Below are 56,655 nucleotides of genomic sequence, written 5' to 3' on the forward strand. Positions count from 1 at the left end.
GAATGTTGGAGCACCAGTCAGCAGTCACTGAATGGTCCTTCAACGCGTGTCCGGACTGTCTTGTTGGAACAAAATGTGTTTCACAATGAACCTTATTAAGTTTTGATGATAACAAGGTATTAAAAATTGTCAATTGGTTATTACTAATAATTGTTCAAGTGTACAGGACCAAAGGTTACTCAAGTTATTTCAATAGGTCTTGGAAGAACAATGGAAAGAAAAAGAAATTCTGAGCATCTGAAGAAAACTGCTCTTGAAGCTAAACTGCTCCTGAAGAGATGACGTCATCAGAAGCAGAAAGTCATCAGAAGCAGAAAGTCATCAGAAGCAAAAGTTTTCATCAGAAGCAATATCTTCACCAGAAGCTACTTTTGATCCTTTAATCAAACTGAAGATTCAAAGTTGCTGATTCTCAATTCAGTCTTATCAAAGAAGAACGAAGAATTGAAAGGGAGGTATCAACGGATATATGGATAGCACTGAGCACTTGTCTCTCATTAATAGAGTTGACAAAGTACAAGTGTACAACCACTACCTCCACTACTCTGTTTTCTGTCTACGCTACAAGACAAAACAACAGCCATGCCTGCAGAATTTGTACACTCAAGATGGGAATGAATTTGAAGTTTATTCTTCAAAGGACTACACCCAAATCAGGCAAAGGATCACTGGTGGATAATCAAAGGATTTCAAACGACTCTTTAGACGTGCTGATTATCTCAACGTCTCTTTCACACCTCTATATAAAGGAATGAAGACTTGAAGATTTTAGATAGAGATACATAAGTTCAAAAGCGCCAAAACTCTGTCAATTTGATTCTACAAAGCACACTGAATTTCTGCACTGATTTGATACATCTTAGAAATTCAAAGTCTAGAGTCTTTTCTGTATTGTATTGTGAACACCACTGATTGTATATCAAGTGTTCAATTCAAACTCAATTCTCTGTATTTTTGTTTGATTAGAAGTCTCTTGCCTGCGTGCTTGAGCATTAGAAGTCTCTTGCTTAGTGCTTGAGCATTGGAAGACTCTTGCGTGTGTGCTTGAGCATTGTTTTGTGAAGTCTCATACTTTGAAAGTATTGAGCAGTTGTAATCTTGTGATTATAGTGAAATCTCCTTGGAAGTGCAAGGGGGACTGGACTACTTCCGTGTTGTGGAAGGAACCAGGATAACTGCCTGTGTCTTTGTCTTTCTTTTCTCTGCTCTGTTCTTTTCCGCTGCAATCTGACTCTGATCATTTCATCAGAAGCAATCAAACTGCTTCTGAAGTTTTATCAGAAGAAGAATCCTTTTTTAAGAGAAAAAGAAAACACAATTCAACCCCCCCCCCCCTTCTTGTGTTTTTCACCTTCATGTCTAAGTTGTACCGTGGGGTTGCCACTTTGATTCGCCAGAGCAACCCTTTGCCTTCATTTTTTCAGGTTCGCTCCATGCTCACCTTAGAAGAATCCGGCTTGGCAAAAATGCACATCACTATTTCTCCCACTGCATTGCATATTGCCGTTCCACTGGACTCAGATGATTCACTCCAGCAGCGCTCCAATCGTCGTCAGAACAACCGCTCTAATTTCGGCCGCAACCGCAACAACTAGACTCGCATCGGAGGACGTGGACAGCGCGGTGGTTCCCGGTCTGATGGTTCCTCCTGGATGCCTCAGCCATGGCAGCAGCCTTAGTACCCCCTAGTCTCCTTGGGGTTGGACTCCACCTCCTTGGAGTGTGCCTCCTTGCCTTTATCCTACATCTCAATGGACTGTCCCCACCGGTCCTTCGAGGCGACCAGGCATCCTAGGCCAGCGTCCTCAGGCTCACACTGCCACGGCTTCACCAATTCCCACTGTTATTGCAGCAGCTATGCACGCCATATCCCTCACTCCTCCAGAAAACACATGGTACATGGACACTAGAGCTTCATCCCATACAGCGGCATCCCAAAGTAATCTCTCATCTTATTTTAATTTGAGTCATTTAAATCAGAAACTGGTTGTTGGCAGTGGACAAGGTATTCCAATTAAAGGGTCTAGTCACACAACCATACTTACATCTCACAATCACAAAACCTTAGACCTTAACCATGTCTTACTCACACCACAAATTATTAAAAATTTGATTTATGTGCGACATCTCACTACTGACAATAATGTTTCTGTTTCTTTTGATCCATTTGGTTTCTCGGTATTTGATTTTCAGACGGGGATTCCTCTCATGAGATGCAATAGCCTTGGTGATCTATACCCAGTCACCTCTCCCTCTCATTTTGCTGGTCTTGCTTTCAGTCTCTAGCACAGCCATCTTGGCCATCGTAGTTCTTCCACTTTGCAGTCTCTTCATAGCAAAAATTTCATTAGTAGTGAATATTTGAATTCTAAAACTATTTGTAATTCATGTGTGTTTGGCAAACAGATTAAGTTGCCCTTTGATTCTTCCAAAAATGTTACTTTATTGACCTTTGGTATTTTACACAGTGATTTATGGACATCGCCGATTTTAAGCACCTCTGGTCATCGGTATTATGTTTTATTTTTTGATGATTATTATGATTTTTTGTGGACGTTCCCTATAAATCACAAATCTCAAGTTTTTGAAATGTTTACTACACTTTCTAATCAAATTCACACACAATTTTCGCAAACTATCAAATGTTTTCAATGTGATAAAGGGCGTGAATACAACAATACATTGTTTCATAAATATTGTGTTGATAATGGTCTTATTTTCCGTTTCTCTTGTCCTCACACTTCATCTCAAAATGGCAAAGCGGAAAGTAAAATACGCACCATTAACAACATGATTCGCACTCTTCTTGCTCATTCGTCCGTTCCTACCTCATTTTGGCATCATGCCCTTCAAATGGCTACTTATCTTCTTAATATCCTTCCTCGAAAGAATTTGTCAAATCATTCTCCTACTCAACTTTTGTATCATTGTGATCCCTCCTACACACATTTTCGTGTCTTTGGTTGTGTTTGTTATCCCCTGATTCCATCCATTATCATCAACAAACCGCAACCACGCTCGACCCCGTGTGTCTTCTTAGGGTATCCAATTAATCACAGAGGTTACAAATGTTTTGATTTGTCCCATAGAAAGATCATCGTTTCCCGACATGTCATATTTGATGAGACACAGTTTCCCGTTGCCCACATGCCTTCCCTACCTCTCATCTCTTATGATTGTTTTACTGATGACCTACACCCATCTATTATCCATCAATGGACCAATCCCACCTTGAAACCTCTTCCCAGTCCGCCAACTCCTATACCTAACCCTCTACCTACCTCACTGGCCGGACCGCATACACTTGATACCTCTCCATCACCTACACAATTGCCCCAACCTGCACCTCGCACTCGAACAATGGCCACCCGTAGCATGCGAGGTATCTGCAAACCTAGAAATCTTTTTAACCTTTCTGTTACCATTGATGATCCGACCATCTCCCCTCTTCCCAAAAATTCCAAACTAGCCCTATTTGACCCTAATTGGAAAGCTGCAATGCAGTCTGAATTTAATGCTCTTATTATAATTAACATGTGGGTTTTGGTTCCACGACCTTGTGATGTTAATATTATTCGATGTATATGGATTTTTCTTCATCAAAAGAAATCTAATGGTTGTTTCGAGCGTTACAAAGCTCGTCTTGTAGGTGATGGCAGGTCTCCAATTGCAGGTGTGGATTGTGATGAGACATTCAGTCATGTTGTAAAATCGGCGACCATTCGCACTTTTCTCACCATTTCTCTATCCAAATAATGGCCCATTCATCAGCAAGATGTCCATAATTCATTTCTACATGGTGACCTTCACGAGACAGTTTACATGCAAAAATCACTTTATGGTCTAAAACAAGTGTCTCGTGCCTTGTACCAATGTTTTGTTGACTTTGTCTCCACCATTGGATTTCAGCATAGCACTTCAGATCACTCCCTTTTCATCTTTCGACGAGGCTCTGATTTGGCTTGCATCTTGATATATGTTGATGACATCATCCTTATCACCTCCTCCCATTATCTTCGAAAATCTATCATGGCACTCCTTACCTCTGAGTTTGCTATGAAGGATTTGGGTCCATTGTGTTATTTTTTTGGCATTGCCGTGACCAAACACATCGATGGACTATTTCTTAGTCAGAGTACCTACGCTGGTGAAATTATTGCCCGAGCAGGCATGGCCTCGTGCAAACCTTCTACTACTCCAGTTGACACCAAACAGAAGCTCGTTACCTCTATCGGCACTCCATACGACGATCCCACCTTGTATTGAAGTCTTGTGGGAGCCTTGCAGTATCTTACTTTCACCCGTCCTCACATCTCTTATGTTGTTCAACAGGTGTGTCTTCACATGCTTGCTCTCAAACGCATCTTGCATTATGTTCAGGGCACCCTACACTATGGTTTGCATCTCTATCCATTCCCTATTGAGAAACTTATCTCCTATACTGATGCTGATTCGGGTGGATGTCCTGACACCCGTCGTTCTACTTCTGGCTATTGTGTATTTCTTGGTGATAACCTCATTTCCTGGTCTTCCAAGAGACAACCCACACTTTCTCGGTCTAGTGCAAAAGCTGAGTACAGGGGTGTTGCTAATGTGGTATCTGAATCTTGTTGGTTTCGCAACCTTCTCTTGGAGCTTCATTTCCCACTCTCTCAGGCTACCTTGGTGTATTGTGATAATGTTAGTGCCATCTACCTTTCTCGTAATCCAGTACAACATAACGCGCTAAACATATTGAGATGGACATTCACTTTGTTCGAGGAAAGGTCGCTCGTGGCCAGGCACGCGTCCTTCATGTTCCTTCTCGTCACCAGATTGCTGTCGTCTTCACCAAAGGTCTACCTCGTGTTCTTTTTGATGATTTCCAGATCAGTCTAAACGTCCGTGAACCTCCCGCTTCGACTGAGGGGGTGTAATAGAATATTCTTGTCATTAATCAATAGTATATTTGTAATTATTTATAATTAAGTTTATTTATGTATATCATTATTCAGAGGTTGACTAAACCTATTATCAGTATATATATGTACCTTACAAACATGAATATGACAAGAAAAACAATTTTATAATATCAACGTTGTTGTTCACCTTCTTTCAATTACTTCCGGATGTTATTTCATTGATTAGCAAGTACCACATTGTGGAGAATTTTGTTGGAACAAAATTGGTTTGTACAATTCCTCTAAGGTTTTGATGATATAAAATGTTAAAGAACAATTGAATATGCTAATATATGTTCAAGTGCGCAGGACCATTGATTAAAATTTAATAAGGTTTGAACATGTATAAGAGCATCATAAGCACAAGAGAAACTCAAAGACTATGGTAGAAGATCTGAACAAAGGTCAACTAGAAGTCAATGCCTTGAATCAGAAGAAAGGATGATACTCAGAAGCTGAAGATCTACATCAGGTTCTGAAGACCTCCAAACTCTGAAGTACAGAAGAGTTTGAGGGACTCAGACTCCGCGTTAGATTTGTCTTCTTTTGTAGCTGTCTCTATCAAAGTCTGATAGTACACTTTGTCTTATTCTGACCACGTGTATAAACAAACAAAGAACTTCAAGGACAAAGAGAATGAACGGATTGTTCTAGTTTCAACAAAGAAATTTCAAATGTCCAATCAACAAAATTATCCAAATTAGGCAAAGACTCAACGTCGTTGTTTTGAAGATTCTTAACGACTCTTAATGTGCTAGCACTCTTCTACAATGTTTCTCAAATCCTTGCGTATATAAGGAGTTGCACGCTTGAAGAAACAGAACAAGACTCTGCTATATATTTTAATTGTGCCCTCTGTCAAATCTTAAAACACATAGAACACTTAAGAATTTCTTATCAAAGTCTGTATATTAAAAATTCTAAATTTTAAGGGTCTGTTTGGTGCGCAGGATAGAGAGACAAGATATGATTAACATATTATATCCTATCACAATTTTCTGTTTGGTACAACAATGAGATAGGATAAATTATTACTTTTACTTATCCTATCCTATCACTCAGTTGTATTTTCTATCCTAAGTTTAGGTTGGGTTAAAATTAACCTATCCGATTTGGCAAAATAAATTCATATTTTACCCTCATCTTTCTTGCACCTCTCATGTAATCATTTATCCATTCCTATCATCTTCTTCTTCCTCTTTTTTCTAAATTATCCTTTTTTAGTATCGATTTCAATTTTTTTATAGATTCCGTTTTATTTTGCTTCTTCTTTTTTGGGACTTCTATTTTTCTTTATGAATTTCTATTCCTTTTATTTTTTGTTTATGGTTGTCTATTCTTTCAATTTTTTTTTTATCATAATCAATTATTATTCCTTCTATCTTTCAGTATATTGTCGATAATCATTTTGAAAATTCAATTTGTTAAATTCATTTTCTTTTTTTTTCTTCGATTTGTCTTCCTTTTTTTTTCTTTTAAATTCATCCTTTTTTTCTTTTTATGGATTTGAACTTTCCTCTTCTTTTATTTTTAGATTTCTATTCTTTAATTTTTTTTCTTTTCAGATTCTTTTTTATTTTGTTTTCTTATCGCCATCCATGGATTTCAACTTTTTCATCGTGATGTTGTTATAACATGTATAATATGAAAATCTATTAAAAAAGTTATTGATTATAAGGGCAATTTTGTAGTTTAATATGTAAAATATTGTTATCGTGATGCTTATCATGTGCGCATCAAACACATGATAGGATAAGTGTTATCATGTCTATATCCTATCATGTCTCTATCCAATTTCTTATTATATCATGTCTTTATCTTATAATGCTCCTCTTCTTGATTTCAATTGATTCCAATCAATTAATTCCAATTGATTCATCTTCTTCCTCTTCAATTATTTTCTTGTGTATTTTTTACAAAGCCCATTCTATGATTTATTTGAATGTTACAGATAAATCTGTATTGGTTAAAAATTAATTTTTTATTTTTAAAAAATATATATTTGTTTCACAAGAATGATTGTCATTTGTATTTCTTATCACGTCAATAATAAATGTGCATCAAACATTATCTTTTTCTTATCATGTGTATACCAAACGTAAGATATGATAACTGTTTATCATGTTGTTATCCTATCCTATCATTATCCAACTTATAATCCTATCATGTCTCTATCCTATCTTGCGCATCAAACGGCCCTAAGAGTCTGTTCTGAATTGTATTATTTACATCACTGATTGTATATCAAGCTTAAGAACAAATCTTATTTATTTGTAAATCTTTAGAAGTCTCTTGTTTGTGTGCTTGAGATGTGGAAGTCTCTTTCAGTAGTGATTAAGCATTGGAAGTCTATTGCATGTGTGCTTAAGTATTTTGGAAGTGTCCTTGGGCAATTGTAATCTAGTGTGATTATAGTGAAAATCCTTGGAAGTGCAAGGGGACTGAACTACTCATAGTTTGTAGAAGGAACCAATATAAATTATCTTGTATCTGCTCTCTCTCTCTCTCTCTCTCTCTCTCTCTCTCTCTCTCTCTCTCTCTCTCTCTCTCTCTCTCTCTCTCTCTTCTCTCTCTCTCTCTCTCTCTCTCTCTCTCTCTCTCTCTCTCTCTCTCTCTCTCTCTCTCTCTCTCTCTCTCTCTCTCTCTCTCTCTCTCTCTCTCTCTCTCTCTCTCTCTCTCTCTCTCTCTCTGTGTGTGTGTGTGTGTGTGTGATTGTTTTTATCTACTGCAATCAGACTCTGAGTCAGAATCTGACCAGTACTTAACACTTAAAAAAGTTTAGAAAAAGCCAACACAATTCAACTTTTCTTATTGTACGTTTTTCTCACCTTCAAATTTTACTTGTTGAGTGCATCATAGTTGCTTGAGGTGTAAGGTAAAGTTAATTTTTAGTCTTCCAGATGTAGATGCATGCCTTGTTGAATCATGTCGTGTAATGCTTCCTAATTCTTCCAAATGCACTAATTAATTAAAGTGTATTTGAATCAACCTACGAACTTAACGGAGAACAATTTGTATATTAATTGATTGTTAACTTGACGGAGAACAATTTGTGGAGAATATGGAGGGACCCTTCGGACGAAAAAGTCTCCACGCAAAGATCGATACTTTCAAAGGGACCTTTTTGTGCCAAATGAGGTCCAAATTATGATGTAATTGAGGATTCTCCTATGATGTCAGCAAGTCATAAACATCACGAACAGTGTATCTCTTTTTTCGTATATGAGTTCCCTTTTCTCATATTATACCTAAGACCTGTAAAGCTCAGGAAACGACCCTGAATGTGTATGGGATGGAGGAGATCAGTCGACCACCACATGACACTAATAACATTGCTAATTCACACCTAATCATTGCCTACCATGATAAAAAATTTTTTCAGGACATTCACCTCCAATGAATTTAGGTCTGTTATTATATCTATAAATGATATTTGTATAACAATTTTGTGACAATTTTTTCTTTTATATTCACATGATGTTCTTATAAATAGATAAAAAGATGTTTGTTGTCATCAAATGTTTGTACAAATATTATACTCCAAGTTCTTATTATAAGAAGAAAAATAAAATAAAAAATAGAACAAAGAAAATCATTTAATGAACATTAAAAAAGTTGTTTAAGCAATAAATATACCTTAAAAATAGTGATTTTTTTTCTTATAAATAGAATAAAATTATTTTTCGAAAATTTTCTTATAAATTAGACAGGATGGACTGTTACTCAATTATATATTAAGGACTTCACTTTTAGGTTTAGAGACATCGATATCACACTACACAAACACACTCAATACGTATCCAAAAATCCTAAAGAGTCATATCTTCACATCTATCAAATTCAAAGATTGAATTTAATTTTTATTTGACAGGAAGATTGAGTTTAGGTTAAGAAACCCTAAAGATTAATTTTTACTCCCCTAAAAGTTGAAAATTAATATTTTGTAATAAATATTTATCAATTATAGAATTCTTAGCATGAGCCTTTAGGTTTTTGTGATCGAAAGAAAATATGGTAAGATAAAGTCAAAATTACAAATCAAAAATAAAAAGAAGAATCAATCTTTAGGCAGCTATAGAACATTTTTCTTTTTAAGGAAGCTATAGAACATTTTTGAAATTTTGTTTAAAAAAAAACATTATTGAAATTTAAGTGTAAGCGTGACGCCACCCTATCATCATCATTAATGATTCTTGGCGGCAATAGATTAGACGGTACTACTCAATGTATGGACATGTGGAGAGACTAGCAAAAGAAATAAAGAAAGGGGCAGATTCCGTTGAAGATGTTGAGGCCAAACTATGTCAGGCATGTATATTTATGTTTCATGCATCGTTTTTCAATATCTTTGGATAAAGTTTTCAAGACTATTCAGTCCAAAGCAGAGGTCCATTCCTTTCTTCAGAAGATAAATGCATAACCATTAAGTTTATTAATTGGTTTTTTACATTTTCTTTTTGGAAAATATAGTAATTTGTATTGGAAATAGTGCAATCAATTTCTCAAAAGTCAAAAAAGTATTACTTTTAATTTAAATTTTCCTTTTATAGATTCCTTAACCGGTATCCCGGGGGCACCGGTTAACAGGACCCTTATTTATATTTTAACATTTGATTATCCTTGGGAGTGTATGTTTCTAGTTTTTTTAAGCTTAAATATGTCATAGTTTTCGTGTAGGCTCCGAAAACTCTTCGATTTGGAATATTGACCGGACACAACTCAGTCCCTTTTGTCAATTGGTCCAATTTGTTAACATCAGGGATTCAGTTATGTCTTTGAAGGATGTTTGGGAGGATGGTAGGTGGAACTTGCAAGATCTTGTCACTATGATACCAACCGATATTGTTCACTATATTCATCAGCTTCCAGCTCCTAATAACTTGGATGTACGACTCCAAGATGCATGGACTTGGAAGAATGTAAAGAAAGTTGAATATACTTGCTTGAGTGGATACTATTGGCTTATTCAACAAAATATAGATTGGAATGTGAATTTTAACATGAATTGGCTTTGGCGCCTTAAAGTACCAGCAAAACTTCAACACTTTCTATGGCTTTGTTTTCACAATGCTCTCCCTATTAATGTTCGTCGGCATCATTGCAACATGGTAGCTTCTCCAAGCCGCACCCGTTGCTCTTCACCCATAGAGGATATTCTTTATTGTTTACGTGATTGCCTGCACTCTAAAGAGCTTTGGCTCCGCTTGAATATGGGACATAATAACTTTTCTCTGAATTGATGTCAAGGTTTGGCTTCATGAGATGACAAAGGGCACTTCCTCTATTTTGCTTGTTACAGGATTATGGTATGCTTGGGGTTGGAGAAACAATGCTAGTTTTAGGATCACCATTGGATTCAATATGTGGTGCGAAAGACTTTTTTGTTACATGATGAATGCATTTCTTACCATCCCAATCCTGGTTTGGACCCACACTCATCGCGCCCCTTAACTCATTGGATCCCCCCTTCAGAAGGTACACTCAAACTCAATATTGATGGCAGCTTTCTAGAAGATTTTGGTTGTTTAGGTGCTGGTGGTGTTGTTCGTAACTACGATAGAGATTGGATAACTGAGTTTTCCCACTATGAAGTTGGAGGTGATGCGTTATTAGCTGAGTTACGTGCTATCCAGATAGAACTTTATTTTTGTAGTAACAAAGGTTATGTCAACATTATTTGTCAGAGTGATTGTTTTACGAGAAAAAAGAGAGTTGGAGAGATAAAGTTGTGAGAGGACGGAAACCAAACCGAAATTTTACAGCGGCGAAAACCGAAAATGACCTATATTACAGGGGTGAAAAACATTATTAACCCTTGATTTTATGGATTTTTTATTTTTGGTTTCCAATAAGTTAAGCGCTAGAAAGGATTAACGACATAGTTTGTTGTCCACTTACCTTTAAATTTTTATAAATTTTGTTATCTAAATTATTAAAATAGAGTTTTGCTAACGAGTAGTCTAAAAATATTGTTTAAGGATTCTATTAAAAGAAATTTTATATTGAAAATAAAAGTTGTTCCTTTAGTCAAAGCACAACTTTTTAATATAAACATTCTACTTTTAGTACTTTCATCAATATCTTAAGGGCAGTCGTTAGCATTCCCCTTAATAATAAACACGAGACTCACACACTACTAAGGTGGTGAAAAGACATAAACAATTAAATTCTATTTTGTCAAATATGATCAGCGAAGGAAAGTTAAAATTTGCTTTGTGGAAAATACATTTGAGCAGGTACCAGAAATATTGGCAGACGAAGTACTTGGAAAGATGAGAGCACCACCCAAGTGATGTACCAATTACTACCCCCAATGAGCTTTCTGAGGGTGATGGTTTTGTCTTTGGATTTCCAACAAGATTTGGAATGATGGCTGCTCAATTTAAAGCCTTTCTAGATGCAACTGGTGGTCTTTGGAAAACACAACAGCTTGTAGGGAAGCCTGCCAGAATCTTCTACAACACTAGTTCCCAAGGCGGTGGACAAGAGACTACAGCGTAAGAGCCTTTACTCGAACCTATTATCTTAGTGCATATTTGAATAGTCGGTTTGATTTGGTCAACCTACACTACGGAACTTTACATAGTTGCGGTGCAACTGTGATTTTTTCGAGCTCACTGTCAACGCAAATATATACTTAATCATAAATTTGTCGCAATCACACAATATTTACCATATCCAGTCAAAGATCAAACAAGCCATGGTCCATACTTATAAATTGGATTCAGAATACAAGGTCGAAACATTAATTGTCAAATTTCAATCCAACACTTTAGTTTTTGAGTGAATGATTGCATGAAATATAAATCTTTTATAAATTTGTAAGATGAATGAAATATTTATGTTTAGAAATTGTAGATTTTAATCTATGCCAGGCTCACTGCTATAACTCAATTGGTTCATCATGGAATGTTATTTGTTCCAATTGGGTATACATTTGGTGCTGGAATGTTTGAGATGGAAGAAGTGAAAGGTGGAAGTCCATATGGCTTAGGAACTTATGCTGGTGATGAATCAAGACAAGCATCTAAGCTTGAGTTGGAACAAGCATTCCACCAAGGGATGTATATTGCCACAATCACAAAGAAGCTCAAGGAAACTGCATAACTTTGTTGCATTCAATCAACATACACGTACAATTCAAAGATGCTTGAAATCATTAGTTTAACTAGTTCTTTTTTTTTCATTTAATGTGCTTGCAAGTAACAGTTTTTTATATTTCAGAAATAAAATTTGTGGTTTTGTATTAAGTACTACTTTTCAATTACATGGTTTTGTCTTATCATTTAGGCTTAAAAAATACCTGATATGTTCTTTAATTCTCACTGATTTTTTTAATTGGTTATTGGAATGAATAATTCATGGTTAGATGCTAATTGTTGTGAAACAGGATAACTAATCTGGTCTCAGATTGGTTACTTGTGAATCAAGTCAGTTAAAATTTGTTAAGTTTGTTGAGAATATTTAGCTTTTGTTTTTTTGAGGGAATAATATTTAGCTTGTTAGTTAGCTCATATTGAATAAATAAGTTTCAAGCCATTTTTCATTTTTTTCTCTCTCTTTTCTGTTACATTCAACTTCAACATTAACACATTTATCAAATTATTCCAACAATTTGATATAACATAACCTGGTTTGATTCAAGCTTCAAGATAATCAATGGCGAAGATATTCTTTTTTTTTATTTTAAGCGAAGGGGGATGCAGAGAGCATCAACCCTAAATCATTGAAAAAACAAAAGGAGTACAAAGAAGAAAAGGGGGACTAGGCCAAAACCTTTTTCAGAAATTTACAAACCTAAACTTAGGTAAACCCATCCTATTCATAGTGTACTCCCCCCTGATGAACTCAGGGATAGTACTATGCCAAGCCAAAATATTAAAAGGAAGTGAAAGCCCTAGATTAGCCATACCATCAGCACATGCATTTCCTTCTCTATAAACATGTGAAAATGTGAAAGTAATGGATCTAATATAAGACATACAGTTATGCCATCTATTTCTTATGCTCCAAGGGATGGTTGATGAAGATTGAAGAGCCAAATAGACAAACTGGGAGTCTGTTTCTAGACAAAGGTGCGTAAAATTTTTACTTTGAGCAATCTCCAAAGCAATGATAGCAGCCATCAGTTATGCATGATAAGCATTTATATCTCCGACATTTTGCGCAAAACAACCTAAGCACAAACCATCTTTATCTCTGAATATACCACCTGCAGAAGCGTTTATAGGGTTTTTAGATGCAGCACCGTCAGTATTCACCTTGATCCAATTGAAGATTGGAGGGGACCATATCACTTCTTTGATTTGAGGCGCTTTGGGAGGATGTATTTGAACTTTAAAGTATTTGCGAATTTGAAATTCTCTCATATCAGGAGATGAAGTCTTGCAGGTATTGCAGCCAGATAAGTGAACACAAGAGATGATATTGTTGAGAATAATCTTCCAATGAATGTGCCTGTCTTGGAATCTTGCTTGATTTCTTCTGTACCATATAGCATATATGATATTGACTATGCTAGCTTGAACCACCACCTTACATTGGGGTGACCATCTTCTATCACAGATTTTCCAAATGTCCACAACATTGGAAATTTGGAAGGAAATATTCAATATTCTAGCTAGCCAATTCCATGAATGAGTGGCAAAAGAACATTCAAAAAAGAGATGATAAGAAGTCTCTGAGTCTGTGAGACAATTTGAGCAAATAGAGGCTATGGAGCAGCCTCTTGATCTCAGATTGTCATCAATAGCAACTCTATTGTGCATGAGTCTCCAACATAGAAAAGATTTTGTAGGAGGGATATCTTTGTTCCATAACATTTTGCACCAATGTGCATTTTGGCCAACAGGGGCTTTAAAAGTGTATGCATCTTTAAAGGTGAGGACCCCATTATCAGTATGTTTCCAGATCATCTTATCTTCTATTTCTCTAATTGGTATGTTAACTTGTTGAACAAGAGAAATAATACCTGGAAAATTTGTCTGTACAATTTGAGGGATTCTCTAGTGCCCATTAAGGATAAAATCAGCTACAGATGCATGAAGGTGTTGGGAGATGAAGTCTGGTAAGTTAAAAATTGAGGCTAGAGAAGCACCATGATGACATCTCGTCATTACGTAATTTTTATATGTATTTTGATCACAAAGTGGAGTTCACAAGGCAACTTATGCAGCAAAAAGAGCAGAAAACTGAAGAAAATACAAAGAAGAGATCGTGTCACGATTTGGTAAAAACGTGACACGATTTTAGAAGACCAAAATCAAGCTTCGACATTGAAGAAATCGTGGCACGATGGCATAATCGTGACACGATTTGATGAAACCCTAATTCAGATATTTGCGATTCAAGGAGAATCGTGCCACGATTTACTTAAAACGTGGCACGATTTTAGGCGGAATTTGTGCCTATTTAAGCTGAAGTCTATTCCAAAGACAAGGGTTACGATTTTGAGAGAGCAAAGTTACGATTTTGAGATAGAAAAGTGCGATTTTGAGACTACAAGACAGCGAGAAGGACGATTTCTTCACTCTTTTACCAGTTCATGTATGTATTGATTCTTCTAATGATTATGTTATTTGTAAACACCATTATGAGTAGCTAAATCCATTAGAGGTTAGGTCTGAGATGATTCTTTGTAACCCTAATTGAAGCATGTTGCTGTGAAACTCTATTATTTGTGAATGACAATCTAGTTTTTATTCAATTCAATTGTTCTTAATGCTTTTTATATCCTGATCAAATATAAATATGATTTAGTGAGAACGAACGACTACTGACTGTCACGCCCGTTTCGAATTATTTAATTATTTAATTGAGTCTAGAAATTATTTAGATGAGTTTATATTATATTTATATAATATATGCGTGATTTATATAATTTATATGATTGAGGTGGTTTTTATGATTTTATGAGGAGTTGTGACTTATTTTATTTTTAATAAAATAAGATTTGAAAATAAAATAAATATTGAGTTTAGGGGTTGTTTTGAGATTTTAGAGAGTTTTGGAGGAGAAAGAGAAATAAGATAAGATAATTGGAGGAGATAAAATAGGGAAACCTAGTTTAGAAAAACAGTTGTACGTACGATCAGATTTAGAGAAAAGGGAGAAAAAGCCAAGAGAAGAGGGAGAAGACCTAGAGGCTGCGATTTTCATTATTTAAGGTAAGGGTGAGACTAACTTTGCAATTTTATTAAGTCTATGAATCAATGGTTACATTTAACATGAATTAGGATGAGTTTAAGAGGAATCGGAAATTAGGTCAAATTGATAGAATTGATGATTAAACGATGAAAACTTGTTAAAAAGATGTAGAAACTGTCCTTAGACCTTAGATAATGATTATGATGAATTCTGGAATCGAGATTAGGCCTAAAACCATGAGAGTTGATGATTTTTAGGTGAAAACTACATTCTGCCCGTAGCGACATTCATCGCTCGCCCTCGCGAACGATGATCCTCGCCTCGCGAGGGATGAATTTCATCGCTCGCCTCGCGAACCATTTTCCCTCGCCTCGCGAGTTGCACGTTGCAGCTCGCCATAGCGAACAGATGAACTCGCCTAGCGAGCTAGACCAGAGAGCATGCAAGATTTCGTATTTTTGACTTTTGAGTTGAACCTTAGATGCTTTTGAGTGCCTGAACATGTCTAATAATGATTAGGAAAGAATGTAGGATGAGATTGAACCTGGAATGAAACTTGTGGGATTCTTACCTGAACTCGCCATGGCGAGCAGAGGCTCTCGCCTCGCGAGTGACCTAGAAACAGAGTGACTTGTTGGATTTTGCGACCTTTGTTGCACGAGTTGTTGAGGATTAAACCTTTGGGTAGCATTAAGACTTAATGAAGAGGTTAACTATAATCTGTGAAGCTGTTTAAGACGTGTTGCTGTTGATTATGATGTGATATAATGTTTTATGCATTACTTGAGAATTATTTGAATATTTAAGATGTTGTTGAAATGCAATTGATATAATTATGTCATGCTGATTTTGTATACTGCCTATGTTGCTGTTGTTATTTAACTAAACTGCATGAGTCGGTCTAAGTTGTTGAAGATGATGATGTTCCAAATTATTGGATTAATATAAGAGGTTGTCGAATTAAGATGTATAAGAGGTCGAGTCCATGCATTAGCATTCATTGTTGGGGGCTTGATGCCCTAGAGCTTTGTACTCACCACGTTGCAGCATTAGCTCAATTTAGCGATGGGGGCTTGATGCCCTGGAAGTATATTAATACTCAAATAGCGATGGGGGTTTGATGCCCTGTCTTGGTACCACATGCATATAAGAGGTCTAAGTTGCATAGTTGCATATGTCGAGTCGATGATGATAAAATGATTAAGTTGTGACTATGATGAATGAAGTGAATTATGATATATTATTATCAATGTTGTTTAATAAGATGTTTCATGTTGTTAAATATAATTGTTGAATTATATGCTTAATATTATTGTTTTGTGAAATCTCACCCCTTCTGCTTTCTGCTTGGAAATGTTGCTCTTCGTATGAGTAACTTGCAGGTGATCCATAGTAGGTTGTTGTTTGTGCTGTCGTGAGTGGCCTTGCCTCACTGAGTCTTAGGTTGCTCTGATACGTAACGGGATGGGGTATTGATTGCATGCTTCTATTCCTTTACGTATTAACTTTTGAAATTATGATTAATGTTATTGAACTAAATTTATGACGTGTTTGATGAGGCCTGCGTGCCAAGACAATTTATGAAGTTGAATTTAATTCCGCTGCTTTTATGTTGAAGTTTATGTTGAAGGATAAATTATTATTTATCTATTTTTGAGATTTTTAAGAAGTGTGATATCACGTTTCATGACGTTTTACTCTGATTATTGTTGAAATTTTTATGTTGGGAAAACGGGGTGTTACACTGACCATAGCTTTCGACTTAAACCTAATTGAATTGTTCGAATAAACATGGTTAGTCTAGCTGAATGGATAATCCTTTATTAGTGATATTAGGTTAACGTGCTTAAACCTTCAAAGGTTATTAGACCACCTAAGGAATTAGGGGTTGTAACCCTAGAAGAGGGTCCTAACTCAAGGGATTGATTAGGACTATTTTGTTAACTATCGTAAAACTAGGGACTCATTCACAAGAATAGGTGCAGTATATCAATTAGGGGAACATAGATGATTCGAAAGACCTAAACTCATCTCTCTCTTATTCTTAAAACCAATCTTTATTTTCTGTTATTGCTTATGCAAACAAACCAATCAACTGCCTATCGGCAAATTAAAAGAACCTTTATACATCCTAATTTACAACGTAATTGAATTATTGAGATTAAAACCAGCCCTTGTGGGAACATGATTTTTACTACTTCGATAGTATTTGGTACACTTGCCAAAAATCTATCACACCACATCAATTATCATTCCAAAAGCTCACATTTTCCCCATTTCCAATTAGCCATCCATTTTGTTCCTGGACATTGATGACAGTCAGTCATTCACTATTTTTAGTGTCATTTTGATGAGATTTTGAGTTCACAAGCAAGTTTAAACAGCAAAGAAAAATAAGAAAAGCGAGAAAAACTGAAGAAACTGAAAAGAGGAATCGTGACACGATTATTGAAAAATGCATCACGATTTGGAGCTTTCAAGAAACATTCATTCGACATTGTTTAAAACGTGTCACAATGGCTATTTCGTGACACGATTTTAGGAACCTTAGTTTGGAAGTATTTATTTTTTTGATGGTGTGAATTAAACAAAAGAAAAACAGACCACATAAAGTAGTATGGGCCGCAGGAGAAAGCTAATTGGGCTTTGACCAAAAATTCATGATGTTGACCCGAGAATAGAAAACTATCATGCTGCCAATTGGAAAAGGGAGGAGGTCACTTTGGCATATAAATATAAGAAGCAGCTGCACAAGCAAAAGGATGTTGGAGATTAGGATTCACGTGACGGCACATAAAATTCACGTTGTGAATTGAAAACATTCACGCATCACGAGAAGGGAAGAAGGCATATGGATAGGGAAAAACTCATAATCAGTAGCGATTGAAAGAAGATTGAGAGCAACGTCGACAACGACGAAACTCTATCGGTTTATTTTCTTTACTATGTTATTTATGTATTTAACCATGTCTAGCTAATTTCCTTTGATTAGGTCTGAGATGATTTTATGTAACCCTGATTGAACCATGTTGTTGTGAAACTCTATTTATTGTGAATGACAATCTAGTTTTTATTCAATTCAATTGTTCTTAATGCTTTTTATATCCTGATCAAATATAAACATGATTTAGTGAGAATGAATGACTACTGACCATAACTTTCTACTTAGACAGAATTGAATTGTTCTAATAAACAGGGTTAGTCTAGGAATGAATAATCGTTTGTTAGTGATATTAGGTTAACGTGCTTAAACCTTCAAAGATTATTAGACCACCTAAGAAATTAGGGGATGTAGTTTGAGAAGAGGGTCCTAACTCAAGGGATTGATTAGGACTATTTTGTTAACTATCGTGGAACTAGAAAATCATTCATAAGAATAGGTGCAGTATACCAATTAGGGGAACATAGATGATCCGAAAGACCTGATCTCATCTCTCTTCATATTTTTTAACCAAATCTATATTTTCTTACTCAATCTTTATTTTATGTTATTTAATTTTATGCAATCAAATAAAATCTAAACAAAATAATTTATACATCCTAAATATTTACTTTATTTCTAAATTGAGATTAACACAGTCCTCGTGGGAACGATATTTTTACTACTTCGATAGTATTTAGTATACTTGCTAAAATATTTATCAGACATTGTTAAATTTGTTCTTTATGCTACTCCACACAGATGAATGAATATGATATGATATTGTCTTTTTATTTCTGATGCATCTGCTTTTAAGAAGTTTGGCCCATGGTTGAGATGAGTTCATGAGGTCCCATCAAAGTTTGAGGTTTGATGCTTCATTTAAAGATTTTATAGATCTAATACCTAACCCTCCTTGACCTATAGGTTTGCAACTTTGTTTCCATGATACTGTCACCAATTTTCTTTTTTCCACATCCCCACTCCATATAAAATTCCTTATCCACTTTTCCAGGTCATGAAGAAGGGATTTAGGCCAACTATAAACAAATATGCTATGAATTAACATACCTTGAATCACTGATTTTACTAGTAGAACTCTTCCAGCAATTGAGAGGAGAGAGGTTTTCCAGGCAGCTAGCTTGCTTTTGATTTTGTCAGCAATAAGAGACAGATGTATTGATTTTGGTTTCCCTCTAAAAATAGGGACTCCAAGGTAATTGAAAGGAAGACTCCAATGTTGAAGCCAATTTGAGAGGAGATTTGGAGTATTCTAGAGTTTGATATTGATCCAACATAAAGGGTTGGTTTAGCAGGATTTACAAACTGGCCAGAAATAGAGGCATACCTTTGAAATAAATCCTTTAGTGCTTGAATAGATGATGCTTTGGCCTTGCAAAACACCATGATGTCATCTGCATAAAGAGTGCGTGAAGGAACAGAATGATTTCTAGACCCCTTAATGAGTTCCAGTTTGCCTTGTTCCACAAGTCTTGTTATGCTTCTGCTTAGAACATCCTCTGCTAGACAAAAAATAAGTGGAGACAGGGGCTCTCCCTGTCTCACTCCTCTCTTACATTTGAAGAAACCATGTTGCTTACCATTAATGGCTATTGAAAGGTTAGCTGATTGTAGAATAGCATTGATCCAGTTGCAAAATTTCTCATTGAAACCAAACTGCTTCAGAACTTTAAGCAAGAAACTCCATTCTATGGTGTCAAAAGCCTTTGCAATATCCACCTTGAAGGCAATATTCCCACCAAAAGATCTATTATGAAGTAAGTTAATAGCCTCTGAAGTTGTGCAGATGCATTCCCTAATATTCCTTGAATGAATCCCCTTTGTTCTTCTGGGATAATAGATTTCATGATAGGGGCCAATCTATCAGCAAGGATCTTTGTGATTATCTTGAATTTGAAATTTGCCAGAGTAATAGGTCTAAATTGATCCACTGTATCTGCATTTTCAGTTTTTGGAATTAACACAAGAGTATTTGAATTAAAACATCGAGGAAACCAACCCTTTGTGAAAAATTCTATCACAGCATTGCAGACATCTTTAGAAACCGTGGATTTATTTTTTGGTAGTGGAAACTGTGGATTTAATCTAATCAATGGCGAATGGAATCACAACATTTAAATTTTATTATTTAAATTAATAATAATAGGATTTTTCTAACGAGTACCCTAAAACATTGTTTAAAGATTTTATTAAAAGAAATTATATCTTAAGAATAAAAGTTGGAAGAGTATTATGGATAATTGATTTTTCTCAACATGAAAAAACAGCGATTCTCGTTTTTCTGAAATCTTCTTCAGTAAAACATTGATTTCTCAGTCGTTAACCGTCAGATCGGGCTAATTTTTGGACATCGGGTTCGCAAAACCTGAGTCTATGTTTTTACTGTTCGGATCGTCGAAACAAGGTCTGAGTCAAGAGAAAATTGTCGCTCACTAAAGCAGTATATTTGGGGTTCCGGCAATCAACACCCAATGCAATTGAGTTTTCGGCGTTAGGGCTTTTCACGACATAGGTCTTTCATGACATAGTGCTGGTATTCCTGGTTTTCATATTTGCATTGTATTCCCTCTGCTGTGTCACGGTTTCTCTCTGTTGTGTTACTGGTATTCTCAATTTCACGATTGTACGGCTATCACCCTACTGCTACTTGTTCCTCGTAATTCACTGACACCGATTCTTCAATTTGAGATCGCACAGCTGCGCTAATGCTCTGTTGCATTACAAAGGATGATCCACACGTGTCCCATAATTAGAATTAGTTTGGTGCATTGCAGCCTGGCCATTAATGGCATACACGTGCTCCTGGCCGTGTGTGTCCGACACCGTAACTGTACCTACAGTCACTACAATTATGCAACAACCATCTTCTTAAGCAAATGTGCAGCAAAATTCTTTACCAACTATGACATTTGCAGCAGCCCTAGCGGGACAGAAAGTTGTTGACAACAGTCCGTTCCCTACTCCATGAATCAAGGGTGATGCTCTGAGCATCAAAATATGTCGGGAAGAGTATCATATGGGACTAGAGGATTACAAGTATATGTTGAGGGCGCGTTTGACCCTTAACAAAGGAGACAAACCATATTTTGCACGTGATCTAAGCAACAAAATTGGAAACGTATGGAAAACATCGACAAGGATGGAAAATGGTGCCTCTAGACAAAGGCTATTATGACTTTCACTTTGACTCGGCGGATGACCTTAGAAAAATATGGGCAAAAGGCACGATGAACCTCAAGTCGGGATTGTTAAGGTTTTCACAATGGACCAAAGACTTCAAATATCTTGCTCAGAAACAAAATCATGTTTCACTTTGGATTCGTTTGGTGGAGTTACCGCAGGAATATTGGTGGGAAAGAATTTTGTAAGAAATAGCAAGTGCGATAGGTACACCGATTGAAATTGATGGACCGACGCGAAATCGTACCTGCGGAAATTATGCAAAAAATTTAGTGGACGTTGATCTTTCAAAGAGAACTTTTGATAAAATTCTTGTTGAGAGAGATGGCTTTGCTTTCAAAGTTGAGGCCCAATATGAGAGGAGACCGTTGTTTTGTCATCACTGCTTCGCTATTGGGCACGATGTTTCTATTTGTCGTTGGTTACATCTGCAAGCACCTAAGGACAAGATTGATCGAGGGAAACAAATTATTGTAGCCGAGGTAGCCCCCCCTAAACCTACTCGGCAGAACAACAACAACAAGGATGTGGGTGCTTCACCATCGGTCATTGGTAGCACTTAGACACGGGTTCTGGTTGCTTCGATTGTTGCTACTACTCAGAGGGTTCCGGTTGCTACTACTCAGAGGGTTCCGGTCTCTGATATTTCTACACCTACACCTACATCATTGGCACCAGCTTCACTGTCCATTCTGGCTTCATTTCCTGCCCCTACTTTAACCTTTAATTCACAGATGGGGCCGGTTGTTACTTCTACAGTAGAGAGTCTCAGATGGACATGTCTTTGTCGTCCAATACTTTCAGCTTTCCATATTGCAATGTGTGCTCGTGATTTTCGGATGTCAAACCATTAATTGATTTTGAATCGTCAATCTTTGAACTCTCAATTTTTTTTTGTGGGAGGGAAAAAATGAGTAAAAACCCTTAAGACTTTGGGTTCGAGGGTTGGTTACGCGAAGGGAAGGTGTTAGCACCCTAAGCGTCTACGGTACTCCGTAGGAACCTTTTACTTAATTTATCTTGTGCTAAATTGCTTTGCTTATTTAAAGAGATGAAAATAAAATTGGATGATGAGTTAAAACGAAAAAGAAAATTGATTTTTAGTTGAAAAGAAAGAAGATAATTGTTTTTAATTGATAAGAAAAAAGAAATTTGTTTTTTAGTTGAAAGTTGAAAAGAAAAAAAAGAAAGTTGTTTTTTAATTGATTTGGAAGGACAAGGTCCTCTGCCTACGTACCCGTGAGGGATCAAAACCTCGTAGTTCGGGGTAGAAATTGACGTTTGATTGGTTGAGTGTTTTTTATTAGATTTTGAAAAAAGGTTTTGAAAATAAAAAGCCAAGTGGCAAATGAGAATTGATTTGTGTTTTTTAGATTGAAGAAAACTGACTTAAAGTTGAATTAGAATTGATTTGAAATTTGATTAAGAAAAATAAAATAAAAAGACGGTCACTTGATTTAAGATCAAGGTTTATTGTGAAAAGTTCTTTTTGTGAATTTTGGATATTTGAATGTTTTTGTTGTTTTTGCATAATAACTGAAAATTAAACTAATAGAGCAATAAAAAATAAAAGTGTGTGGGTGTGAAGAAAAGATTGTTAGTTTACGTTAGTTCAACAAGATAAATAGTATTTAATATATATAGGACCAGAACACTCTGGAGAAAAAATATAATATTAACAATTAACTTAGGACCAGAGCACTCTGGATTAATTTAATTAACAAGGACCAGAGCACTCTGGATTAATTTAATTAACAAGGACCAGATTGTTCTGGAGAATATTTAAATTAAACAAAAATATAATATTAACAGTTAATATAGGACCAGAGCACTCTGGATTAATTTAATTAACAAGGACCAGATTGTTCTGGAGTATAATTAAATTAAACAAAAATAAAATATTAACAGTTAATTTAGGACCAGAGCACTCTGGAGGATAAAAATATAATATTAACAGTTAATTTTGGACCAGTGCACTCTGGATTGAGGTGTGTATTTTAGTGAAAAATAAATTAAAAGATATATATATATATATATATATATATATATATATATAGAGAGAGAGAGAGAGAGAGAGAGAGAGAGAGAGAGAGAGCGAGAACGAAAGGAAAAAGCGAAAAGGAAAAGAAAAAGGAGGAAAGAAAAGAAAGGGGAGATGATATACCTTTGTGGGAGAGTAGAAGAAAGAAAGAAAGAAAAAAAGAGGGTTGTTTTGTTTGATTTTTGTTTGTTTTGGTAATGAGGGTGTGTTGTTTTGTGTTTGTTTGTTGATGGTGATGAGAAAGAAAAGAAAGAAAGAAAGAAGAAAAAAACTTTGTTTGAAAGTAGTGAGCACCTTCACTTTGAGAGAGATTCAATTCTTTGTGTGTAAGCCTCCCCTTTTGCCATTGAGGTATGCTTGTATTTATAGAGGTAAAAGACTTTGAGCTTCACAGACAAAAACAGCTGTGTTTTCCTTGTTAAAAACAGCCCATGTGCTTATGTTTTTGTTGCTTGGAGCACAAGAATAAGAAAAAAGTGAATTTTGTTCATGCAGAACGTTCTCCAGAACGTTCTGGAACTTCCAATTTGCAAAGAGAAAAGGTGGACACGTGAATGCAAGCTGTAGAAGTTTGGAGGCCACTTGTTTTTACAGCTGTTTGGCACTTTTTTGAAAGCTACAAGTGCTGTCCTTTGTTGCTTTGAGAGCAAGAGTGTCCAAGTTGTAAAATTTGCCACATGGAGAATGTTCTTAAGAACATTCTTGTTGTTCCTTTCCTTTTTGAGACAACCACACGTGATGAAAAAACAGTTGTGATTTGGTGGCAACATGAGGGAACATGATGATGTCATTCTTATCCCTTTGAAGTTCAACCAGAATGTTCTCAAGAACGTTCTTTTAGTTCCATGCACTTTTGAAGCAAAACGTGTGGTGTTGTGCAGCTGTAATCTAGTGGTATATTTGATGGGACATAATGAGGTCACTTTATTTCACTCGTAGTACGACCAGAACGTTCTGGAGAACGTTCTGGTAGACTATTCTTGATGAATTTTCATTTTATGCCTTTTTTAATAAAAATAAAAACAAACAACATAATAAAATAATGATAATAATAATAACGAAAAGGACTAGAATAAAATGACTAAAAAAGAGTGGTAAAAAAATGAACAAAAAATGAGGTATTTAAAATACGTCTCTGCCGAAATTTTTCCTAAAAAGGCAAACAATTCCGGGCCAAAAGACAAATGAAATGTGATCTTAGGTCAAAAATTAGGGTATGACACAATGTGTTTGGTAAAATTTCTCCTAAAGAGTTGTCACATACTATGCCAGTGTTAGAAGTTGTTTCCCTTATTGTGCACGTTGACGTGCATTCTGGGAGAGCAGAGCAGTTACATCTGACATCAAGGGAGGTGTTGGAGAACCCCACGATGGATGATGTCTCTGGTTTGCTTTCAGATGAGGTGGATAACGATCGTTCGAGCCCGAGGGAGCTAGAGGAGAGTCCCAAAGGTTCCATTGAGAGTGCACCACATTCATCACATGTTGTTGAGCACCAAGAGGTGCATGAAGGGTCTGTAGAATCGGTGCAGGTTCAGACGGATACTGTTGTTGAGCACGATGACGTGCATGCTGGATCACACGCCTTGAAATCACCTGTGGTTGTCGAACCACCCAGTGTTGTCAGTGGAAGTATACCCATGGGAGAGGAACAAGATGTGGTTATTTTGCAAAAGCAAGAGGTTCATCCTAGAAAGAATATCCAGCATGGTTTAGATTTGTGGGCAAGAGTTCGAGAATATGATGAAAGATCAGCAACTAAAGACTTCATGCCTGTTTTAATAAGAAAACAGAAGCAGAAACTCAGGGTAGAAAAAGTCTTAGCAAAGCAGCCTAGTAAATCCCGTGCCCGGGGTGACAATCATTCGACTGATCATGAATTTCCTATAATGGAATGTTAGAGGTATCAGTAACTCTGATACTCGGATTGCTTTAAAAATTTATATATTTCTCACAAACCTTCTATAGGTGTTTCTAAATATTGCATTAATAATAGAGGCCCCTTATGACCTAAGGGAAATGACTTACTTGCTATTGTCAGTGCAGTTTGACTTGACACTCTACCAAGTGAATTGAGGCTTGATTTCTTTCGAGATAGATGTGGATTTCCGAATTACAGATTTCCTTGATCTGTTCTTTGGACTGTTGTGTTGTTTCCTCTGTTTCTTTTCTTTTCTGATCATTTTGAGGGTTTTGGTCTAGTCCCCCCCCTCCTTTTGTAAATATTTTTCCCCTTTTTTAATAAAATCTTTTGAGTTTGGCGGCATAGGATGGAGGTCTCTCAGGGTACCAACCTAGTTGGGATGTCGATGATGCCTCTTGATGCGTGTCCTCTCTCCTTGCTAATAAAAAAAACAAAAAAAGTAGTTCCTTTAATCAATGCACAATTTTTTAATACAAATTTTCTACTTTTTAGTACTTTAATCAATGTTCTAAACTCACTCGTTAACATTCCTTTAATAAAAAGAGCAAGACTCACACACTACTAGGGTCGTGAAAGGACATAAACCATCAAATACAGTTTTGCTAATATGATCAGGGAAGGAAAGTTGTTACAATTTTCTGTGTTGATCATATATATGAGCAGGTACCAGAAATATTGCCATAAGAGGTACTTGGTAAGATGAGAGCACCACCCAAGAGTGATGTACCAATCATTACCCCGAATGAACTAACTGAAGGTGATGGTTTTTTCTTTGGATTTCCAACAAGATTTGGAATGATGGCTGCTTAGTTTAAAGCCTTTATAGATGCAATTGGTGGTCTCTGGAAAACGCAACAGCTTGCAGGGAAGCCTGCCGGAATCTTCTACAGCATCAGTTCCCAAGGCGATGGCCAAGAGACTACAACGGAAGAGCCTTTAGTGGATCATATTCTTAGTACATTTATTGGACTGTTGGTGAGAATTGCAAAATCATGGCGAACAAGTGTTATTTTTGTTAAAAGCTACACTCTAGAGCTTTATAAAATTACAGTGTCATTGTGATTTTGGCGATTTCCCTATCAACCAAAAAATATGCTAAATCACAAATTTGACGCATCAACCAGTCTTTACCATCCGGTCAAAAGATTAGACCGAACATGTTACAAATTTATAAACTGGATTAAAAATACCAAGTCAGAACTTGAAATCGTCAGATTTTGATTTGATCGTTGGTGCATGAAATCTAAATCTATTTGATCGGATGAATGAAATATTTATGTTGAGAAATTGTGGATTTAATCTATACCAGGCTCACTGCTATAAGTCAATTGGTGCATCACGGAATGTTATTTGTTCCAATTAGGTATACATTTGGTGCTGGAATGTTTGAGATGGAAGAAGTGAAAGGTGGAAGCCCATATGGTTCAGGAACATATGTTGGTGATGGGACAAGATAACCAACTAAGCTTGAGTTGGAACAAGCATTCCACCAAGGGATGTATATTGCCACAATCACAAAGAAGCTCAAGGAAGCTGCATAATCTTGTTGTATTTAATCAACATACACATACAATTAAGAGATGTTTGAAATTTACAAGTTATTTTTCAGTCCTAGCTTATTATGTTCAGCTTTTTCATTTTATATGTGCTTGTGAGTAACAGATTTTTATATTTCAGAAATAATTAAACTCAATTACATGGTGTAATGTTTATTGATATTTGTTGAATAAAGCAAGTTTGTTTGTCTTATATATCTATTAGGGTTAAAAATACCTTGCTCCATTCTTCTATTTCTCCCTTTTGTGAATTTATTATGGAAATGCCAATATGAATCCTTATGTTTGGGCCAGGGGCTTAGATAACACCTTTGGGTAAAATAAGAAAATTGGTATTGCAATCATATATACCCTTCTACGAGCTATACACTGCCATTATTTCGCTTTCAGAGAACATTTAACCCCATAGTTGATTTTGGAATATAGTGTGATTTTATTAATATCATTAACTTACAAAAATTACCAAATCATAACCTGAAAATCAGCAGCAGTAAAGGGGAAAGAACAATTGCATTCTTGGAAGTTGATCAAAGGTGACTTCCCAACATTTGGATAGCCATTAAATCCGGGAAATAGGCGAAGGTACAAAATAGTTAAATGAAAGAAGAGAAAGATGGGTTATTTGCAAAGTGGAAGGTAAAAAATGCAACTAAATAATACTCCCTCCGTCCCAAATTGTATGTCACTTTAGAAAAAATATTTATCCCAAATTGTATGTCGCTTTACAATACCAATGAAAAATTAATGTTACTTTTTCTATTATATCCTTAACTATTTATTACTCTCTCTTCTTTCAATTCCTTCATTTATCTTTTCCATATCATTTATTGAGGACAATTTTGTAAAACAACTCATAATATCTCTTTCCCACACAATATTAATTACATTTCTTAATATATGTGAAATGTCCAAAACGTCATACAATTTGGGACGGAGGGAGTAGTTTACTAGCTTGCTGTTTCAAAAAAAATAAAAATAAATAGTTTACTTGCATGGAATGCTAATATCTAATATTGGATAATCAGGGCCGTCCCTAAGAATTCGGAGGCTCGGCTCTGGGAATGAAAAGAGACCAGTGATAAAATCAAAACGTATTTTTTTTAAAAGAGCAATGTTCTATTTATATTTTTTAAAAGATAAATATAAGGTGCCGTATATATGCGGTACACCCAAAGGTAAAAATGACTACCGTATACATGAGGAACCCCCACCTAACACCAAAAGCAAGAGGACCTAATTCTAATAGGCCTAAAAGACTAAAACAAGGGGACACTGGGGGTATTAAAAAAAATTGGAGGGCAGTATTACTAGTGGGTATTAAAAGAAAATTTGAGGCCCATGACTGAGGGAGGCCCAACTCTGTTGAGCTGTTTGCACCCCCTCAGGGCCAGGGCCTGTGGATAATGTTTTGAGAAAACTCTAATCAATCCCCCTTCGTTTCCCTGGTAGGAATATATCACACCGAAAAGGAAGAAAAATGAAGATTTCAAATGTTTTATATGGAAAAATAAGACAGCAGAAATTGATGTTTTTGAAAGACACACTTGTTTTGTACACCCTTTTGTACCACTACATATGTGGCATTTTAATTAAAAAAATTCTCACTCTCTCTCCTCAAATCCTCATCTCTTCCGTTCTCACTTCTCTTTTTCTCACTATGTACAAAACAAAAATAACTCTCACAACTTTATCTCTCCAACTCTCTTTCTTTTCCGTCCATTCCTCGTCGCCGCCGCCAGACTCTCCCTCTCTCTACCCCTTTCTTCTCCGGCCATCCCTGGTGGTCATAACGGTGGTGATGGTTGTTCGATCGACGACAGTGGTGGTGGTGGTAAAATTTGTGGGTGAGGAAGTTGACGATGGTAGTGAGATCTAAGGATAAGAACGGCGCAAACGGTGGTGGCAGGGAACAACGGTGGACGTACGGGTCGAAGGTGGACTTAGGTTATAAGATCTAACAGCGACGATGGTGCCGGTGAAGATTGAGAGTGATGACAGCAACAGTGGCGGTGAGATTTGAGGATGAAGACGGTTGACGACAATGGCTGGTGGTGGTTCCGATGAGGGAGAAAAAAGAGAGGTCTGAAGAAGGGATAATTTTAATTTGGACCGATGAAAGTTTGGGATAATTTAAACATAGTTTATTACTATAGTTGTACTTGTACCTCACACCTGTAATGTTTTTAAGAAAGTGTTCCTTCAATTTATGTGTTTTGTTTGTAGACCTCGATGGATCTGTTGATGATTGTTGTTTTAGTATGTGTGTATCGAAAGGTTTGTATAAAATACGTGAAATATGTTGTATAAATATTGATTTTAGTTTTCCATCAAAAAAATAATATTGATTTTAGTTAATAGGGTCCTCTTTGTGTGTTTAGTTGCAACAAAAAAATTGGTGAGGGTCGCTAGCTTGTATTATGTAGTGAGAGAAATGGTGGTTGGTGTATAGGTTCCTGGTGGAAAAAACTGGAAGAGAAAAGGGAAAAAAATCAAGTGCAGGTGGTGTATCGTGCATAGATAAATCTTGTGGTGAAAAATTGTGGTCCAAGTTGGACCTATAGTTCCATGGGTGAAAACTAAATGGACTGACCCCCTGAAGAAGAAAGAATGTGTGAGAGTGGCTGAGTTTGTTTGAAAAAGTTGTTTGGACTTTGGACAAAATTATCCCTTCTCTTTTGTTAATGGACAAAGTTGCCCCTGCCATATTGGGTGTACAATGATGGTATGCAACATGGGGTGGTCTATCTATCACCACTCTAACAAAATAGACAAATGATGCAATCCCGTCTCTTTATGCCCTTTTGCAATAGTAATACTATTTTTTCTCCAATTTTAACTCAATCAACGTCTGTGTGACAGTCACTTTAATGAGTGACATGCCGCGTGTGTAGTTATTATTTAAAAAAAAACCACATATGTATAAAAAGAATTAAATAAATTAAAAAAGAAAAGTAAAAAGAAAAAGGTACGTGAGTTCAACAGCAATCTATATCATTCATCTTCTTCATCCATTTCTTGAAAAAAATTGCAAAACGTTATTGTATCATTCATCCTCCTCAAACTCAAATATTTAACCTCAAAAAAATTCACCAACACTAAAAAGCTTCGAAAAATCAAAATCCAGAAATAGAAACAATGTAGGTAAAACAATATATAACAACCCATAAATCAATTCAAATATTAACCCAAACAATCCAACAACAACAAACCAATATTCAATTAACCCATGAATCTGAGCCTTAACAACCTTATCGTCAACCCTATTGCTTCTTGTTGGAAATTCAACCCCAATGTGGATTTAGATTCAAAGGCTAAATTCATGTTTGGTGAATCTCAACAAAAGGTTAGATTTTCCAACACCAAAGTCACCAATCAATACAACCTTAAACAAGTAATCATAATCATCATTCATCATCAGTTGGATATGCTTGAGATTAAAAAAGATTGCTACACACCTCTTTTCTACACACACACCCTTTTTCTCTATAGAGAGAGAATCAATCAAGGATGAAAAAAACGATTTTGATGAGCTCGGTATGTTTACAATTCCAAAGGGTTGATGTGATTTGAATCTATTAATAATCATAGGGTGGTGATTGTGTTTTATGGACGAAGAGATTGGTTGAGATGTGTTGAGAAGATGGTTTGCGTGAGAGGGAGAATCAATCTTATGATGTTATAAACATGTTAGTAAAATTAAGGAACATAATGTGACCCTTGAGTAGATTTTTTTTTTGGGGGTTATTATAGTTTTTTTGTTGGTGGTTAAGTAGATGTTTACTCAATGCAAAATTGCAATTTTTCACGATTCAAAAATCAAAATAAATCGAGACATAATAGAAATAATACAAAACTTTGTAGATCTTATCTATGTGTTTTTATATAGGTGTCTGCAAAAAGCCAACTCAGAATTTGATATGTATATTGAGATTTTGGTTTTTTTTTTAGTTTTTTAATCTAAACCCTTTAAAATCTTGATAGTCTTTTAAAATTTTAGGATATAAATCCCTTGAAATCCAAATTACAAACCTTGAAAATATTTAAAATCTTAAAAAGTCATTAAAATCCCTTGAACACACGGATTTGAAAAAGGAATAATTTAGAGTAAAAAGATATAGTAGGTCATTTGAAATGGTCCACTACTAGACCCTTATTTTTGGGTAGTATTAGGGGCTCCCGTCCAAAACCACATATTACAGAAAAATAACATATGATTTCTACAAGATTAAAGCGACTACATTCAAAATAATAAAACATGCACTACTTTGAAAAGGAAAATGTAGTAATGGACTCTTTCAAAAAAAGAAGAAATTGTAGTAATGGACTAAAATGAAAATAAGATAACATTTCACTTTAAACAGTAAACAACAAGTATAAATAAGCTATTTATGGTAAATCCAGAATGTAACATAACATTTCACTCTAAACAACAGGTAACATAACATTTCAATCTTTAGGTAATACAACTTTCACAAAACCTCCTTTTTAGATTACAAGCAACTGATGAGATGTAATGGGAATCAAGTAAAGGTCACCCTTTCTTGCCATAGTAACTCCAAACTCTTCTCCCAACTCTAATTCCTCGCTTTTCATTCCATTGGGAAGTTTCCAATCAAAATGATACAATAAAAGTGCAAGGACCTGCTCTACATTAGCCAAACCATAGTTCATGCCGGGACAAATTCTCCTACCAGCACCAAATGGAATGAACTCAAAATTAGTTCCTGAGAAATCAATAGAGCTATCAATAAACCTTTCAGGATAAAACTTATCTGGGTCATTCCAATATTTAGGATCCCTTCCAATGGCCCAAGCATTTACTAGGACTCTACTTTTGACAGGTATATGATAGCCATTAATCTCACAAGCTTCTCGACTTTCCCTTGGTAGAAGGAGAGGAACGGAAGGGTGTAATCTTAATGACTCTTTGATGATTGATTTTAAATATTTGAACTCACCAATCGTAGCTTCATCAACCATTCCTCTCCTATCAAATCCCTTTCTTACTTCAGCTTGTGCTTTCTTCAAAACTCTTGGATTCTTCATCATCTCAGCCATTGCCCAATTAACAGTAGTTGCTGCAGTCTCACTTCCAGCAGAGAACACATCCTGAAATATACAAGTTCACAGTTTTAATAAGCCCTCTGGTTCTCGGGGATAAGTGACCCTGATAATCCAGAGTTTGACCAGGTAAATAAAGTCCGTCCAAGAATTGTTCTATCCATGAATCGAAATCAGGTGCTGAACAATTTGTTCTTGGGGGAGTTTATTAACCGCAACCACAATTTAAAATCACTTAATATATATAAAAATTAAAGAGATATTTAATGTGAATACCAGAATTATAGCCTTGACATTATCAGTAGTTAATTCAAAATCCATGTCACTGCCACTTTCCACAAATTTTAAGAGACAATCAATCAGATCTTCCTCAGCTTCAGGCAAACCTTCATTTTCTCTTCTTGAAATTGTCTCTTTATGGTCAGTGATGATACGACCCAGTATCCTGTCTACTTGTTGGCTTAACTTCTCAAGCTTAGGCTTCAATCCAGATATATTTTGAATCCATTGAGCTGAAGGAAACAAGTCACCAATATAGAACCCTCCAGCAAGTTTTATAAGTTGTTTTACAACTGATATGAACTCTTCTTGTTCCAAATATTTCTTACCAAATGCAGCCTTTGAAGTGAATGTATACATCATCGAAAGAAGTTCTTCAGTGATATTGAACTCTGATCCTTCATTTGAAGCAATCTTCTTTAGGAGAGAATTGATCTCTTTTTGTCTTACTGACCAAAGAGATTTGACTCTTCTTGTGCTTAATAGCTCAATAGCACAAATCTTTCTAAGTTGTCTCCAATAATCACCATAAGGTGAAAAAGCTATATCCATTGAATTGTAAGATGCTATGTCTGTGGCAAGAAGATGAGGCCTTGATGCAAAGATAATATCATGTGTTTTTAAAACCTCCTTAGCAACTTCTGGTGAAGAAATAACAATGAAAAAGATCTCACCAAGTTGAAGATGCATCAAGGGTCCATATTTTTTGGCTAAATCTCTTAATCTTCTAGGTGGATTTGTTGCAACAAGATGGAGAATATTTCCTAAAATGGGTAGTTTCCATGGCCCTGGAGGTATATTTTTACTGAAGTCATATTTTTTGTAATGATTCCTAATTTTGAGTGCAATTATCATGAACATAAAAATAGTGAAAAAACTGAGAATTTGAAAAGCCATTGAGATGAAAACAAATGTGAGATGAACTAACACCGGAAAAACTAATATATATAGTTAATATTTTTGTATGTATTCTGTTTTTTTTTTTCAATCAAAAAAACCTTTATTTTTTTGTTCTAAATTAAAAAATTCAAAATCATTAAAAAATTTCCGAAATTAAAAAATTAGAAAAATATTCAGATTTTTTTCCAAGATTTTTTAAATAAAAAAAAAATTAAGATCTTTGTTTCAAAATAAAAATTCAGAAAAAACATAAAAAAGTTTCCAAAATTAGAAAAATATTCAGATTTATTTCCAAATATTAATTTCTAAAATAAAAAATTAAAAAAATTCCGAAATCAAAAAATTAGAAAAATGTTCAGATTTTTTTCCAAAATATTCAGATTTTTTAAAATAGAAAAAATTAAGATTTTTGTTCTAAAATAAAAAATTCAGAAAAAAAAATAAAAAAATATGGAAAATATTCAGATTTTTTTCTTAAATAAAAAATATTCAGAAAATATTTCCGAAATTCTTAAAATCAAAAAAATTCAATAGAATAGATGAGTTGGATGGAAAATTTTAAAATAGAAAAAAATCATTTTAAAATAAAGAAATTCTGAAAAATGATTTTTACATTTAATGTTTTAAAATAATTAAGATTTTTGTTCCATGTCTTTTTGACCATATTAATTAAAAAAAAAAATTTAACATGCAGAATAATTTTCAACTTGAATGTTTTTTCATCCTTTATTTATAGCTTTTTCTTAAAAGTCTTCTAAAAGTAATTTCTAAATTATTTATATCAAAATTACTTTTATATAATTTTTTTTGTTATCACTTATCACAAAGTTTTATTTCTTTTTTAACAAAACATAATATTATATTTAGACAAATTCTAATATGGACCACTTGCTCAATATGTTCCACCATGGATAACTTTTTTTTTAAGATCTTAACGGTTAGATTTGTTTGGTCTCCATGATATTGTGGTACAGCCTCTACACATGATTTTTGTTCTAAAATCATGAATAAATTAAGAAACATTAAAATAAACAATTAAGATTTTTGTTCTAAAATAAAAAATTTCAGAAAAAACAATAAAAAAATATGGAAAATATTAAGATTTTTTTCTTAAATAAAAAAAATTCAGAAAATATTTCCAAAATTTTTAAAATCGAAAAAATTCAATAGAATAGATGAGTTGGATGGAAAATTTTAAAATAGAAAAAAATCATTTTAAAATAAAAAATTCTGAAAAATGATTTTTACATTTAATGTTTTAAAATAATTAAGATTTTTGTTCCATGTCTTTTTGACCATATTAATTAAAAAAATTGTTTTAACATGTAGAATAATTTTCAACTTGAATGTTTTTTCATCCTTGATTTATATGTTTTTCTTAAAATTCTTCTAAAAGTAATTTCTAAATTGTTTATATCAAAATTACTTTCATATATATATTTTTTTTGTTATTAGTTATCACAAAGTTTTATTTCTTTTTTAACAAAAGATAAAATTATATTTAGATAAATTCTAATATAGACCACTTGATCAATATGTTTCACTATGGACAACTTTTTTTTTTAAGATCTTAACGGTTAGATTTGTTTGGTCTCCATAATATTGTGGCACACCCTCTACACATGATTTTTTTTTTCTATGTCCAATTCTCACTCCTCCCTCTCAATTCATCTCTCTCATATTTATTTCTCTTTCTTTATTCACATATTCCCTCCCCCTCTCTCTCTCTCTCTTCCAGATTTTTATGAACATACATTCATGATCTTCATCAACTTGTTGATTATCTTCATGAGAAACAAACCCAGAAAATTGAAAAAAAAAAATGAAATTACATAATTAAAAGAAAAACATTACAATTAATTACATCAGTTTAATTGTAATACCGTGACAATTAATTTTTTAATACACAAAAAAGAAATCTAACATCAATTGGAGATAAACAAACCATATTGTCAATATTCATAAATTTAATTAACTGCAGAATATAAACTATTCATAAAATCAATTCCTAACAAAATCATTTCTTTTTCTTTAGTTGTTTGACTCTGGCATTAGGTTTGTTCTGGATTTGCGTTTCCTGGTGAGTGCAAACTCACCAAATTTATGACCCACTTTGCCCTCGGTGATCTTACAACAAATGAAGGTTTTCCCATTGTAAATCTTGACATGGGAATCAACAAATTCCGGCAAGATTATGGATCTCCTTGACCAAATGGATTTGTTCTTTAGAAGTTCTGGATTCTATTTCATCTTGTACAGGATTAATTCTAGTTTTCGATGATAATGTTGAATTCTTTTGTCTGGATTGTTGTTCAAAAATACATGCTCAAATTTAGTTTTTGCTGATAAAATAGTATAAAGTTATGGTTTTTTTATTCCAGGTTGTATGGGTTTTCAACCGGGTCGTAGCGACCCGCCTGAAGGAAGAAATTGAAGTAAAATAAAAAAAAAACTTAAAGAATTAAATATAGAAAAAATTCAGCACATCATATATACATCAAAATCTCCAACCGTTGGGTAGACTATAATAGTGCATGGCTCATCCGAAGAAGGGATCGAATACTCCTTAAGAGTGTGTTCCTCAGCCATGTTATCTATTATTTTTATTCTACCCAAGAAGTCAAGTGTAGGAAAAGAAAGAAAGAAGAAGTGAAGAAGAGGGGGAGAGAAAAGAGTTCTAATCACAAAGAAATAGTTAATCAAATTAGTTTACTCCCCGGCAGCGGCGCCAAAAACTTGATGAGATAAAACCGCAAGTGCACGGTCTTACCAAAGTAGTATGAAAAGAGTATCGTTCCGATAGGGAGTAGTTCAATTTAATTAACCTTTAGAGATGATTAGAAGAGAAGAGAATTGTAAGTTGGGGGTTTTCAAACGGTTGAAAAATTAATATAATAAAAGGAGCCTTGGGATCGTTGGTTTCATCTAAATAACAAGTCCTTCTCAAACCAAAACTATAAGCTTATAATGTTATGTTAGACCTAATTTCTCAAGACAGTTTCTCTTATGTTCCTCTAGCAACCAAGCCTATTTCGCTGACTTGATTACTATCAGATTTTGGTTCCTCTAACAACCAAGCCTATTTCGCTGACTTGATTGTTATTAGTTCCCTTGAAGGTCGAAACTATATGTCTCAAAGATTGCAAAGCCTATTTCGCTGACTTTGCAATCCTTATCTGAATTCACTTGTTCGAATATCAAAGCTCCACTTTCGTTTTATGAATTGATATTTGGAATAATGGGTAAACAATTATCAAACCCTCCACTTTCATTTCCACAGTTTGATAATGGTTGATCCATGTTAAGACGGTGAATTCAGATAATAAATTAGGGTTACATAAGATTAAGGCTTAGAGCTTGGTTTGATTAGGATTATGTCATTTAGACTTATCCAACAATCCCAAGACAAGGAGAAGTCTACTCACTCATGTTCATCGTAGACATGGGGGAGAAGAGAGAAAGCATAAAGGTAAATGACAAGAAAATAAAGGAAAAGAAAAGAACTTTAATTAGAAAAGCAATTGTCACTTATTGAATTCCAAGTAAAGATGAATATTTGTGATGGATGGCTACTCTATTTATATCATTTGTTCGACTTAAAATCTAAGCTATTACATTCGGGCTAAAAATAGAGTAGCTTAAAATCTAAGCAAAAGCAGCAAAAGTGACTCTGGAGGGTGGCACGGCCGTGCCAAGCTTCTGACATGGGGGAGACATATTTTTGTCTCTCAATCTTCATATTTTTACATCCAATCGGCTCCAAGTCCCTTTCTTTTGCTCCAAGACTCAATCCATCCAATATTCATTCCTGAAATAAAATAAAATGCAATTTAAAGTAAACTATCCTAAAAGGGAAATAATACTAACATAAAATAAAATAAAATCTAAATAAAACTAAACTAAAAAGCATATTAAAATAGTCAATAAATGACTCATCAAACTCCCCCACACTTGAATCTTTGCTTGTCCTTAAGCAAAAGGCGTAGACATGGCAGCAACAAAAGGATTAATATATGACACATTAAATAAAAGCTTATGTCTCCCTCGAGATTTCATTTCAATGTACACTAATCACAACTTCAAGCATTCCTTGTAAACTTATTCAACCCGACAACAAATCTCAAGTGAGTGTGTGTGTGTAGTCCAACCCTTTTCTTGCTCCTGTATAAGATAGATATTATGAGGAATAGGTTCTAACCTTAACACTAAAATGACCGAGAAAAATCTTTTCTTCATTTCATATAAGAGAAGTGGGAGAGTTAAGATAGACTTGATGAATTTATACATTTGGGGGCTTGTAGATGCCTAGGGGCTATCATTTCACATTGGAAGTCCGTGAGGGGGTATCCTTTCCTCCAAGTTTCTATGATCACCCTAAGTAGTGCTACAACTTGTTTACTTCACTTAGGAAGTTCCTCTTTTTAGAGGGTTTAATTCAAGCACAATTTGTTTGAGAAGTCATCACCACATTTAGGAAGTTAGTGAGAGGGTATCCTTTCCTCCACGTGTGGTGATATCCTTCCGCCCCATTTCGATTTACACATTTCATCACATTAGAATTATTCCCACATAAACTTATACTACTTTTACTCTGAAGATTTTTAAGGGTCCAGGTTACCATTAAAGCTAGAACGTGTTCCTTAAAATACCTACTTATACACTTACTCAAGGATTGCAACTAGGTGTTTTTCTCATTGGAGAATTTATTTCACAATAAAACTTGATGTGGGTATAGCAAGAATACTTATAACATAAGAAATCACTTTCATATACAAGAAACGACCATTGAAGAGACAACAAAAAATTTATGTCATAATAAAACAATAAAAACGAGCTGCATATTTATGCCTTTTACAATAAAACACAACAAAAGAATAAAGTTCAAGGGAGTTTGGAAACACTACGACTAAAGACACTTTATTAGGCTCCCCCCACACTTAGGAGAAGCATTGTCCTCAATGATTGAAGATTAAAAACGAAAGAAACAAGGAAAAAGTGAGAAAGGATGCGGAAAGCTCACAATTTGCCGAAAATTTTGAACCCCGGAGGCCTGTCAGGTTGGCACGGCCGTGCCAACTTTAGCACGTGTCGTGCCGTCATTCTGCCAATTTTGGTTGAGGTGGTGTTGTGATTCCTGGCATGGCCGTGCCAACTTTAGCACGGGCCGTGCCACCTTTCTGGTTCTTGTAACTTTGATTTTTCTTGCGTTTCCTAGTCAATCTCGGACATTTACCTACAAAACAAAGAGAAAATAACAGAAAACAAAGAAAGCAATTAAATTAGTGGGTTGTCTCCCACGAAGCGCTCTTTTATTGTCACTAGCTTGACAAAAATAAGGATAAAAATCCTTAAGGTGGGTCACTCAGAGTGAAATCAGCCACTACTTCATTTACTTCTCCGGCATTATAGATTTTGACCCTTTGCCCATTAACCGTGAAGGATCATGTTTCTTCAGAAAATATTTCAATCGCCCCATAAGGGTAGATTGTGCGAACTTGAAAAGGACCAGACCATCGTGACCTTAGTTTACCGGGAAAGAGCTTTAGCTTAGAATTAAAAAGTAGCACAAGGTCACCGCTTTTGAAGTGCTTCTTGACGATTTTCTTGTCATGCCAATTCTTAGTTCTTTCCTTATAAATGCGGGCATTCTCATAGGCATCTATCCTAAGTTCTTCTAGCTCGCTTAATTGAAGCTTTCTTTTTTCACCGGCTAAATTGGGGTCTAAGTTGAGGTTTCTAATTGCCCAATATGCCTTATGCTCGAGCTCAACGGGAAGGTGACAAGATTTCCCATAGACAAGTTTAAAAGGGGTCATTCCAATGGGAGTTTTATAAGCCATTTGATAGGCCCAAAGGGCATCGTCAAGCTTACTTGACCAATCTTTCCTAGAGGTTGAAACAGTTTTTTCAAGGATAGCTTTGATTTGTCTATTGGAGACCTCCACTTGTCCGCTAGTTTGGGGGTGATAGGGTGTCGCAATTTTGTGCCTCACTCCAAGTTTTTGCAAAAGTTTTTCAAAATGTCGTGAAATGAAGTGAGACCCTCCATCGCTTATCACGACCCTTGGCACTCCGAATCTAGGAAAGATGACTTTTTTAAATAATTTTATAACAATTTGTGCATCATTAGTGGGGGAAGCAATGGCCTCAACCCATTTGGACACATAGTCAACTGCTACCAATATGTATTGATTCCCGAAAGAGGAGGGGAATGGTCCCATAAAGTCAATACCCCAAACATCAAAAATTTCGATTTCAAGGATGTGGTTCAAAGGCATTTCATTTCTTTTAGTAATACTACCGGTTCGTTGACATTTGTCACATTTAGAAATAAAGGAATGCACATCTTTGAAAAGTGATGGCCACCAGAAACCAGAATGAAGAATTTTGAAAGAAGTCTTTTGTGTACTAGCGTGGCCACCATAAGAAGAGGAGTGGCAATGAGTTAGAATACTACTTACCTCGTTTTCAGGAATGCATCTCCTGAAAATCCCATCTGAGCCTCTTCTGAAGAGGTAGGGCTCATCCCAATAGTAGTGCTTGAGATCATTGAAGAATTTCTTCTTTTGTTGGTAGCTTAACTCAGGCGGTAGCACTCCTGCTGCAAGAAGATTAACAAAATCTGCATACCAAGGTGTGTCAGTTTGTGCCAATAAGAAGAGTTGGTCATCCGGGAAGGAATCATCCAAGGGTAACTCATCCTCATTGGTCTCCCAAAGTCGGGACAAGTGGTCAGCGACAACATTTTCTACACCCTTTTTATCTTTTATTTCAAGGTCAAATTCTTGGAGGAGCAAAATCCATCGGATCAATCTTGGTTTGGCATCTTTTTTGTTTAGCAAGTATTTTATGGCCGAGTGATCTGTGTAAACAATGATTTTTGATCCCACCAAGTATTGCCGAAATTTGTCAATGGCGTAGACAACTGCTAGCAGTTCTTTTTCTGTTGTGGCATAATTTACCTATGCCCCATCTAGGGTCTTACTGGCGTAGTATATGGCATGCATCTTTTTTTCCTTTCTCTGACCTAACACCGCCCCGACCGCATAGTCACTTGCGTCACACATTATTTCAAAGGGCAAACTCCAATCTGGTGGTTGTATGATTGGGGCAGTGATTAGTGCTTCTTTCAACCTGCAAAATGCCTGCAAACAAGCATCATCGAACACAAAGTCTGCGTCCTTAAGAAGGAGGCTTGTTAATGGTTTAGTGATTGATGAAAAATCTTTAATGAAACGGCGGTAGAACCCTGCATGTCCTAGGAAACTTCTAATTTCTTTGACTGAGGTAGGAAGTAGCATTTTTTTCAATAATTTCGATTTTTGCTTTATCTACCTCTGTCGGAGACCAAGTGTCCTAGGACAATTCCTTCTCTTACCATGAAGTGACATTTCTCCCAATTTAAGACTAGGTTCACCTGTTCACATCTTTCCAAAACTTTTTCAAGGTTAGTCAGACAATCATCAAAACTAGATCCATGCACAGAGAAATCATCCATAAAATCTTCCATTATTTTTTCAACAAAGTCAGAAAAAATAGACATCATGCATCTTTGAAAAGTAGCAGGGGCATTACAAAGACCAAAAGGCATCCTTCTATAGGCAAAGGTCCCAAAGGGGCATGTAAAAGTCGTCTTTTCTTGGTCATTAGGGTGAATGGGTATTTGGAAAAATCCGGAATAACCATCTAAGTAGCAAAAATGTGAATGCTTAGCTAACCTTTCTAACATTTGATCTATAAAAGGGAGAGGGAAGTGATCTTTACGGGTTGCTTTATTAAGCTTCCTATAATCAATACACATTCTCCAACCGGTGACGGTCCTAGTGGCAATGGATTCATTTTTATCATTTTTAATAACTGTGAGACCACCCTTTTTAGGTACAACTTGCACGGGGCTAACCCATTTGGAATCAGAAATTGGATAAATAACACCTGCATCTAGGAGTTTTAAAACTTCCTTTTTCACAACTTCTTTCATATTAGGATTTAGCCTTCTTTGATGTTCAATGGAGGGTTTATAGTCTTCTTCAAGAAGTATCCTATGCATCCATAATGAAGGATTTATTCCTTTAATGTCGTCAATGGTGTACCCTATAGCTTTAGGATACTTCTTGATGACATAAAGTAACTTTTCAGTTTCTACTTCATCGAGGCTTGCATTTACAATAACAGGGTAGGTAGAGTTAGGGCCCAAGAATTCATACCTTAGATTTGATGGAAGCGGTTTTAGCTCTACTTTCGGTGCTTCCTTGGGTAGAAGTGCTGGTTCTTCTTTTACTAACTCCTCCACACTTAGACCTTCCATTGGAGGAGTTCTATTCAACAGCTCTTCATAAGCTTTTGCCTCACCTTCCAATTTTGTACATGCATTGTTTACCAAGCATACTTCCAAACCATCATGTGTAGTTGATGCTAAAGAGCACTCTTTCACGCAATGGTCGATTATGTCTATCATGCAACAAGAGTCTTTAATGGAAGGGCTTTTCATTAGTTTAGCAAGTTCAAATTCAACAGTATTTTTACCGACATTAAAAGCAAGCTTACCCTTTTTTACATCAATGATGGCTCCTGCAGTAGCAAGAAAAGGTCTTCCTAAAAGAATTGGTACTTGGTTGTCTTCCTCCATCTCCATTACAACAAAATCAGCGGGGATGTATACCTCTCCTACCTTAACGGGGACATCTTCTATGATTCCAGCTGGATATTTAACAGAACGGTCCGCTAGTTGTAGGGTCATCCTTGTCGATTTAAGTTCCCCTATTCCCAACCTCTCGTAAAGGGATAAAGGCATTAGGCTGACACTGGCTCCTAGATCACACATAGCTTTCTTCACTACTTCTGACCCTATGACACAAGGTATGGAAAAACTGCCTGGGTCTTTAAGCTTTGGTGGCAATTTATTTTGGATGATGGCACTGCATTCTTCTGTAAGGTTAACCATCTCACCTTCCTCAATTTTTCTCTTTTTAGAAAGGATTTCTTTCAAAAATTTAGCATAGGTAGGCATTTGGGTTAAGACTTCGGTGAAAGGCACATCAATGTATATTTTGTTCATCATTTCTATGAACTTTTTAAATTGCTCATCTAGCTTAGATTTGGCAAACCTTTGTGGGAAGGGAATTTTTGGCTTAAAGGGTGGTGTGTTTTCCTCAACTCGTGGTTCCTCTCTTTCTGCCCTAGTTTCCCTAGATGGTGGTTCGCAGATCTCTTTCTCACTGTCATTGGATTTGGTTCTCCTTATGGGATCTTCGAGTGGCTTGCCACTCCTAAGTGTAACAGCATTCATTTTGTTGGGGTGGTCAACCTTATGAACTACTTGGGAGAGCTGAGTTTCAGAAGTTTTGTTGTGAGAGGAGATGGAGTCTATCTTTGTTGTGAGAGTAGCAAGAGAGTTGCTCAAAAGTCTAGTTTGGTCCTTAAGCTCTTGGAGCTGTTCGGATTGTTTAAGAAAATAGTTTTCCATTAAAAGTTCAATGTGAGATTTTTGAACAACTCTTTGGCCATTCTGAACAAAGTTTAACTGCTCAATATTACTTAGTTTGCAATCGATGCTAGAATGACTAGATAGGCCACATGCTTCACATGGAGGTGAGAAGGTAGGTGTGATAACACAAGTACTCATGCGATCAAGTCTTTCAGATAAACTGGTTTTGTTGTACCAGAATTAGTAGCGCAGGTTTTATTTTGAAGTTGCTACCTTCAACCGTTGGGTAGACTATAATAGTGCATGGCTCATCCGAAGAAGGGATCGAATACTCCTTAAGAGTGCGTTCCTCAGCCATGTTATCTATTATTTTTATGCTACCCAAGAAGTCAAGTGTAGGAAAAGAAAGAAAGAAGAAGTGAAGAAGAGGGGGAGAGAAAAGAGTTCTAATCACAAAGAAATAGTTAATCAAATTAGTTTACTCCCCGGCAGCGGCGCCAAAAACTTGATGAGATAAAACCGCAGGTGCACGGTCTTACCAAAGTAGTATGAAAAGAGTATCGTTCCGACAGGGAGTAGTTCAATTTAATTAACCTTTAGAGATGATTAGAAGAGAAGAGAATTGTAAGTTGGGGGTTTTCAAACGGTTGAAAAATTAATATAATAAAAGGAGCCTTGGGATCGTTGGTTTCATCTAAATAACAAGTCCTTCTCAAACCAAAACTATAAGCTTATAATGTTAAGTTAGACCTAATTTCTCAAGACAGTTTCTCTTATGTTCCTCTAGCAACCAAGCCTATTTCGCTGACTTGATTACTATCAGATTTTGGTTCCTCTAACAACCAAGCCTATTTCGCTGACTTGATTGTTATTAGTTCCCTTGAAGGTCGAAACTATATGTCTCAAAGATTGCTAAGCCTATTTCGCTGACTTTGCAATCCTTGTCTGAATTCACTTGTTCGAATATCAAAGCTCCACTTTCGTTTTATGAATTGATATTTGGAATAATGGGTAAACAATTATCAAACCCTCCACTTTCGTTTCCACAGTTTGATAATGGTTGATCCATGTTAAGACGGTGAATTTAGATAAGAAATTAGGGTTACATAAGATTAAGGCTTAGAGCTTGGTTTGATTAGGATTATGTCATTTAGACTTATCCAACAATCCCAAGACAAGGAGAAGTCTACTCACTCATGTTCATCGTAGACATGGGGGAGAAGAGAGAAAGCATAAAGGTAAATGACAAGAAAATAAAGGAAAAGAAAAGAAATTTAATTAGAAAAGCAATTGTCACTTATTGAATTCCAAGTAAAGATGAATATTTGTGATGGATGGCTACTCTATTTATATCATTTGTTCGACTTAAAATCTAAGCTATTACATTCGGGCTAAAAATAGAGTAGCTTAAAATCTAAGCAAAAGTGACTCTAGAGGGTGGCACGGCCGTGCCAATGTTAGCACGGGCCGTGCCAAGCTTCTGACATGGGGGAGACATATTTTTGTCTCTCAATCTTCATATTTTTTCATCCAATCGACTCCAAGTCCCTTTCTTTTGCTCCAAGACTTAATCCATCCAATATTCATTCCTGGAATAAAATAAAATGCAATTTAAAGTAAACTATCCTAAAAGGGAAATAATACTAACATAAAATAAAATAAAATCTAAATAAAACTAAACTAAAAAGCATATTAAAATAGTCAATAAATGACTCATCAAACTCCCCCACACTTGAATCTTTGCTTCTCCTCAAGCAAAAGGCATAGACATGGCAGCAACAAAAGGATTAATATATGACACATTAAATAAAAGCTTATGTCTCCCTCGAGGTTTCATTTCAATGTACACTAATCACAACTTCAAGCATTCCTTGTAAACTTATTCAACCCGACAACAAATCTCAAGTGAGTGTGTGTGTGTAGTCCAACCCTTTTCTTGCTCCTGTATAAGATAGATATTATGAGGAACAGGTTCTAACCTTAACACTAAAATGACCGAGAAAAATCTTTTCTTCATTTCATATAAGAGAAGTGGGAGAGTTAAGATAGACTTGATGAATTTATACATTTGGGGGCTTGTAGATGCCTAGGGGCTATCATTTCACATTGGAAGTCCGTGAGGGGGTATCCTTTCCTCCAAGTTTCTATGATCACCCTAAGTAGTGCTACAACTTGTTTACTTCACTTAGGAAGTTCCTCTTTTTAGAGGGTTTAATTCAAGCACAATTTGTTTGAGAAGTCATCACCACATTTAGGAAGTTAGTGAGAGGGTATCCTTTCCTCCACGTGTGGTGATATCCTTCCGCCCCATTTCGGTTTACACATTTCATCACATTAGAATTATTCCCACATAAACTTATACTACTTTTACTCTGAAGATTTTTAAGGGTCCAGGTTACCATTAAAGCTAGAACGTGTTCCTTAAAATACCTACTTATACACTTACTCAAGGATTGCAACTAGGTGTTTTTCTCATTGGAGAATTTATTTCACAATAAAACTTGATGTGGGTATAGCAAGAATACTTATAACATAAGAAATCACTTTCATATACAAGAAACGACCATTGAAGAGACAACAAAAAATTTATGTCATAATAAAACAATAAAAACGAGCTGCATATTTATGCCTTTTACAATAAAACACAACAAAAGAATAAAGTTCAAGGGCGTTTGGAAACACTACGACTAAAGACACTTTATTAGGCTCCCCCCACACTTAGGAGAAGCATTGTCCTCAATGATTTAAGATTAAAAACGAAAGAAACAAGGAAAAAGTGAGAAAGGATGCGAAAAGCTCACAATTTGCCGAAAATTTTGAACCCCGGAGGCCTGTCAGGTTGGCACGGCCGTGCCAACTTTAGCACGGGTCGTGCCGTCATTCTGCCAATTTTGGTTGAGGTGGTGTTTTGATTCCTGGCACGGCCATGCCAACTTTAGCACGGGCCGTGCCACCTTTCTGGTTCTTGTAACTTTGATTTTTCTTGCGTTTCCTAGTCAATCTCGGACATTTACCTACAAAACAAAGAGAAAATAACAGAAAACAAAGAAAGCAATTAAATTAGTGGGTTGTCTCCCACGAAGCGCTCTTTTATTGTCACTAGCTTGACAAAAATAAGGATAAAAATCCTTAAGGTGGGTCACTCAGAGTGAAATCAGCCACTACTTCATTTAGTTCTCCGACATTATAGATTTTGAGCCTTTGCCCATTAACCGTGAAGGATCATGTTTCTTCAGAAAATATTTCAATCGCCCCATAAGGGTAGACTGTGCGAACTTGAAAAGGACCGGACCATCGTGACCTTAGTTTACCGGGAAAGAGCTTTAGCTTAGAATTAAAAAGTAGCACAAGGTCACCGCTTTTGAAGTGCTTCTTGACGATTTTCTTGTCATGCCAATTCTTAGTTCTTTCCTTATAAATGCGGGCATTCTCATAGGCATCCTTAGTTCTTTCCTTATAAATGTGGGCATTCTCATAGGCATCTATCCTAAGTTCTTCTAGCTCGCTTAATTGAAGCTTTCTTTTTTCACCGGCTAAATTGGGGTCTAAGTTGAGGTTTCTAATTGCCCAATAGGCCTTATGCTCGAGCTCAACGGGAAGGTGACAAGATTTCCCATAGACAAGTTTAAAAGGGGTCATTCCAATGGGAGTTTTATAAGCCATTCGATAGGCCCAAAGGGCATCGTTAAGCTTACTTGACCAATCTTTCCTAGAGGCTGAAACAGTTTTTTCAAGGATAGCTTTGATTTGTCTATTGGAGACCTCCACTTGTCCGCTAGTTTGGGGGTGATAGGGTGTCGCAATTTTGTGCCTCACTCCAGGTTTTTGCAAAAGTTTTTCAAAATGTCTTGAAATGAAGTGAGACCCTCCATCGCTTATCACGACCCTTGGCACTCCGAATCTAGGAAAGATGACTTTTTTAAACAATTTTATAACAATTTGTGCATCTGGGGGAAGCAATGGCCTCAACCCATTTGGACACATAGTCAACTGCTACCAATATGTATTGATTCCCGAAAGAGGAGGGGAATGGTCCCATAAAGTCAATACCCCAAACATCAAAAATTTCGACTTCAAGGATGTTGTTCAAAGGCATTTCATTTCTTTTAGTAATACTACCGGTTCGTTGACATTTGTCACATTTAGAAATAAAGGAATGCACATCTTTGAAAAGTGATGGCCACCAGAAACCAGAATGAAGAATTTTGAAAGAAGTCTTTTGTGTACTAGCGTGGCCACCATAAGAAGAGGAGTGGCAATGAGTTAGAATACTACTTACCTCGTTTTCAGGAATGCATCTCCTAAAAATCCCATCTGAGCCTCTTCTGAAGAGGTAGGGCTCATCCCAATAGTAGTGCTTGAGATCATTGAAGAATTTCTTCTTTTGTTGGTAGCTTAACTCAGGTGGTAGTACTCCTGCTGCAAGAAAATTAACAAAATCTGCATACCAAGGTGTGTCAGTTTATGCCAATAAGAAGAGTTGGTCATCCGGGAAGGAATCATCCAAGGGTAACTCATCCTCATTGGTCTCCCAAAGTCGGGACAAGTGGTCAGCGACAACATTTTCTACACCCTTTTTATCTTTTATTTCAAGGTCAAATTCTTGGAGGAGCAAAATCCATCGGATCAATCTTGGTTTGGCATCTTTTTTGTTTAGCAAGTATTTTATGGCCGAGTGATCTGTGTAAACAATGATTTTTGATCCCACCAAGTATTGCCGAAATTTGTCAATGGCGTAGACAACTGCTAGCAGTTCTTTTTCTGTTGTGGCATAATTTACCTGTGCCCCATCTAGGGTCTTACTGGTGTAGTATATGGCATGCATCTTTTTTTCCTTTCTCTGACCTAACACCGCCCCGACCGCATAGTCACTTGCGTCACACATTATTTCAAAGGGCAAACTCCAATCTGGTGGTTGTATGATTGGGGCAGTGATTAGTGCTTCTTTCAACCTGCAAAATGCCTGCAAACAAGCATCATCGAACACAAAGTCTGCGTCCTTAAGAAGGAGGCTTGTTAATGGTTTAGTGATTGATGAAAAATCTTTAATGAAACGGCGGTAGAACCCTGCATGTCCTAGGAAACTTCTAATTTCTTTGACTGAGGTAGGAAGTAGCATTTTTTTCAATAATTTCGATTTTTGCTTTATCTACCTCTGTCGGAGACCAAGTGTCCTAGGACAATTCCTTCTCTTACCATGAAGTGACATTTCTCCCAATTTAAGACTAGGTTCACCTGTTCACATCTTTCCAAAACTTTTTCAAGGTTAGTCAGACAATCATCAAAACTAGATCCATGCACAGAGAAATCATCCATAAAATCTTCCATTATTTTTTCAACAAAGTCAGAAAAAATAGACATCATGCATCTTTGAAAAGTAGCAGGGGCATTACAAAGACCAAAATGCATCCTTCTATAGGCAAAGGTCCCAAAGGGGCATGTAAAAGTCGTCTTTTCTTGGTCATTAGGGTGAATGGGTATTTGGAAAAATCTGGAATAACCATCTAAGTAGCAAAAATGTGAATGCTTAGCTAACCTTTCTAACATTTGATCTATAAAAGGGAGAGGGAAGTGATCTTTACGGGTTGCTTTATTAAGCTTCCTATAATCAATACACATTCTCCAGCCGGTGACGGTCCTAGTGGCAATGGATTCATTTTTATCATTTTTAATAACTGTGAGACCACCCTTTTTAGGTACAACTTGCACGGGGCTAACCCATTTGGAATCAGAAATTGGATAAATAACACCTGCATCAAGGAATTTTGAAACTTCCTTTTTCACAACTTCTTTCATATTAGGATTTAGCCTTCTTTGATGTTCAATGGAGGGTTTTTAGTCTTCTTCAAGAAGTATCCTATGCATCCATAATGAAGGATTTATTCCTTTAATGTCGTCAATGGTGTACCTTATAGCTTTAGGATACTTCTTGGGGACATAAAGTAACTTTTCAGTTTCTACTTCATCGAGGCTTGCATTTACAATAACATGGTAGGTAGAGTTAGGGCCCAAGAATTCATACCTTAGATATGATGGAAGCGGTTTTAGCTCTACTTTCGGTGCTTCCTTGGGTAGAAGTGCTGGTTCTTCTTTTACTAACTCTTCCACACTTAGACCTTCCATTGGAGGAGTTCTATTCAACAGCTCTTCATAAGCTTTTGCCTCACCTTCCAGTTTTGTACCTGCATTGTTTACCAAGCATACTTCCAAACCATCATGTGTAGTTGATGCTAAAGAGCACTTTTTCACGCAATGGTCGATTATGTCTATCATGTAACAAGAGTCTTTAATGGAAGGGCTTTTCATTAGTTTAGCAAGTTCAAATTCAACAGTCTCTTTACCGACATTAAAAGCAAGCTTACCCTTTTTTACATCAATGATGGCTCCTGCAGTAGCAAGAAAAGGTCTTCCTAAAAGAATTGGTACTTGGTTGCCTTCCTCCATCTCCATTACAACAAAATCAGCGGGGATATATACCTCTCCTACCTTAACGGGGACATCTTCTATGATTCCAGCTGGATATTTAACAGAACGGTCCGCTAGTTGTAGGGTCATCCTTGTCGATTTAAGTTCCCCTATTCCCAACCTCTCGTAAAGGGATAAAGGCATTAGGCTGACACTGGCTCCTAGATCACATATAGCTTTCTTCACTACTTCTGACCCTATGACACAAGGTATGGAAAAACTGCCTGGGTCTTTAAGCTTTGGTGGCAATTTATTTTGGATGATGGCACTGCATTCTTCTGTAAGGTTAACCGTCTCACCTTCCTCAATTTTTCTCTTTTTAGAAAGTATTTCTTTCAAAAATTTAGCATAGGTAGGCATTTGGGTTAAGACTTCGGTGAAAGGCACATCAATGTATATTTTGTTCATCATTTCTATGAACTTTTTAAATTGCTCATCTAGCTTAGATTTGGCAAACCTTTGTGGGAAGGGAATTTTTGGCTTAAAGGGTGGTGTGTTTTCCTCAACTCGTGGTTCCTCTCTTTCTGCCCTAGTTTCCCTAGATGGTGGTTCGCAGATCTCTTTCTCGCTGTCATTGGATTTGGTTCTCCTTATGGGATCTTCGAGTGGCTTGCCACTCCTAAGTGTAACAGCATTCATTTTGTTGGGGTGGTCAACCTTATGAACTACTTGGGAGAGCTGAGTTTCAGAAGTTTTGTTGTGAGAGGAGATGGAGTCTATCTTTGTTGTGAGAGTAGCAAGAGAGTTGCTCAAAAGTCTAGTTTGGTCCTTAAGCTCTTGGAGCTGTTCGGATTGTTTAAGAAAATAGTTTTCCATTAAAAGTTCAATGTGAGATTTTTGAACAACTCTTTGGCCATTCTGAACAAAGTTTAACTGCTCAATATTACTTAGTTTATAATCGATGCTAGAGTGACTAGATAGGCCACATGCTTCACATGGAGGTGAGAAGGTAGGTGTGATAACACAAGTACTCATGCGATCAAGTCTTTCAGATAATGCATTCACCCTGGTAGATAGATAGTCAAAAGAAGAGGTTTCGTCCATACCTGCCTCTTTTTTAGAGGGTGAAGGATTGATGGTTGCTTTCTCTTCCATCCATTGAAAAAGGTTTAGAGCCATGTCCTCAATCAAGGCATAAGCTGTTGTGAAATCCTTGTTCATTAGGGCACCACCTGCAGCTGCATCAACAGTCAATTTAGTGTTAGATGTTAGACCGTTATAAAAGGTGTGGATGATTAACCATTTCTCCAAACCGTGATGGGGACAACGTCTAAGTATTTCTTTAAAACGCTCCCACACATCGAAAAGAGATTCCCCGTTTTTTTGAGTAAATTGGTAAAGCTTTCCCCTAAGTTGGGCGGTTTTTGATGGGGGAAAGAAGCGGCAAAGAAATTCTCGTCTCAGTTGGCCCCATGAGGTGATGGAACCGGGCATTAAAGAATTGAACCAATTGCTGGCCCTATCTTTTAGAGAAAAAGGGAAGAGATGTAGCCTAACGGCTTCTTGGTCGTCTTTGCAAGTTACACTAAGTCTCCAAAAGTTTGAGATATGTAAATTTGGATCTTCAGAGGGTGATCCAGAAAACTGGTTTTGTTGTACCAGAATTAGTAGCGCAGGTTTTATTTTGAAGTTGCTACCTTCAACCGTTGGGTAGACTATAATAGTGCGTGGCTCATCCGAAGAAGGGATCGAATACTCCTTAAGAGTGCGTTCCTCAGCCATGTTATCTATTATTTTTAGGCTACCCAAGAAGTCAAGTGTAGGAAAAGAAAGAAAGAAGAAGTGAAGAAGAGGGGGAGAGAAAAGAGTTCTAATCACAAAGAAAGAGTTAATCAAATTAGTTTACTCCCCGGCAGCGGCGCCAAAAACTTGATGAGATAAAACCGCAAGTGCACGGTCTTACCAAAGTAGTATGAAAAGAGTATCGTTCCGACAGGGAGTAGTTCAATTTAATTAACCTTTAGAGATGATTAGAAGAGAAGAGAATTGTAAGTTGGGGGTTTTCAAACGGTTGAAAAATTAATATAATAAAAGGAGCCTTGGGATCGTTGGTTTCATCTAAATAACAAGTCCTTCTCAAACCAAAACTATAAGCTTATAATGTTAAGTTAGACCTAATTTCTCAAGACAGTTTCTCTTATGTTCCTCTAGCAACCAAGCCTATTTCGCTGACTTGATTACTATCAGATTTTGGTTCCTCTAACAACCAAGCCTATTTCGCTGACTTGATTGTTATTAGTTCCCTTGAAGGTCGAAACTATATGTCTCAAAGATTGCAAAGCCTATTTCGCTGACTTTGCAATCCTTGTCTGAATTCACTTGTTCGAATATCAAAGCTCCACTTTCGTTTTATGAATTGATATTTGGAATAATGGATAAACAATTATCAAACCCTCCACTTTCGTTTCCACAGTTTGATAATGGTTGATCCATGTTAAGACGGTGAATTCAGATAAGAAATTAGGGTTACATAAGATTAAGGCTTAGAGCTTGGTTTGATTAGGATTATGTCATTTAGACTTATCCAACAATCCCAAGACAAGGAGAAGTCTACTCACTCATGTTCATCGTAGACATGGGGGAGAAGAGAGAAAGCATAAAGGTAAATGACAAGAAAATAAAGGAAAAGAAAAGAACTTTAATTAGAAAAGCAATTGTCACTTATTGAATTCCAAGTAAAGATGAATATTTGTGATGGATGGCTACTCTATTTATAGCATTTGTTCGACTTAAAATCTAAGCTATTACATTCGGGCTAAAAATAGAGTAGCTTAAAATCTAAGCAAAAGCAGCAAAAGTGACTCTGGAGGGTGGCACGGCCGTGCCAAGGTTAGCACGGGCCGTGCCAAGCTTCTGACATGGGGGAGACATATTTTTGTCTCTCAAACTTCATATTTTTGCATCCAATCAGCTCCAAGTCCCTTTCTTTTGCTCCAAGACTCAATCCATCCAATATTCATTCCTGAAATAAAATAAAATGCAATTTAAAGTAAACTATCCTAAAAGGGAAATAATACTAACATAAAATAAAATAAAATCTAAATAAAACTAAACTAAAAAGCATATTAAAATAGTCAATAAATGACTCATCAAGGTGTCTAAAATAAAATTCTAATCAAGGTTTTAAACAAAGGAAATGCATGAAAAATCATTAGCGTTGTTTATTAACGAATGGTATGCAAGAGTAATATGATATGTAATACGTCCGAGTTGAAGTTAATCTTAAGAATGGGAAATCATAGAGCCTCGACATAGATTGTCGAGAACTAGTATGTTAGCACGAAACCTAAGTATGTTAAGCCGTTTATGGATAAGTATAAGCAAGTGATGACTCAGTGTTAAACGAGTAGATTACAGACTCGTGGTGATCATTCATGTAATTTAAGCATAAGCTTTTGATGTATGAACCAGACTATAAATAACATGTAGGTGTCGTGTCTCTTGCGATCCACGCCAAGGGGGATTTCAAGAGGTTCAGGTTAGGGAGATGGGATACGCTCTGCAAGGCACTGAGAGGAGTCTGATGTACCTTAGCTAGGAATTCATCGATCAAGTAAGGGATTGTAATCGGGGTTACTCCATCCGATACACTCCGTAAAATGAACCAAGATAATGTTGTTCGTTACACACTAACCTCTAACATAATGAATGGCTATGGATATGATATGACACGATTATGATATGTTATGAGATATGTGTAAGCTTATTTACCAGCACAAGTTTATGAAGATATATTGTCGACAATCTTAGTACCTCCTCGATCGTCTGGTTCAGGATCATTTCATGAATGATTTATGATTAGACTTTGATGCGTTTATCGTATCTTGATGAAGTGGTCTTAGGTTCCCGTGACCGCCATGACATGTAGAGTATATGACAAGACTTATAGCCTATGATACATATAACCTTATGACGGCCCTATTATGCACGACCATCTAGGTATGTATGTTCCCCACACGTATAATCAACCGAATGGTTGTGTTGTAGACACGTGGTGACCGTAGGTTTCCCCGAGGTCGCCCATAGCCTAGGATTAGGTAGACCTCACTGAGACATTATGTCTCATCCCAATCCTTTTTGTTTCAGATCAGCAAGTTAGTTTAGCAGGATGTGGCAGACATGTGGCCGAATGGATAATTAGCAAGTGCTCGTTCGTACTGGTTGCAGGATGTTCATATGGACTCAAGTGTATATAACTATGTATCAGATTGATAATGTACTATTATTAGATGTACGAACACATATTGTTGTCTATATATTTATCCATTCAAATAACTATGTTGTAAATTTTAATGTATCCAGTACTAAAGATAATGCGCATGCTAAAATTTCTAGATACGTTTAGTGTGGGCGTTACAAGATTGGTGAAGATGCAGATATTAAAAGTTGCAGAATGAGACATTTCGTTTGAAAAATGAAGCTTATTGACTAATTATACAAGAGTAGAATAGGGAATGATAATGCTATGTGTTTGTCTTTTGTGGTAGTATTAATGAGATTGAGCTACGTGCTATGAGTGATAGTCTGCTAGTAATGCCCCTTTGGTCGTTGAACACAGGTCATGACAGTTTTACAGAGAGATTTTTTATGAAGGAACTTAAGGTTGCTCTAGTGACTTTGAAGCCTCTACCGGAGTGGTAGGTTAAGCTCAATACATTGTAAGAGAGAATAGCATCTTGAGGTGGTATAATGATGGTGAGTTTATTGAAAATTTCTTATAAGTGCAGTTGTTCAATTACCTCAACCATGTATATAAAATGATCACTTATAAGTGCAATTGTTCATACATCTATGTTTCATCGGCTTATTGCGATTAAAACTCTAAATTCAACAATTTTCGGCTCAAAAACAAAGTTAATTCAACTTAAACGAAAACCAAATTCAAACCAAGGTAGAATCAATCTATGACACTTTTATAAGCTTAATTATACATTGATTGGATAGGGTTAGGTGTTAGGAACCCAAAGGCATGCTTAAAAAGTCGCGAAAACGCAAAAAATCGGGTTTCCGGCTCCCTGCATAGGTGGCACGGTCGTGCCTACAGGCAGCACGGTCCGTGCTCACCAAGTCAGGAAGACAGGAACGGTCCATGCCTGAGCTCGCACGGCCGTGCTAGTTCTGCAGAGCAGATTTTTCGGCGTTCGCCATTTCGCGCGTAAAATCCAAACCGTTAATCCGTTTTCGATTCCATTTTCGTCTACGCGCTCCTGAAACTTAACTCTATCACATTGTACATAAAAATTCCATTTTCAATCAAACCCTTGTTCCTTCTCACCAAGAAAACCCTAGCCTTAGCTTTACTTTAACTCCGCTTTCTAGCCTCTTCTTCCTTCTCTAGCCTCTTCTCTCCCAAACCCTTGTTCTTCACCTCTAACACTTTCTCTCTCTACCTCTCAAAATGTTTTTGGTGAAATAAATGTAAAGACCTAACTTTCACACTAGTGTTAGGTCTATATAGCTACACATATATGGGCTTAGTCTTTGGTTCACTTATTGGTTCACTTAGTCGTCACCCAGCACATTTCGCTCGCACTCTGCAGCCATGTCCAATATACCCGTGCACTAGTGTAAACTAGTGCGCACTTTAAGTGGCGCAAAGTGGCTACTTTTTTTTTTCTTTTATTCTAAAATATTTTATTTACTTTATTCTAAATTATTTGGTCACTCTATTCTAATTTATTTATGCACTTAAAACAAATTTCATTTTATACTAATTAAATTTATATTCTAATTTATTTATTCATTAAATACAAAATTAGAAAATAAATTCGATTTTATTTATTCAATATTAATTTATTCAATACATAAGCATAAACATAAAATAAATGCGAAAATAAATACAAATAAAAAACAAAATTAATAAATATAACTCTCATTTTATTAATATGATTCAAACATTACAATATATAATACATATATTTTACCCTCTTCGGTATATACCAATAGCTCTTGGGCAAAGTAGTGATCCGTCATGTTGGGGAAAATGACATCAAGACCCCTTGAGTTAAATTTAAATTTGGTTCCTTTTTTGGTTGTTTAGGTGCTGGTGGTGTTGTTCGTAACTACGATAGAGATTGGATAACTGAGTTTTCCCACTATGAAGTTGGAGGTGGTGCGTTGTTAGCTGAGTTACGTGCTATCCAGAAAGGTCTTGATTTTTGTAGTAACAAAGGTTATGTCAACATTATTTGTGAGAGTGATTGTTTTACGAGAAGAAAGAGAGTTGGAGAGATAAAGTTGTGAGAGGACGGAAACCAAACCGAAAAACCGAAAATGACCTATATTACAGGGGTGAAAAATACTATTAACCCTTGATTTTATGGGTTTTTCATTTTTGGTTTCCAATAAGTTAAGCGCTAGAAAGGATTAACGACGTAGTTTGTTGTCCACTTACCTTTAAATTTCTATAAACAACGAAGAAGAAGAGAAAGATGGTTTTTATAGGTGGTATAACGTAGGTAGCCCTTAATGAGGTCCAAAAACGTGTAAAAAACTTTTTTTTTAAAAAAGCGTGTAAAAATCAATCAAAAGAATTGACCACGGTCCCTGAAACGTTTGTGCTTCAGTTTTACCACCGTCCAACTTGCGCAAGTTAACTCACGCAGGGTTATATTTGGAAAACATGCAGGGCGCGAGCGAAATGTGCTGGGTGAAGAGAAAAATTCTTAATTCAAACAAGTTACTACTCAGTCACCGACACACTCCGTAAAATGAACCAAGATAATGTTATTTGTTACACGCTAACCTCTAAAATAATGAATGGCTATGAATATGATATGACACGATTATGATATGTTAGGAGACATGTGTAAGCTTATAGCCTATGACATGAAGAGTATATGACAATACTTATAGCCTATGATAGGTATAACCTTATGACGGCCCTAGTATGCACGACCGTCTAGGTATGTATGTACCCCACACATATAATTACCGTCTCTAATTAATTATCCAAACTTACTAGTAACTTAGTAAAAATAATAATTCCCACCAAAACGCTAAAAATAATCTTCTTAACCAAATGACTATTTTACCCATGCTCGCTAAAATACAAAAATACCCCCTTAGCCTAAAATTACCAAAATACCCTTATAGTCTAAAAATCCATTAATCCCGCATCAAATACACAAGCAAGCAAATAATCCCATATAAACACACATGCGGATCTATAATTATTAATAAATTAAATCTAGTGAAAAACAGGTTGTCACAGTTAACACTCCATTTGGACGGAGGGACGAAATTGACTGACATTTTACAAATTCAAGGACTATTTTGATATTTTGTAAAATTGGGGGACGAATTTGGCCGATCCGTGCGAATTCAGGGACGAAGTTGATAATTTACTCATTTATTAGTTCTACTTCAAACTAAATTCTACACATAGAGTCGTCTTAAAAAAAAAATTGGCTAAAATTTATTACCGACACATTTTAGAAATGAATATAATAGTATAGTACAATGTTGGAAAAAATAAAAATATCCCATAAGTATCTAGGAAAAACACAATTAACTTCTTAATCTAAACCCTTTAAAATCTTGATAGTCTTTTAAAATCTTAGTATATAAATCCCTTGAAATCCTAAAATTCATAATTAATCTGTCCATTGTCACAATCTTTTAATTTTATGCAGAAAGTCATATTTTAATGTCTTGTACTTGTGTGCAGAAAATCATGATAAAATTCAACGTTTATGTCATTTTTCTGGAATTTATGTCTAATAATAAAAAATAAGAGGTCAATAGAAAAACTCACAAATTTCATATAGATTGAAACTGTATTTTTTTTATTACATAT

At 35.9% G+C, this 56,655-nt stretch overlaps 2 protein-coding genes, 1 non-coding gene and 1 pseudogene across 3 annotated transcripts; 3 read left to right on the top strand and 1 right to left on the bottom strand.

Annotated features, from left to right (window-relative positions):
- Window positions 1-4,029: 4,029 nt before the first annotated feature.
- LOC112417377 (uncharacterized mitochondrial protein AtMg00810-like) lies at window positions 4,030-4,916 on the top strand. The gene is made up of 3 exons (XM_024772987.1): window positions 4,030-4,221; window positions 4,333-4,680; window positions 4,767-4,916. Exons 1-3 carry the CDS (start codon window positions 4,030-4,032, stop codon window positions 4,914-4,916), a joined length of 690 nt encoding a protein of 229 aa, XP_024628755.1.
- A 20,913-nt stretch (window positions 4,917-25,829) lies between these two features.
- On the top strand, window positions 25,830-26,781 carry LOC25502638 (probable NAD(P)H dehydrogenase (quinone) FQR1-like 1; annotated as a pseudogene).
- A 4,432-nt stretch (window positions 26,782-31,213) lies between these two features.
- On the bottom strand, window positions 31,214-32,957 carry LOC25502641 (cytochrome P450 71D11). Its single transcript, XM_039829079.1, has 2 exons — window positions 32,066-32,957; window positions 31,214-31,837 (listed from the first exon to the last, which is right to left on the bottom strand). The coding sequence occupies exons 1-2, from the start codon at window positions 32,927-32,929 to the stop codon at window positions 31,214-31,216; spliced, it is 1,488 nt and encodes a 495-aa protein (XP_039685013.1). The 5' UTR covers window positions 32,930-32,957.
- A 17,149-nt stretch (window positions 32,958-50,106) lies between these two features.
- Window positions 50,107-50,213, top strand: LOC120577795 (small nucleolar RNA R71). The gene has a single exon (XR_005643777.1). It is a non-coding gene; the product is annotated as a small nucleolar RNA R71 (small nucleolar RNA).
- The last annotated feature ends 6,442 nt before the right edge of the window (window positions 50,214-56,655 follow it).

Source organism: Medicago truncatula, chromosome 8 (genome assembly GCF_003473485.1).
Source record: "Medicago truncatula cultivar Jemalong A17 chromosome 8, MtrunA17r5.0-ANR, whole genome shotgun sequence".
Lineage (NCBI taxonomy): Eukaryota > Viridiplantae > Streptophyta > Magnoliopsida > Fabales > Fabaceae > Medicago > Medicago truncatula.

Bases quoted from the DNA above. Each gene is read 5' to 3' on its own strand.
- LOC112417377 (XM_024772987.1), top strand. From the start codon at position 4,030: ATGGCACTCCTTACCTCTGAGTTTGCTATGAAGGATTTGGGTCCATTG. The intron at 4,222-4,332 runs GTTACCTCTATC...GTTGTTCAACAG, and splicing joins TTGACACCAAACAGAAGCTC to GTGTGTCTTCACATGCTTGC. The intron at 4,681-4,766 runs GTTAGTGCCATC...GTTCGAGGAAAG, and splicing joins CCTTGGTGTATTGTGATAAT to GTCGCTCGTGGCCAGGCACG.
- LOC25502641 (XM_039829079.1), bottom strand. From the start codon at position 32,929: ATGTTCATGATAATTGCACTCAAAATTAGGAATCATTACAAAAAATAT. The intron at 31,838-32,065 runs GTATTCACATTA...TGTATATTTCAG, and splicing joins ATGTCAAGGCTATAATTCTG to GATGTGTTCTCTGCTGGAAG.